Genomic DNA, 52,003 nt, shown 5'->3' with positions numbered 1-52,003 from the left:
TAGGTCTGGATTAGGTCTGTAATAAAAGTACTGAATTAATGACTGCTATGATGTTTGTGTTTACGTTCATATCTGTAACGGCAGCCCTGAACAAGCTGAACTGCAGTAAGTGCTTTTGCTCTGGATCACCAGTGACCCTGTTCATGGGCTCTGAGCGTATAGAAAACAATTCCTGAGGGTACGATATTCACCTTTTCTTCTTCACAAAGATTCAGAATGGAAAAATTTCTATCATCAGAGACAGACTAAACATTTAAGTCCCATTCTGTCCCACATCAATCAAGTCAAAACAACCAAACAGTATCTCCTCCATGAGAATTCATAGGAATGTCTCCATACTTCATGCAAAATTCTTCACTTCCTGCACTGTTTCATCATAACCTAAGTTAACAGTAAAAATGAGTTTGCCCCAACATGTAGTCAGGACACTGACTATGGAGATACCAGACGCTCTCTGTTTCTAATATGACAACACCTGTCTCTCAATATCTTAACAGGGTGTATTTGCGCTGACCAATTCATTAATCAGGCATTTAAGTCAAACAGCTAAGCTAAATCATTCTCAATTACTTTCACTACTTTGCAAGGCTCCTATTTTCTATGCCTGCATTCCTGATGGACTAGCTCACTGGGCGAATGGTGCTGTGGTCACGTCGCGTTATCGAACGCTCCACTGGTGACAATACACCCTCACATGCATGACATGAAACCAGTCATGCTCCAGGTGACATATGGTGGCTCAAGACTTTCCACATCATTTTTTTCTTTTCTTTTGTTTTAACAAACAGCTCTGGATACCGAACCCACGCATGATAAAGAGCTCTGAAATCACTCTGATCTTTTACTCTGGTGGGTAGCATCACCATTTCGACCACTTGTGACTCATTCGTTAAATGGCTTCCAGCCAAGAAGAGATGCTGAAACAAGAAGCTTAAGGGGAGAAGTGAATATATCAGAGAACATGTCGAATGGACATTCTCCATTTTGAAGACGTCCAGACAAGAAACACAGCTTCCTAAAGTAGGAGGCTGGAAAACCCTTAAACCTCATGGCTCTCTTGTGAGGTTAGAGCAACAACGTCAACAGTATTCAGCTGATATGAGCTGTTATTAAGGGACAGTGAGTATGGGCTTGAAGGCTCTGGAGGAACACAATGAGTTTGATGCTTTCAGGAGGACACAGAGGCCTTGCTTTAAGTGGCAGCTATGAGCTCAGAGAAAGACAATTGAGGGGAGAAAAGGAGCTGTGTCTCGCTTACACAGAGACACCATTCAGCCTCTCTTTGGCGCACACACACACACGCACACTGGTTTGCATGTTTCTATGTGATGCACACACCCAATAAACAAATCCAGCGGCACCACTGAACCAGTGTTTGGAAATGAGCTTACGACTGACGAATCTCTGCACTCTTCTCAAAAGATTTCCATTTTACAGTGTTGTCAGTTACAAAACTTAAACAGCAGTGGATAGGTTGAGCCATAAAAAAAAGGGCTGTTCTACTTCTCAAAGGCAAACTCCAAACAATTACATACGACTGAACACACGTAACGCTTCCTTATCAAATACCACTGGTCCCTCAGCCAACTCAATTTAGTGGTCCAGACATGAGTACTGCAGCTTGAACTTACAGTCATGTGAGATGGGGCTGTAATTAGAACCAGAATATTCCTTAGCGCATTGATTCATTGATATTTGTATTCTGTGGGGTTAGTCTGTGAACCTGTGATCACCAAATCAAAAATATTAAAGGTCATGTCACAAGAGGTAGAGAGAGGGGTTAAGAAGTGACTGGCCCAAACCATAAGATGGGATGTGTTAATCATCTAGATTAACACATACTGGGAGTTTGACAGAAAAGGCAGTTTAAAAAATGAATGTTATCTAAGGAGATTTATAGACCCAAAGCAAAAGAATGAGAGCAATGAAACAGTAAACTGACAAAACAGAAGAAAGGAAGACACGCTGAAATGCGAGTTCACTACGCCAATAATTAATTTCATAACATCCATAACAATAACAATCGACAGAGAAAGAAAAGTGTATCACATATTATGTCCGCGGGACTAGCAAGACCCTGGTGAACTGAATTAAGCGTTTATACTAAGAACAAACAAAATGTTCTGTCCACTTTGCCCTCTGGACTTGACTTGAAGAAAAAAACATACAGTAGCACAATGCTTTCAATGTGCAAGGATATGAAAACGGCTGCTAATTGTTTACACTGGCACTCGTGGTCCATAGTGCTCGCGCACGGGGCAGGTGACAAAGTCACATTCCGATGCAGGAAACAATCCTAATTATTTACGGGTTTACGAGAATGCATCGGCTTTCTTGCTGTAGACCGGGTGCTACAGTATGTTAGCTTGATAAGCGCCTACTTGACGAGATGTGCCGGGGCACGTACACAACCTTATGTGTATGACACATTCCAATTGTTCGTACTGAAACTAAGTCCGAGTGCGTTAAAACATTTCCACGGTGTACCTAGAAACAAAATGAGTTACATATTGATTGCTTGGGTGTCAGTGGGTTCGCCATGCCAGAGGGCTAATGTTAGTTAATTTAATAGTTAGAGACGAAACAAACTTTAAAAAAATTTGTGACAACCTACATGTAAACAAAACCACTTATTTGGTCTGCTAACAAACCAGCCATCAATGAACCCATTTCAAAAGGCGAATTCTTATAGGCTGCGCCACAGTTACAGCAGGCCTGTAGTATACTAAGTAATAGCTGACTCAGTTAAGGTGCTCTGCTAGCTGGTTTGCTAACTAGCTAAGTTAGCTTGCTAAATTAGCGGGGCTACACCCTAAGAGGCTGTATAACTTGGCAGGCAACACAACCTTCACACGGGGAACAGAGGCTTCAGTTTACTCGGCATGGGAATACCTTGACCGAGCTAGCCTGTGGCTAAATTAATTACCCCAACTTTACAACACGTAAAAAGCATTAGTGCCTACAGAACAGTCACTGAGGGTAATGGAATTGGAAAGAGATTCTGATTCCGCAAACGGATGAACTATAAAAAAATTACCTAGGTTTCACTGACATAAACGCTACGTAACTAGATAGATAACCAGTGTTAGCTAAAGGCAGATGATGGGTGCGAAGCGGCAACTTACCCTTCCTGCAGGCCAGGTTGAGTTGAGCAAGTGCGAGAAAAGCAAGATTTGTAATGTTAAACTTCTGGCAAAAAAGTAGTGTCCAACCTGTTAGTGAAGGAAGACAGCTGGACCTATCTCTGTTTTCACTACCGAACGCTTCCTGAATTAATCTCTCAAGTTGTTTATCGCTGTCAAACCTATAAGCTGATTTAGTTGACAATGCAGAAACTCCACCCCGGGGCTAACGGTGGCCCAGAAGCTCGATTCCCTCGCAGGCTAGTCCTAAAAATGGCGTCCGTAAGATCCACTCCTTGTATGACAAGTTCGACAAGGAAATATGAGGAAACACCCTGAAAAGAAAAACCCAAAACTCGCTGCAGCCACACCCCTTACAGCGTCCGGGGGGTTAAATGCCTATCATTATTCGATTTAGCTTGTGCTCTATGCTTTCACACAGTGTTCATGCTAAGGTTGTGAATGTCTCTCTCCGCCTCCCCCAGTTCCTGGAACGGCAGGACGCCCGCCCGCTCTGAATAAGTTTGGGTAACACTCCCACCGTCCGCAGAAGACCACTGGTCAATACGGCGGTCGGATTCAGCGCCGACAGTATAGCAAAGAGAAGTGGGGTCGATTTACGGCAAATGATGCACAAACTGTGAATTAAAAAGTGTTTAAATAAACAATGCTGAAAGAATTTTCCCGGCATTTGATGAATTCACATTTGTGATCATTTGGAAAAGGACAAGAACACTGTAAATGATACATGACACATGACACATAAATTATTCCTCCTGACAGGTAATAGTGTATATTTCAATAAACTAAGCTGCGGTACTATGAATTGCATTCTAGCATGGTTAGGCTTTAAATTCTTGAAGTAAGCCAACAAAATCAAAACACTGTCTTTATACAGTGCTCTGTCATTTCAGGGAACAGGTCAATGGTCTATCAGAGATCATTTGATGCAGACCATAAATTAAACAGCTGCATCTGAAGTAGGTCTTTTTAGAGTTTAAGATGATGCTGGCGATGCAGAGGTCCTGTTTGCCGAGAACATTAAGTCTATTATTGGTAATAAAAAAATAAGCACATGCGTAGATGCTAAATTCCACCTCCTAAATTCCTCAAAGAATATTCAGTAATACAGATCACTGAATGGTTAAATTAAAAGCCCAGGGGAAATAGATGACAGCTCTCGCCTCCAAACTACAAGCGACCAATTAGTTTCAAGAACAGACCACTTGCTCTCTGGATTGGCTCTCAACTGGTCTCCTCTTCCCACCAATAAGGATGCAGGAATCATCCTCACTGTATCTAGGCGAACAAAGAGATTTGGAGCCGATGCAGTCTGTTTTATGAATGGGAAATAATCATGCTACATACTTTTCTTAGGATGAGATGCGTCATTCCAGTAAATCAAATTGTATTGTTCTGTATCTTTTATATTTTGTTAACTGAATATATGAGCAAGAAATCAGAATTTTACCCTCTATTAAACAGTAATCAGTGTTTTATGGAGGGTAATAATAAACAATGTGTACAAGAAATTAAATTCGTAAGTTGTTTCACTGACAGTTTCTTTGCCACGGCAAAGATGTGTGTCATAGGAGCATGTGAATCATAAGATTTTTATTTGATTTGTAAGTCTGATCTCAATTTCAGTTTGAATTCAAACTGATGTGTTTGGGCACAACAGAGATATTACATTACCACTCGAATGTAGTAAATAACCTCACATCAGTTAAATGGTTCATAATCTGCGTTTTAAAATGATGCTTCAGTCTAGGGATGATTTTAAAAGAATAACAGAGGAAATTGATCCTATTGTCAAAAAAGAAATGAAGAAAACATAAGGCAAACACTGTCCTGTCTAGAACTTCCTCCATTCCCTATCTCTGCCTCCCGGCATTTCCTGAGTTAGACCCCACTGGGGAATGGAGAGTTCAAACCCCTAACCATAGTCAACACTGTAAAATTATCCATTAGAAGATAGCTATTGCACACCAACGAGAACAACAGCGAGAACAACGGGAAAATTCCTGCTAGTTTGTGGAAATATTGAGCTTATGAAACTTGTGGGTGTTAGTCACCATTTCCCGTGTGAAATACTGACACAGGCCCAGCGCAGCACACATTTATACCGACACAAATGATGCCATGACCTGGCTGTATGTTATCAGTCAAATGCAGCAAACGTGTCTATGGTTTAAGTGTATCAGTACCTGTTATGATGAAAAACATATGATAAGTTCGAATCGTCATGTGCAGTTCAGTGTTTATTAACCTATATAAACTTTTGGACTAGCTAATCTATACCATATGGATGGCCACAAAATAGCAACTGCTGACTGTGTTTTGACACCAAGATATTGACAGGAGGACTCCCGTCATTTTCACCATGATAAAGCCCCTGAACGGTAGATGGCAGACGCGCACTTTCTTTCCCCAACTCCTTCTCAAAAGGAAAAGTACGCGCGTGAAAATGACGTCATTCAAAGTTTACTTGTGAGGCGTGACTGAACATGGCCGCTGGAGGCGAGCAGCAGCAGGCTCACCGAGCCGGAATCTATAAACAGAAAAATAAACTACACAAACATGGAAAACATCGAACGAAGGGGGAGATCGGGCGAGAGAATAAAGGTAAACCCAAAGGACTGGTTGATTAGTTAAGGCTTTCTCATTTGTCGCTACGTCAAGGGGTAAAGCCTGCCATGCCAAACACGTGTTTTAAATATCCACGGGAGACACGAACACATTTTTGCCTTGACATCCACATTACTGAGACAATCTGTTGTGGTCCCTCGTGCAATCTAAAACGCTAAGCTTTTGGTTCCATAAGTCACTACTGGTGCTTTCTTTGCATTTAGCGTTTAATAGTGTCAAATCACCTCTCACAAAACTAGGCAGAGTTGCTGTGGTGACCCTAACCAAAAAACAGAGGAGAGAGTTAAGGAAGATGGATCGCAGGCACAAAGCAAACCAACTCCGCCGAAACAAGAAGGACTCGGTAAAGAAAAAAAACATGTCGACTGTGAATGAGAACAATTGACTGATTAGCGGTAGTGGGGCCTTTGTTCGCAACATTAAAGTAAAAACGCTCTCCCGTTATTTCACGTAGGTGCTGACAGAGAAGCGACGCCTTGGCAGTAGGGATGGACCCCCACACCTGGTGGCTGTTATATCACTTCATGCGGGAGTTGATGCCGGTGCTGTGACACGCCTGCTCAGAGGTGAAGGGGCTGGTGGGTTAGTGCACGAAGAACAAGGAGTCAGTGGCGCTAAAGACAGTTTTGGTCTGGTCGTACCTCGTTTCAAACAGAGATTCATTTTCTGCCGACCTGACACGGGTAAGTTTAAAACAAACACAGCCGACTGAACAACCAAAAAAAGGTTTCTAACGTATCATTTAAAATAGTTCAAGAAAGGACCACAGGCTGTCAGATAATGCTCAGTCAGGAAAGATGGAACTGAATTTAAAGTTCTGTGTATTCCTTTGTGCCCTAAGCTGACCTCCACTCGGTCTTGGACGTGGCGAAGGTGGCAGACAGCCTGGTGTTTGTACTGGAATCTACAGAGGGCTGGGACAGTTATGGAGACTACTGCCTCTCCTGTCTATTTGCACAGGGCCTGCCAAGCTTTGGTAAGGCATGAAAAAGCCAGAAAATCAAAATCATTTTTATTGTCATTTATTCTGCGCGAGCCCCCCCAAAAACATAATTGTACAGTATCACAAAAACATTGAGTAATATTGCTGTTAAGCTAGCAAGGGTATGATATTAATTTTTGAATATCTTCCTCTATCAACTGTTCTTGGTTTCTTGCTTTGGGCTTTTCCTGCTGCTCTCTCAGCGCTGGTTTGTCAGGGAATATCAGATCTGGCGGTAAAGAAGCGAGCAGAGTCACGACGCGTGCTGTCACGTGCGGTGGAGGGACGTTTCCCAGAGTCACGGCTCTTCCCTCTGGACACGGAACAGGACGTCACGTTGCTCCTGAGGCACCTGGGATCCCAGAAACAGACGAGACTGGCGTTCCGCTCCCGCCGTTCACACGTGCTGGGCCAACGCGTCTCTTACGTTCCCGATGCCGCTCAGAACGGGACCGGGACGCCTGGTACGGGATTAGGGACTCTGCGTATCTCGGGGTACGTGCGAGGGCGGCCTTTGCAGGTCAACAGGCTGGTGCATATTGTTGGCCACGGGGACTTTCAGTTAAGCCAGATTGACGCACCCGCAGACCCACTGCCCATCAGCTCTGGTGCCCCGCACCCTGCCAAGCCAGGCAAAGGAGGAGACGTGGAAATGATGGTGAGCGTGCAGAAGACGTGCAATTCACTGCCATCTCAGAGAGGTTTTGGCGACTTGACGAGCAGTAATGAAAATGCACATTAATGTGACGAGTTTCCTGGCTGAGCTTTGCCAGGTGTGGTATGAAATTTAGACCCTTGTCCGTTCTGTAGACCAGAACGTTTGAGCACCGTCAGTTAACCATTGTCTGTATTCCCCCTGCCACGTTATTGTGAAAAGACCTCAGCTGAGGGATTATGGCGCTGACGAAAGAACAAATACGCAACATGTTTCTATATCTTTATGTGTCTGATGTGTATATGGATATGTTGAACCGTATGTGACCCAAGCTCAGCCACTCTGTTTGACTCTGTCATCACTCATGCTCTACAGGATGGAGGTATGGATGGAGATGGGGATGGAGAAGTGCGGGTGCTGATGACGGCAGATCCCTCTCAGAGGGAGAGCCTGCAGGCGGAGGCAGAGGTGGATCCCATGGATGGAGAGCAAACCTGGCCAACCGAGTCTGAGCTGCAGGAGGCAGAAGGTAATTACAGGCTGCGCTCATAACATGTACATTCATTCATTTAGCAGACGCTTTTATCCAAGGGCAGACAGAATACAAACCAAGCATATAGTCATGAAGGAGCTGACTGTGGCATAAGTGCCACCACTAAGTTCACTATCAGACCAGATACAAATTTGAGAATGCTGAGGGGAAGAATAAGACAGTAGACCACAAGTGGGTCTAAAGCCCCTGTTATATAAACTATCAAGTACCTCCATTAACAAGTATCACAGATAGGTGCAAGGTTTTTTACCAATGTCACTGTCATGCACAGCTTTTTAGTCAAACTAGCAGGTTTGGGAAACATTCCAACCATTTTTTCCCTCCAGATGATTGTTTATTGAGAGTTGCCAAAAAAAAGGAAGGATACCGTGGAATGTGGCAAGGTTTATGTTTGTGAACCTCAATTGTGAGTTGAAGTTTTACTGGGTTCTGTGGTTCTTTGCACTTTCACTGTCAAACAGCTGTCAGGCCAAGAGTTTTTTTTGTTTTTTTTTGCCTTTATAGCTACATCCATTTGCGTATGTGCTGAGATGAAGCCAAAAGAAGCTCTGCTCCTTTCTTCTGTTCAATTTTTTCCTTTTCTTTAGAGGCGAGAAAAAACAAGAGACTGATGAAGGTGCCAAAGGGAACATCTGATTACCAGGCCACTTGGATCGTTGATGATGGGGAAGAGGCCGATGATCAGGAGGAACCGGACAGCTGTGACGATGATGAGGATGATGTTGAAGACATGATGGAGGATGTCGACGGAGAAAAAGACTCACAGGTGAGGTTGGGTGGGTCCGATGGGGAAAGAGCAGTTCAGTCTAATGCGTGACTGTTTCAGAATATTGAACTTATTGTATAAGCACCTTGTTAATGTGAATGTGAAGGTTCTCCTCATTTATCCAGTTTATCCAGGGGTGGAGTAGGGTGGGGGTCTAAGAGAAAACAAAAGTCAGATGTTAGACATGTTCTGATTTAAGTACCAGTACAGCGTTATCACAGAGAAATAACATGTGGGAACATAACTAATGAATCTGAGGGACTGAAAACTCCCCATGTGACCGTTTGAAAATACCAAGCTTGATAAACCATGGTGGAAACAACAAAAACAAGACCATGAAACCCTCAATACATGACCGTAACACTTTCTTCTTAGGAATATAAATCCTTTATGCTCTGTCTGTTTGGATAGCTGTTACCATGGCACCAGCAAACAGTAGGCGAGACAGGCAGTAAGTGAGACATTTCCAGGGTCATTCTAAAGGACCCCTGGCACATGTAAAATCACATATACCTCCTTAATGTAAGACATGAACCTAAACAAAGCCAGAGGGAAGATGACGATTGGTCAACGAAGGGGCGAAAAGGGCAGGCCCGCGGGCCTGGCGGCGGAACAATGCATACGTGACCCGCCGTTTGTGCACAGGGGTGGCGGAGAGGCAACTGTTTGTTTTTCTCAGTGTCTGCTCCTCAACACCAAGTGCCAGGCTGCTCCCGGTAACAATAGTGTTTGGAGCAGGAGTCCCGAGAGGAGGCTCGTGTCTTCCTGCTCTTTGGACAGGGCTTCCTGTCCGGGCTACCAGAGTGGGCGGTCATTTATTTATAACTGCCCGGGTTGAAAGAGACTTGGCGGGAAGCTCCTCGTTTATGGTGTCTCTGCTCCATTTATTTGCTTTAATTCGCAATTAGCATTCGTTTGATGTCTCGCTAAGCACAAAAGGGAGGATTTTTTTTCCAACGCAATGGGGTTTTGGAACAGAAGGGAAGTGGTCCTATAGATGATGAAAAATGATTATTTTTATTAGCGCACCTGTGATTGTTCAAGGGCTGACCCCAGCGGGGGTGTGGATGCTCTCCTGAGCGTGCCCCCCCCCCCCCCCCCCCACCTCCCTTTCCCATCTGTAACGCTCCACAAAAGCCTCCAATCAGAAGCTTCGTTTAGACTCGCTGAATGAGTTTTCGCGTTTGTGTGACTTCTGTGTTTTTCTCTCTTCTCTTAGGATGCTGGGTCTGGCAGTGACTCTGGAGAAGAGGATGAAGAGGTGGAGGAAGAGGAGGAGATTAGCACCACAGCAGGGGGCGGAGCTGAAGAGAAATACGACGAAGGCATGGACGAAGCTGAAGAGAGCGAGGGGCTCAAACGCTACAGGGAAGCACGTGCCGATGAAATGTTCCCTGACGAAGTGGACACGCCTTTAGACGTAGCTGCTAGGATCAGGTGAGAACAACAGTCGCTGGCTCGCACTGTTGACAATGGGGAAAAACAACCTACATCAGCACGTGTAGAAAATTTGACCACGCTAGCCGAAAGACCGTTACACGTGCTATGCTAACACTCAGCTGAAGTTTTCTACATGCACCAGATGGAAACTTGAGGGGCTGGCCTGCAACAAATTTAATATGAATGCAACTTTATGTGAACCTGTTTGGCCAAGTCCTAAGAAATGAAACCATCATTAGTAACTTTTAATGACCTTTGCCGGAACCTCCGCTGAGATGTAATAAATTTCTCCCTGCATGTGAAAGGCGTACTTCTGACTTCCCTGTCTCTTTTTCGTGACCTCAGGTTTCAGCGCTACAGGGGGCTGAAGAGTTTCCGCACCTCCCCGTGGGACCCCATGGAAAACCTGCCTCTCAACTACTCCAGAATTTTCCAGTTCCAAAACTTTGAACGCACGCGACGGCGCGTACTGGCCGAAGCATCCGAGGAAGAGGAGGGGGCTATGGTAAATGCGCGTGTGTGTGTGTGAGTGGTCGTGTGTGTGAATGTGTTTGTGTGTTGTCATGTACCGACTGACACGTGGTTTCTGTGCCCATGAAGGTGGGCTGGTACGTGACCGTGCATGTTCTGGGCGTCCCGCCCTCGGTGGTGGAGAGCTTCCAGGCCGGCAAACCCCTGGTTCTCGTTTCTCTGCTACCACACGAGCAAAAGGTATTTTCCCATCTTTGTTACTTTGGAAGGCCAAAATGTAATCGTCTACATTGTGTCATCTAACCATTTAACAACGTGTTATGGTAACAGCATAAAGGAGTGTATGGCCAGGGGTAAAGGTACATGTACTTTTGATGATCACTGTACATAATTTTGTGCACAGACAAAGATATTAGTCATTCCACTGTGTAATTACTGGTCAGTTTCAACATTTTGGGGGGGTGGGGGATGGATCATCTGGTTTGATTGAGAGACTGTTTACTGTCTTTTCTCTGGAGATGTCGGTTATGAACATGCTTGTGAGACGGCATCCCAGTACCACGGAGCCCATTAAGTCTAAAGAGGAACTGATTTTCCAGTGCGGCTTCAGACGCTTCCGAGCCTCACCCATCTTCTCCCAGCACACATCCGGTACCTCCCCCTCTCTCTCTCTCTCTCTCTCTCTCTCTCTCTCTCTCTCTCTGTCTCTCACACACAACACACTCTCTCTCATGACATTCATGCAGGAGACAAACCACACATACTGCTTTCTTAACAATAAAGTCTTCAGTGTCAACAGAAAGTGTGAGCCAGATTTTGCGTCTGCATGGTTGATTTCTAATGGTTTATAATGAGGTTTGTGACTCAAAACATGAGCCGGTAACAGGTTTATTGACTGTCTTGTTGTGTCTCTGCAGCCGACAAGCATAAGATGGAGCGTTTCCTCCGAGCGGACGCGCCAACCGTCATGTCTGTGTACGCTCCCATCGCCTTCCCCACGACGGGCGTCCTGGTCTTCAAACAGAGAGAGAACGGTGAGAGAGAGAGAGAGTGGTGAGGGAGAGAAAAAGAGAGAGAGAAAGAGAGAAGAGGCCCTGGCAAAGGCAGGCTACTGAAGAGGAATGAAGGACAGGGCTTAGATTTGTCATAGCCTTTTGACCTCCACTCAAGAAGACCTTGGTTTGGGTTATCAGATGTGTTAGACCTGATCAAGAGAGGTTGCCTTGCCTTGAATCAGGGTTATATCTAGCTCACTGGGTTTCTTAAAATGAGAAATGAAAACGTAGTCTGCGAGATTCTGGAGTGGACTGAGGGGAGTTTTTCCACATTTCTGATGGCGAGCAGCCTCAGATTTAGACCTGTTTAAGCAGTAAGGTGAAAACGGGCTGTATTTTTTCCCATTCTTCTGCAGGCATGCAGGACCTGGTGGCCACGGGCAGTCTGCTGAACTGTGACCCCCAGCGTGTCGTGCTGAAGAGAATCGTCCTGAGCGGACACCCCTTCAAGATCAACCGCCGCTCCGCCGTGGTCCGATACATGTTCTTCAACAGGGGTGAGGACAACGTCTCTCACGTTACAATCCGACCGCCTTGGATTCACTTACTTTTTACCACTTTAAATACCCCAAAAGACTGCCAAGCACCCCAACATTAGACCTACACTGAGAGTGTGGTTTTCTCATTGGTAAAGTAAATATAGTCTTAATCTCCTCTCTTACTGACTATTACTGGTTGGTTTTTTTTTGGTCTGTTTCTGTGGGACAGATGACATCCTGTGGTTTAAACCAGTAGAGTTGCGCACAAAGTGGGGACGAAGAGGACACATCAAAGAGGCTTTAGGTGAGTTTTCGGTTCAGGAATGATTGCAGCATAAACGAAATGTCACATCATTTCAACGTCGGTTTCATCTGTCGTCCTAACACGTTGCGTGCGCTTCCGATGGTGATAAGTTAAGAGAAAAAAAAAAGAAATGATTCAGCTCTGGTTTTGATAGGTGCTTAGAACCAATACTGTTATTACAAACCAGCCTTACTGTGTGTTACCTTTTGACAGGTACTCACGGACACATGAAGTGTGTGTTTGACAATCAGCTGAGGTCCCAGGACACGGTGCTGATGAACCTGTATAAGAGAGTGTATCCCCGCTGGACCTACGACCCTCACGTTCCCCTTGCCCTGCCCTGGGTGAAGAGAGAGGAGCCGAAAGCTGTCAATGACATTGACATGGAATAGATTAAGGAAGGGAGTAAACTTCAGTCGAAATGATCAAAGGCACAAGAGGATATCAGACATGGATGTCGCCTGCCTGTAACTGATGTGTCATAACAGAATGAATTAAAAATAATTTGTTTAGAGACGGCTGCTTTTGCACTTTGTTAAAATACATGTTTTGTAGGTTTGAACAACATCATATATCTTGAGGGTGAATTTCTTGTGGTGACCACTAGATGGCAGGCATGTATTGAAATGAACAAATTTAACTTTCTTAGGCGGACATACCACTTGATATCTGCACTAAGGAGGCCGGTATATCATTTTCGGGTGTGTTTTTATTTAAAGTACACTTTATCGACTCAGGATGATTTTAATGACATAGTCAATAACAAACTAAATTGCCCTTGAAATTCTGGCGCAATACGTTTTTTAACCAGTCGTTTGTTTTAAGTTTCACTAATCGAAACAGAATTTCAGCAATGCCAGTCCATACTTGTCATACATTGATACCATACTTTACCGTATTTAACAGAAATTAACATTTTTGTGTAGTTCTAATCAACATAGTTGGGAGCACAGTGTAAATTCCCATGAAAACCTCAAATGGGATCCTCGCTGTCTTCACGGGTTGAGTACGGATAGAAACCGCATCTAAACACTGGTAGTAAATACTGTCATTCCGAGTTTTTATTTCTCATCCTTTAACTCAAACCAGACTTCATGCTGGAGGATAATGTACCTCAAATATGTCACGCTAAGAGGTCTTTATGTCCTTTGGCTGCTATTACTTGAAATCGCTGGAGATTGTGACTCGCCATTATCACTGGCAATCGAACGCACAACTTGTAAGTCACTGCGCTGACAGCAGTCGAGTCTTGTCAGGGAGTAGCACAGTTTTATGCTTTTTGACAGTAGGGGTCTGATATGGCTCTTCAGAGCGAAAACAAGTATGCTTCCAGTCTAGCCACTAGGCCATGTTTTCTATTCCACTCCTTTACAAAGCGCTAGGCCTCTACCTCTCCCACTCCCCGGTGGTCTCGCCGACCTGAAGCCGCCTTTTTACCGCCACTCGGCCTCACACACGCAGAGAGCACGACCCGGTGTTGTTTTTGCGCCGGGTCCCAAAAGGACTGCCCTGCTTGCGCGCTCTCTCTCTCTCTCTCTCTCTCTCTCTCATAGTACGTCCTCCCTCCCTGCCTCCCCCTTAACGGGCCTTTTCGCTCTTTGGAGAAACAATGATTTATGAATTGTAATATTTATCATAAAACAGTGCACTCACATGCTCGCAGCTACATGATTCATCTGTGGACTCTGTTGGGACAGCAGCGCACATGCATGCCAGTATGTCTGGGAAATGAGAAGGTGAGCGCTAGTGCCTGAGAGAGGAGAATTTGGTCCAAAAAGAGCGAAGGGGGAGCAAAAGTTCAATATGAGCCTCTTTTTTTTTTGCTCTCCTTCTCTCTCTCTTTCTCTCTTTTGCACTATGAATTTGATTGCGGTGGAAAGAAGTCAAAATAATGATAAAACAATTGCACAAGGGTAATACTTCTTTATTGCCCTGAGCTGATCTTGAAGAACTGGACAGTTAAGAGGATCCATTTATTTTCTTCACTGCCCACCCCCCACTCCCCACCCCTTCCTAATTTTGCTCTAGTAGTGCACTTAGGGCATTGAGCAAAGATGTGTTAAACACATCTTGTTTAAAACTTTGAAAGGGTGTGGTGTTCCAGTCCAAATGTTCACAATCTAGAGGGAAATTCAATCCTCCCACTTTGGAGTTTGTCCTTAAATTTAAGAAACACACGAATGGAATGCGAACGCGAGTTATTTTTCCTCCGATACTGCCCTGATCCCCCTTAAAACCTGTCGGTCTCGCAAAAGAAACCTTTCGAGTCGCTTCTAAACAAAGTGTTTGTCCCAAAAAGTGGACCAACTGCTGAGAAGCGGGTACGGGCGCCTGTCCCATTGGCTTTGGTGACTGATTGGCGCAGTTTGCGGCCAGAAGGAGTTAACATGCGTGGCTGAGGCCTGTTTGGAGCAGGAATGTCTTGTGGTTCCCAGTTCACTGCCACCACATTCAGTTGGCTCCCACTGAAGATATAATGGGTGAGAGATTTTTCCGTTGGAAACGGATGAAGAGGGGGAGGGAGACAACAGGGGAGAGAGGGAGAGGAGAGAGAGAGAGAAAGACAGTGGTAACAAGGGAGAGAGCAATAAGAGATGAACCAGCAAGAGATCAAACTGAATGAAAAGCAGAGATAGCAGAAGGGACAGTGACGTTAAAAACAAACAAAAAAAAAAAGCCAAAACCCCTGTTCAGTTGGGGAAAGCAAAAAGTAAGGGAATAAGAGAGTATGCTCAAGAGGAGAAGGGAAAGGAGAGAGAGAGGGAGGGAGGGAGGGAGGGAGGGAGGGGACAGGAGGAGCGGAGCGGAGGGAGCAGCGGCGGTGTGGGCGAGGGAGATGGAGAGGAGAGTGGCTGGCGTTTATGGATTGCAGATGTGGCGCTTTAGGCTTTTGGCAGGGGCCAACCGCGCCTCAGTCCCGCACCGGCTGGGTGGCACCAGGGTGAGAGGGAGGTCAGCGCACCGCAGCACACAGTCCATAAAACACCGTGAGAGAGGGAGGGAAAGACACACGAGTTTAAAAAACCACCACTCTCGGGACTGAAGAACTTGCACAATAAGACGAGAAAAAAAAAAAAAAAAACGGTTCACACAATACACAGACAAACCTTAAAAACAAAAGACTGAAGACACCTCTCAAGTCACTGGAATTGTTGAAATGCTGTCCTATTAAAAAAAAAAAAAAAGTAACCAGTGATATTCTAAATACATCAGATGTGTGTGGATGTATGTGCAATGTGATTGTCATTTCACACTCAAAGGAAAATGAACCTATGTTTGCTTCTGCCAGTTGTGCCCGTTTGCAATACTCTTGCGTAAGACTTAACAAGCAGAGCCCGCTGGGCTTTGAGAATACGACAGAAAAGAATCCTACATCACACAGCGCCGTTTTACCTTTTTTCATTTTCTTCTTTCAAATTTATCCTCCTCACGACAGCACTAACCAGTGCCCGGTAAAGTCCCCTCAGTAAAATCAAACATCTGTCTCTTTTACTCTGGTTCACCCCTCTCTCACCTTTCCAGTCACTCTCGCTATCTCTCTCCATCCCCTCTGTCTTTCTTCCCTTTTTTTCTCCCCCTCTTCCCCCTGGTCCTGACTCCCTGGTTCCTGGGGCCTGGCCAAGGCGTGTGTCCCTGGAGGAGCCAGCGAGGAGATGGAGAGAGAGAGAGAGAGAGAGAGAGAGAGAGAAAGAGGGGGCAGAGAGAGGGGCTGAGAGACAGGCTCCAAAACCACAGCTGCAACAGCAGCCCTGCCTTTCTCTTCCCCTTTCCCTACGTTAGGATCTGGCCTGGCACACTCCCCAGCGCTGCCATTAATCAGTGGATGAGGAGAGGGGTAGGTTTTGTGTGTGTGTGTGTGTGTGTGTGTGTGTGTGCGCGCACTGATAGAGAGCTGGCGGGGAACGGGGGTGGTGGTATGGAGACCAGGACCTCCCAACAAAGCTGAAGAGTTCACCCAGCGAGCGAAAAAGGGAGGGAGGGGAGGCGGACAGACAGAAAGCCGGCCTGGTGCACAGATTGTGACTTGTCAGAGAGACAGAGAGAGAGGGAGAGAGAGAGAGAGAGAGACATAGAGGAAGAGAGAAATACAGACAAACAGACCAGAGAAGTTGGACAAGCAGAGATAGAATGGGGGTGGGGGGTGAGTGAGAAAGAGAGAGAGAGAGAGAGAGGGCAGCGTAAACGAACCTGAGGTCCACTGAGGTTGATGAAGAGGAGTGATCCAAGATTCTGTCTATCATTGCATATAAACATGGAAAAAATCTCACAGTTCAATATAAACAGATGTAGGACGTGCACTTTTGTCTCATTAAGACAATGCCGTGAAAATAGTTGGTCATTACGAGAGCGTTTAATCCATTTCCCATATGCCATTCTTTCAGTCTCTTCTGCTCAAGGTTAACGGAACAACATCCTAATCAAACTAATCCAAATGCCTCAACAACCTCAGAGTACACAGACACTTTGGTTTTCCTCTGTTAATAAGCTCCAGTACCATCAGTGTTTAACTTTGGAGAATTGTACATGCTTAATCTTCTAAACGATTTTGAGGTATGAAGTCTTTCCTGCAAAAAACCTCGAGCTATCTGATTCTTTTTGGGACAGAGTGTTATAGAGTGTTGTAGCATTTTCTGCGTGTTTCTGTGTAATTACACCACAGAGGGTGAGCCCTCTAACGTAAACGCTGTAAATTAGAGACAGTGTGAAAGTGTGAAAGTATGTGACAGGTGATAAAGTAGAGTCATTAGACCCCTTAGACAGCACCAGGGACAGTTCTTAGAAGGAGAGCTGGTTCATACAAAGTCCAGGAGCGCTCTCCCTCTCTCCCTCTCTCTCTTTCTCTCTCCTCCTTCTCAGTCCCTCTCTCTCCCTGTGGCCTATAGACCTCCACTCCACCCTCTCCTCCTCTGATTATACAGGTGGGAGTAAAATATATATATATATATAAAAACTCTTCCTAAAGACTTCCAACCTGCTCCACACTCCAGACCAACCCCCTTACCCCCAGCGGGCCTCCCAGCATGCCGGTGTGCTTACATCACCGCACAAAGACCTGGCAGGCCAATCTCAAGACCCTGATCTATCCTTCCCCTTTTTTTGCTTTTTCTCTCTCTCTCTCTCTCCCTCCCTCTCTCTCTCTCTCTCTCTCTCTCTCTCTCTGTCTTTTTTGCCCCCCCCCCCCCCCGCTTCCTGCCCCCATGATGTCACGCGCCATATGGTTTTCAGCGAGAATCAAGCCGGAAAAGAGATTTAGTTGGTGGAGAGAGGAGAAAAGGAGGAGGTTTGGGTGGTGGTGGGGTGTTCGTAGGACACAGAAAACAAAGGCTGCTCTTCCCCTTGTGTGTGTGTGTGTGTGTGTGTGTGTGTGTGCGCGTGTGTGTGTGTGTGTGCGTGCGTGCATGCGTGTGCGCGCGTGTGTGGAGCTAATCAGGAAAGACCAGAGAGCAGAACCCACTCAGTGGACAACCATGTGGGATACACATGCCCGTCTCGCCTGGCTATTCTCACATGCTCAGACAGTGACAGGCCACCAAGGCTGGCTCTTCAACCCAGCAAAACAACACCAAGATACAGATCCCCCCCTGGCTTGGCTACCCACCGTGCCAGAGGAGGCCTCAGAGATACTGTACCAAGGAGGCAGCTACGTTTACTGAATCTGCCCTGTAACGATGCCAAACAAAACCCCTTGCCAACTTCAGTGGACATCTGGTAACAATCGAGAAATGCTTTGGAAAGGTATTTTGAGGAAGTTGCAAAACTTCCTGTGCTAAGATGAGCTGGGCAATGAATAGAGTGCAAACCCTTTTCCTTAGTACAAACAGCAAGTCATGATGTGCCCCCTCGTCCCGAGCCAACAAATCAATCTCTCGAACCTTTCTCCTTTGTCTTTCGTTTCCAGAGTGAACGACTTAAACTGCCAGTTTAAGATGAACCCTAAAATCTTACACTAAACACTCACAAAAAAAAAGAAAGAAAAGAACTCTGTGCATCCAAATGACCTCCTTTGCATGGCTATCCACTAAAGCTGTCTCGGAGCATCTCATTAAAGTGAATTAAGACTGGGCGTGTCAAAATGTTGGGCCCAGGACTCAATTTCTGGTGAGATGTTGGTTCTCTGGGGGGGTGTGTCTGGCATAGGGGGACGATGATCTCGCATGTGGTGATTTTGAGCGGTCATACCCACAAAGAAAGAGAAAGTGCCTATCATCACAACGGTATGGAGAAATGCAGAAAGGGCGAGAATGGGGGGGGGGGGGGCGGTGAAGGAAGGAGAAAAAGAGGGAGAGAGAAAGAGAGAGAGATTGGTTGTCCGGCTGATGGTTTGATGGGACAGTCAGGGGAACCATCTATTCCTTGTTCCCATGCTGTGCTGTCGTGACCTCAGGCCATCGGCCAGACAATAACACAGCAGTAATAAGTTGATTGGAATGCTGTTACTCACACTCGACACACAGCGAAAAGAGACACTCAGCCCCTCATCAAGTGGCATCTCTTACAGTCCCTTACAGAGTGTCAAAAAACTCCCTCTTCTGCCCCTAAATCACTTATAGCCTGCTTCTCTCTTTTGTGTGAAGACCGTGATCTACTGCAAAACAAAGTTAAACAAATGAACACACATATATGAAAACACACACAACCTCACACAGACACACATACTCGCACACGCACAGACACACAACCACACACAAATAAACAGAAAAGGCATGTTATTTGAGAGGCGACAGCCAACTGTTAATTGTCTGTAACAGTTTAGTTCTGCTGCGTTTCTCTTATCTCCGTCTCTGTAGTCCTGAGGGAAGTTTCTCCGTTCAGCTCGGCTCTGTGTTTTCTGTTTTGCGTTCCAACACGGCTCTCATTCACGTATTTGAATCATTGCTTACACCAGCAGTCCGGAGGTGTCTAAATGTTGGCAGTTCATTAACAGTTTGCCATTGCGCATAAGTCTTAAGCTAGATTATGTTAAATTGTGTTTTGACACGACTTAAAGTCCAGTGAAAGCCTCCAGAGACTGATTAATGCTTGAGATAAAGCACAGTTTGGCTGGAAATGCCGTTGAATTGAAGGAAAGGAACAGAAAAACCGAACACTTTGACTCTGACAATGCTTATGATATAGGTGCCACGATCCCTCTCGGCCACATTACTTAACTTTAATTTTTTTTTCTCCCTTTTTATGGTCCTAATTTTCTGTGGGTCACATAGATCAAAGAGAATAGTGTTGAGCTTGTGTGGAATATTTTGGCATTCGCTTGATCTATTGGGTTGGCCTTCTTTACGATCCTTTTTTTTTTTTTCAGAGGAGCCAATGGACTCAGAGGATTTTTTTTGTATTGTATTACAGAATCTTCCATTAAAAGTGAACTGAAAAACAACCAGGTGTCGGTTGGCCCGTTTATGTCCTTTGTATAGCTCTCCCTGCCTACCTCTGTGGAGGTTATCATTAGTTCATCAAGAGAAACTGGAAGTGAAAGACAATACCTCCACAGTCTTTTAAAGACAGACTCTTATGACTTTGACCACCATAATGACAAAGCAACATCTTGAACTTGGGTAATTTGCGGGGAGGGGGGGGGGGGGCCCTGGAATAGAAATTAATAATCAGATGTTAAAGTCATTCCAGAGGCCAAAGGCAGGCAACGACAAGAGAGGCAACCGGTCAGGTGAGTACCATTCTTAGTCATTCATTTCCTATCAGAGCAACAGCAAAACAACCACTGAGTCACAAAAACCAGTGTATACCCTGTCTTACTCTGCAATGCGCACTAACATGGTTGTTAATTAAGACGCATTAACAGTTGGAGTGTCTGTCTGTGTGTTACCAGGTAAATGAACTGACTGGTCCAACTGTGTTTTGGCCATAAATGCATTAAGAAAAAAGCTTTGGGCAGGTTGATGGGAATCACAGTCTAGTTGGCTTCAGCATGTATAACACATGAACCTATAGTGTCTGCGTGTTGAGTGTATAGATATCTCAATACTCACTGATATTTTGTTCGTGTTGAATTTTAGCCAAACCTGTAGGCCATTTTTCCCTTAAAATGCAGCAAGGTGATGGTAGTGTTGAATGTGCAGTGCATTCAAATTAAAAAACACAGAGAGAAATGCAAACGTGGTCATACCAACTTTTACACTTTTATTTAAAGAAAAAAAAACATACAAAGTGAAAACTTGTAACTGCCCTGAAAATAAGAAAGAGCAAAATGTGTCTTGCTTTCAGATGTAAAGCTCTCTATTTTGGTTTTTGAACTGTTTAAAAAAAAAGTCACGGATTCTGTGCAGTGTCTCTGGTTCGGTCATGTATATATAGACCATGATCCACTTTAAAGCCACACTTGAAGCTTAAAACAGAGCTATGGTTAAAAAAATTAAAACAAACCCATACGGAACACTTTCCTGTTTTATTGTTTTACCGACTCACGTAATTACGTAATTACATAATAACTACATTACTAAATGTTGAATGGTTTCTGCACGCACATGCAGTAATATTCTACTACATGGTAATAACCTTCCCATCTTCTAATTATGAGAGTTTAACAACTGAAATATATATTAATACAGTAGGAGTCGTGTATAAGAGTATTTAGATTGTGCGCTCCGTGTATATTACCCACCGTGTTTGTTATGGCCTGTTGGGTCAAAGATATATTGTGCTATAAATATTTCGTTGAAACTACATTTTCCAGAACATAGTCAACCATTGGGTGTCGCTGTACGCGCATTCAGCGAGGCAGCAGCTTGTCGTTGACCGGTTCCACAGAGATTTTGAGAAGTGTCGGATACAATGTTACACGTGCGGTCTAGAAGCGCGTAAGACGGAGAGAGAGCGTGAGAGAGAGGGGAGATAGTGGAAAAAAGAGAGATCGAAATCCCCAAAAGTTGGAAACCCTAAGAAAGACAAGTTCTGGAAAGGAATTTGGATGCACGTGGAAGTCTTTATGGGAGAATCCCGTGGAGAAAAATTCAACAACGGTCGGGACATCAGACATGAATCCGAGGTAGGTTGCCCGAGAGTAGAGAAAAGCAGTACGTTGCATTAATGGGCTATTTCCATCGCCACTGACTGATTAGGCTACCTGAGGCGACTTCAGGTGTGTTCACTCAGCGTATGCGTAGACTGCCTAACTGACTGTTATTGGTGCTTGTGTCTGACAGCTGGCGTATTTACACAGTTTACGTCAGGCTACTTACTCTTTTACGACTAGTTGCAGTGTCTCAGCTCTGACAGGCTTTGCAGCGTAAATAATAACGAACAGTTACGTCGCAGTAACTGACAAGATGCCACCACTGAGTAACCGCTGGGCCTATATATTTTTGTAAACAATGTCATTATACAGTTATGTCCATCCAAAGCCGTTAGGGTGTGGACTCGTGTCAGTTACGTTTAGGTTTGTTGTAAGTGAGACTGCTCTTTAGGTCATAACGAGTGACCTTAATCCAGTGACAGTTGACTACTCCAAAAGGTTTAGGACGAATCAAATAATACGGTTTTATTTCACGTTTATAAACTCATGCCACAATAAATTTAATGAAATATACACTGCATCTCCATAACTTCTCCGAATGTGATCTGTTTGGTTTACAGCGAGCAGACAGTTACGTGCAAGTACTATAGGCCTAATTTGTAGGTGTCCGAAAATTAATCTCGCAAATCTGACTGTAACAGGATGCTTCCTATCATAAAATTGTTAACTTTAAACACGTTTATTCAGGAGACACTTTGTTTCTTTGTATGCATTACCGTTTAAAGCATCAACACAACGTCAAACTGAAAATTCAACAAAGTGTTGTAATTCAACAGTTGATCAAAATATCTGCTAAAAAAAATCATTTTAAACTTTATTATTTAAATGAGGAATAACACGGAGTGTTATTTATCATGCATTTTCCTCCACACAAGTCTCTTGGTTTCTCTCTCTCTCTCTCTCTCTCTTTCTCTCTCTCTTTCTCTCTATAGAGAGATCCAAGTAAGCTGACTCTGCGTTATGACAGCTACAACTGTCCCTTATAATAACCCGTGTAAAGCGAGAAACAGGCCAAATGAGAGTGGAGACGGCCTACAATAAACAACTGGACTTCTTACTAAAAAAGACCAGAGATGACAGAGTGGTTGGGGAGATGTTGTTGCATGGCTGTTCAGGGCACATATAGTCTGTGTGTTTTGTGGAGAGAAAGAGCAAGAGCTCCATCACATTTATTCCGTTGCACTGTGCTGCAGACAACAGCAAAATTGCCTGTCCTAACGGTTCTCAGTGATATGCAAATAGACCCAGCGCTCAAGGTGAGGTTATGCTTTGCTACAAAAAGTTGCCAAGTAAGTGGTCTGCTGCCCTAATTTTGATTTTATTCGTCACAGGTTTTCGTTTGATCTATTTCCAGTCTAAATTGCCATAAGTTAGAAGAAGTGGCTAAATGTCACGTAAAAACTGAGTGCAGATTTTTGTTTCTATTTCTGTTTTATTGTTCCAAACTGGAACTGTTTCTTGTAACCGTAGTGATAGAGCGTTGAGATTTTGTTTCGAGACATCGCGATCAATCCTGCAAAAACTAGGGGTCGTGTGATATACAATATAACGACTGTCTCTTTAAGACCAAGCCGCGATGTGAAGTTCAAGCTGGGGTCACTGTAAGTTCCTGCCCTCGATTTTACCTTTTAGTTTTATTATAGACTGACATCACACGGGGCGCTAAAACGCTTGTGCCACATACAAGCCCATTATCATCTCCATGCGCGTTATTGCGTCGACGTAAAAATAACTAGGGAAATTACTAAAATAAAAATCGAAGGAAATTGATGCCGGTCTAAACACGTATTTTTTATAGGAGGAGTGAGAGAGCTTTCGGGGGCGAGAGAGATAGGGGGGAGAGAGAGAGAGAGAGAGAGAGAGCGAGAGAGAGAGAGGGGCGGGAGGGCAAGTAACAAGAAATCCACAGCAATTAATAATAAAAAGAGTTGGCAGTCTTGCTCGGAAAACTGGCATGGTTTTTGGAGGCTGGCAGTTCAAAGTTGAAACGTCAGATATGACTCCAAAAGACTGTTGAGATGATCATTACGGGAGAGTTAGATCGGATGGCAGAAGAGTTCGGGCATCCAGGTAACGTTTATACAGCAACGCTTCTTTCGTTGTACACATTCGTGGTACTATCAGATAATTTAGATAGACTACATGGGAAATAATGTTATCTTCACGATTACTCTAACAATAGCCTACTTATTTTTTTACGCAGTTCTGGAATATATCAAACCTCTTACAGAATAACAGCGCTAATGTTTTAGAAATATCCTGTTTATGTAGATAGGGCTTTAATTGTTCACGCTCGTGTTTATACACACATTTTTTTCAAATATATTACGTTTTGTTCAAGAGGTGTTTTGTTTTTTGACATGGTTGACTTTTCAAGAGCAAAACTTGAGTTTGCCATTCATGTCCTGTGAAATAGAACACTGGACCTCGTTAACGTTCTAATAAGGTAAGACAGTAATTGAATTACAGCAGTAGAAAGCGTTGTCAGTGGTTACTAATTTGAACGAGAAGCAGAACGAGAACATTGTATGTGCTCGGATTGTGTCTTTATAGTCGTGGTTAAAGCATTCTTTTTACATCCGCTGCTAACCCCTCGTCGTTGTCGGGGCACAACTTACATTAGACTTAATGAGTAATCCATGGTGTTTCACATGAGTGTGATTCGATGGGGAGGATGAAGAGAGAGATCCATGCTCCATAGTTTTCCATCGCCTCTCTATTTAACAAAAGATGAACACTATGCTAGTATAGTCAGTAGCTGGCACACTATTAAAATACAGTGGTATAATCTGACAACATTACTGCACGTTGCTTACATTGCTTGGTTGGTGCGTAAGAATTGACGGAGAGAGGTGCGTTCAGTCTGTGATAGGGACGCACCTAGACTCATGTGGGTCTTTGGTTTTTCAGAAATCAGAAAGTCGACTATGAGGCTGAGATGGGACCTGAGTTTTTTTAGTATTATTATCATCAAAACGTCTCTTCACATTAATTTAACTGTGCCTCATCGAAGGTGTCAGTGCACTGAGATATAATATGTAATCTTAAAAACTAAGAGATAGTTGGAGAAACTTTACCAAAAATGCCAAAAATAGATGGCAAGAGAATGATAAGACTGACATTCATTTATAAAAAAAAAAAACTTATGATCGCTTCTTAGTTGTTTAGTTATTAAAAATTCGTGGTTCCTGTAAAACATGTTTACTTTCTTTGTGGCAACAACGGAGCTGAATGCATAACAGCACAATCTCCGTATTTGTCTTTGCTTGCGACTGTATCAGTTGATAGGCTACCATGGAAATCTCGGAAGATTAAATATAAGGTGCTAAGGAAAAACTCTGATTTGCAGCCTGTAGGCTGTATAAGCATTGCTGATGATTTGAAACCTTACCTCTTCGCGGTCCATATTGAGAGGCCAGCGAGTGACTCCAAATGCAGGCAAGTATATATGTATGGTCATAAACCAGGATATAAGAATTATAAAACTATTTGCCTTATTATTCACAATTTATATGCACTCTTGCATTGGAGGCCTACGTCTCCGAACAAATGGCTTTTGATTAACTTTGTAACTAACAGTTAGGAATTAACGTGTTGGGATCGACAGAGCTCTCTCGACTGAGAGGCCGTGTAACGGGGCTGATAATCGTTTTCCTCCCGGCGGTATTTATGAATGAATATCCAGGGCTCTGAGCGCTGAGACTGGGAAAAGCCCCTCTCCTAGCTCTTCACAGACACTCGCCCACACTGCAAAAATCTTTCTCCGTTGACGAGATATTATGTGGTGCAGCAAATTGTGCAAAAGTAAGTGAAGTAGAAGTAAGTGAAAGAGGTGGAACGTGCCACATCCGTGCGCGGATTTTTTGTCGGGCTGTCAGTGTCTGGAAGTGGAAGGTAACACAAAGAGTACCACAAGTGTTCTGTCCTCACTCGTATATTTAAACAACTTCAATCGTCCGTATGATAGTCAACGAAGACAAAACCCCAGATTGTTGAACCTCAAGTGGTTTTGATTAAATAGGGTTTCATGCTCAGTCGCGGTTTTACATTCCATTCACAAAAATACTGGACTGAAGGGCTACTTGCGGAGCAGCCAAATCGACCATACAGACAACTCTCATCTTTGCATAACAGATTGTCCTGAAGCTTGTCTCTGCTTTATTAAAATTCAAAATAATTATTTTCATTAACGATTAATAACACATTAAAGATGTATTTCCGGCTAAACCATTTAGAGGAAAACAACACATAATTTCTTAAAGCATTACAGGGGTCCTGGAATACTTTCATAGGTTTTTATAAAGAACTTCGGTGCTTCGCTATTACTATTTGCAGTACTGAATATTTACCGCGTTAAGAGATGCACAATATTTCAGAAATCATTATATTGCTAACTATAATTTAATAAATTAACAATTTGTGTATATTTACTTATTTTTTCAGTAGACGTTGTGTATTGTCCCTCTTCAATGGTTTGCCAAAACAATTTCACTGACGATTTGTCAACAAATACAACGAATGGGCCTTAAACAACCATTCTGTACAGTATGTGAAGGAGCCGCAAAGGATCATAGTTTGACAGTGAATAAAACGAGGGGTTTTGCCACAAAATTCTTTAATGTAAGGAGTAAATCTGTAAGGGAGTATGCATTTGTGGTGAAAGATGACAGACAGGGCGGGGAGAGAGAGGAAGTCAAAGGGGTGTTCTTTAGAACAGAACCCCCCAGTTTAAACCCTGCCTCACCCTAAACCAGCAAAGTGACAACACAGACAAAACACAGGACTAATGAATACCAACCCCTCTAAAATATGACCCGGGGACCGTCTTAATACAAGTCCCCTTTTCTCATACCAAATATAGCAAATATTCAATCACACTCACATAACTTATGAATCACACAAACACCATTCACACACACACACACACACACACTCGCTCATGCAGGCGCACACACGCGCGTGTGGAGACATGCATAAATTAGAAAATTGGACGGGCCCAAGGTAACACTAATTTATACATTCGTCTGGTTATTAAGTTTTTTAATGGATAAATTAGAACTACACTGTGCTGAGAGTGCGTTGTTCTGGTTGTGGGAACATACGGGAATAGTCAAGAGAATCATTTCTTCCAAATCTAAATCTAAATCTATACCTTGAACTGAAACTTGGTTTAAGTTCTTTATATTTGCTCAACAATTTGTACAAGTTGTGAATGTTAAATGTTAATCTAAGAATTTATGTAGCCTACACACATGTCTGTATATATACCACAAAAAACAAACAAGCAAACAAAAAAATACCAAACACCATTCATCATACATGTCAAACACACCTCAAAGGGATAGCAATTGGACAAGCACTATTCTCAAACCTGGGATCTTACACGTCAGGACGAAAGTATTGCCGTAGCGCACTGTGGTACGTCACTATGAAAAACAGGCAAACTACATTGAGAAGTTTTTGTTGTAGTAGTCTGGAATGTACAGGTTCACGTAATCACCCGTTAAAGAGACATTTTCGCGTCTAGGACGACTCGACAAGAGGATATAACTGTTTATGCGTGATGTTCAAACAAAGGTTTTTAAAACATGATTTACTTCTGTTACCACTTCCTTTCTTGCTCTGCGCTTTGAGCTCATAACATAAAACGTACAGAGAGGAGCGGATGCATGTTTGCATTCATAGATGACATAACTGCGTAATAATGTTGGTTACCGGCTCGTTATTTCCCAAAATGTATCACATGTTAACATTATGACTTGATAAGCACATAGTTGTTCTAACGAAATTCTCTTAGCTCTTTACTGTTTATTGCTGTTTTTTTTCTCTTGGAGGTTAGACATAATTTTTGACTGTGAAGACAAAAATACATGCGAATGTAGATCACACATGTTGCTTTCTCTGTGTGCGAAGTATGCCCCCGACTCTCATGTGCTATGAAAAGAGAGATGCTTCGAAAATGACACTTAACCCGCAAATACACTTTAGGAGGTTAAGCATTCAAGTGTCCGTGGGCAGCAGGAGAGGCGATAAAAACGGAAAATGCTAAATGCTGTGGTGCATTCTAACAAAGAATATTCTGAGAAACGGGCAGGAGAGAGAGAGAGAGAGAGAGAGAGAGAGAGCGCACAGCTGGGGACAAATACAGTACGTCTCACTTGCTTAATTCTCTTTGTGACACTAAATTGACCTCTTGCGTTTTATGAAAAGGTGTTAATGTTTAATGATAACTTAAAATACTGGAATTGAACGTCAGCGCCATTAAAGGTATTTGTAAAAAGAAGCATTCATGATCAATAGATCAACAAATCACAAAGTAAAGATGAGCAAATTAGATCATAACCAAACACAGTCGTTAAAAAGTACAGATCAGTCTATCACATCTTGAATACGACTCTTATTTAAGGTTTAGCCTACCTCACAGCGAGAACTCTCTGCCTTGTGTCGGGTAATAGACATGCTTACAGGTGCACGAGAGAACTTTAGGAACTTCAAGATGCGAGAGTACATTCATAATGGCTATAGCACAATTTTCGTTAAAAAAAAAAAAAAGAAGAAGAAAAGAAAGAAGTAGAAGAAGAAAAAATGAAAAGTCCTACTTTTTAAATAATGGAAAGTTCATCGTTTAAAATTACTGCAGTAGGGTATGATAAGTCTTTACTCTGCTGCAAAAGAATCGCGATTTTGTCTGGGGGAAAATGGTTTCTTTTAACGGAAGGATTTATTGAAAGCAGCGATATCACATTGATTACTATTATATCCATGTATGGTGCCTTACAGTAAGTATGCTGTTTCACGGTATGCGAGCTGTCCAGCCCCTTCTGCAGGAAAGTGAGCGCTGTGTTTGAGTGCATGTTTGAGCTACAGATTGACTCTTTGAAGAGTAGAGCGACATCTTCCTCGTATCAGCTACAGAGATAAAAGACGGTAGCAAACTAGATCTCAATCAATTTTATGTCTTCGTTTACTCTATGTCGTGGAAAATTAAACGAGGTAGTTATTTTTAATTCGCTCTTCATGATGACTTTTGCAGCAGGAAAGCTGATAAAGAACTGAAAATCTACTGAATATATTGGGAGCACGAGCGAGTTTATGCCCTCCGTGTTCTTCGTATAAAGAGAGATGGGACACTTAAAGAGCATCTGTCAAAAAGAAAAACAACTTCACACACTTTTTTTCTTCGTGTTTATTCTGATATATGTTTCTATCTGCCATATGAAAGAGGTCACTTAATTTATCCTCGCACTGTTTGACAAATAAAAAAAAACGTTGTCATCCTACTCAAAGAATTTCTTTGGGAATATTTGCCTTCTGGTTGAGCTTTACACAATACCCCCCTGCCTGTATCCTTTGTTTTTCATAGGAGGCAAACACCGATACAACAAGAAACTAATTAATACAAAGCTTAGCAATGCTTTCTTATTCCTTTAAGCTTACGAGCAGATCTTACACACAGTGAAACAAAATGAAAGGAGGATGACCTGATATTGGGATCACTGTGACAGAACTGGGTGTATTTGTCAGCTTGTCTCCAATATGTGAAAACAAGCAGCTAAGGGGCTTTCATAAACTATCTTTCTCTTTTTTTCCAGTCTCCAGTGTTTGAACAGTACATCCTGTTTTTTTTGTTTTTTTTGCATGGTTTTATGATCTTTGTTTACCAGAAGACTCAGGCTGTTCAGTGCGCTTTAGGTTGAAACCTTTAAGTGTTTATGTACATTCAAGACTTACGAGAGGTGAATTTTAAAGGCATACCATCGATCACGCCATGCGATGATTCACAGTTAGAGGGCTGTTAGTTCCTTATTTGACTGGACGGTATGGAACTTGAATGTCTATCTTTTTATTGGACTTATTTTTGTCCCCGCAGGATTGTGCCTGCTGTTTGTCTTACTTTGTTTAAAACTCCACACACCACCTCTGGGAAGCTTTATCAGGAAGACAGGGCTATGAAAACACATTTTATACTGGGTATTTTTGCTCCGTGCACTCCACTGTAGCATTTGAACATGTGGAATTTCACTGTTAATAATGGCAAAACCATGGCATACACTGTCATGCAGAAATAGCTCACTTTTATTGAACTGTTCTGCCATGCACTGCATTGCGTCTGCATCTATCTGAAAAGAAGGAAAAAAGAAAGAAAGAAAAAGAACTCTGTCATCAGATAAGAAAGATAGAGAAGAGGAAGCATAGAGCTGTTTTTGTCCGTGAGATACAGATATACTTACTTCAGCGTTTTTTTTGTTTTTTTTTTCTCCAATGATTCAATGCAAGCAATTAAAACTATTTTCTGGAAGAAATCTTTCTGGGGCACATATTTTATGTCTCACTTTCGATTTTATGGACCAAAATGTGGTCAAATATTTAAGCATAGGAAACAAAGGTGCAAAGTGATAGTGTTCTGTGTAATCACAACACAAAGCATGATGGTCTTCATGAAAGCGTGTGACCTAATTTGACTTGTTCAGCTCGTGTTAATCCAATGGCTGTTACAATGTTATAGTGTGTGTTACCATAGAGACAGTGTCTGACATTTCTGTATCATTTCAGGTGGTGGACTGAAGACGATGCTGGATGCCATGGAAGTCCCAGGTCATGCTAGGCACCTTCTTTTACAATTGAACACGCAACGTACCAAGGGCTTCTTGTGTGATGTCATCATCGTGGTGCAAAATGCTCTGTTCCGAGCTCACAAGAACATTCTGGCGGCCAGCAGCCTATACCTTAAGTCCCTCGTCGTCCACGACAACCTCATCAACTTGGACCATGAGATGGTGAGTCCCGGTGTTTTTCGGGTCATCCTAGATTACATATACACAGGACGGCTGAGTGATGGAGACCCAGCGTCTCCCTCAGAGCCAAATATAGGAGCAGTGCTGGCGGCTGCAAGCTACCTCCAACTGCTGGACTTGGTGGCTCTCTGTAAGAAAAAGCTGAAGGGGAAAGCAAAGTACCTCCTTCGGCCCACGCCGGGCTTTTTGCCATACAGTAATATGACTCCCGGCAGTGTGGGAGGAGGAAGACATCGAGTTCCCACCCCTGTCATCCAGCCCTGCTATCCTGGTGGGGTTGTGAGCAGCCACACACCTTGTGCCCCTCCCATAGAGGATTTACCCCCACACCCACTGGCCCCTCATGGAGGAGAGCTGTATGCGCCCTCCTTCATTCAGGGCCCTCAGGAGTACCCCTCCACCCCAGCGCCTTTGCCTCCCCCGTCGGGCATGCGCCTTCCCACCGCCGACCGAAACTACTCTCCCCTCGGCCTGGATCTGTCGAAGAAAAGCCCCGGTCCCAAATCCCAACACCCACCTTCTCATTCCCACCTGAGTCACACACACCAGCAGGATGAGGAGGTTGAAAGCGAGCTGAGTAACCGCGGAAGTCCGCGGCAGGGCGCCAACGGAGGCCCTGACAAGATGGAGAATACTCATCACGTGGGTCCCCACACTCCACACTCTTATCCCCATCTCAGCCAGCCACTCACACCACATCACCCCCACCTGCACCACTCCAGATCCCAGAGCCAGGAGAACTTCCCTTGCCCGCCAAGCCCTGAGGCCACAGGGGAGCAAAGAGATCACATGAGTGACGGATCAGTGTGCCGTTGGGTGAAAGACGAGCCTCGCTCCTACAATGCTGAAGACGAGGAGGACGAGGAGGAAGAAGAGGATGACATAGGAGTGGGAGATCGGGACAAAGGCACCCGACAGCATCTCAATCACCAGAAGACCAGTGAGGAGAAGCTGAGTGAGGGAGGCTATGGCCGGGGCGTGGCCTGCGACGGGGAAGACGAGAATGGGACAGCCAGTGAGGAATCAGTCAGCAGTGAGGGCCGGCCTTCTCCCCCGGGTACCGTGGGCAGATATCACATTCCTTATGACATAACGTGCCCTGAGAGTTTTGGGGACAACCTGTATGTTTGTATTCCTTGTGACAAGGGTTTCCCCAGCTCGGAGCAGCTAAATGCCCACGTGGAAACCCACACAGAGGAGGAGCTCAACCCGGGTTCAGAGATGGAGAACAATAGCAGCAACAGCACCACGTGCAAAGCCAACAGTGTCAATGGACCCACCAGCCTGAATGCCAACAGTAACCACCCACAGAGCCTCCACACCATGGGCATGGGCGAGATGATCCGGCCGTACCGCTGCTCCTCTTGCGAAAAGTCCTATAAGGACCCGGCCACGCTGCGACAGCATGAAAAGACGCACTGGCTGACACGGCCGTACCCATGCAGCATCTGCGGCAAGAAGTTCACGCAGCGTGGCACCATGACGCGTCACATGCGCAGCCACCTGGGCCTTAAGCCCTTCGCCTGTGATGCTTGCGGCATGAGATTCACGCGCCAGTACCGTCTCACCGAGCACATGCGGATCCACTCGGGTGAGAAACCTTACGAGTGCCAGGTGTGCGGGGGTAAGTTTGCCCAGCAGCGGAACCTCATCAGCCACATGAAGATGCACAGTGGCGGGGGCGCAGGCGGAGGGCTCACCGCAGATGGCAAGCTGAAGATGGACTTCTCTGAGGGCATCTACCCGCTGAGTAAGTACGCCGCGGAGCACCTTGGTCTGAAGCAAGAGAAGGCCTCGGAACTCCTGGCCCAGGCTTCGCAGCACCTGCTGGCCGACCCCAAGGCCATAGAAAGCCTGTACCCGTTGTCCAAACTTGCGGCTGAGCATCTGGGCCTCACGCATGAGAAAATGAACGTCTTGAGCCAATCCCTGCCGCCACCTTCACAGCCTCTGCCTCCCGAGACCCGCACCATAGAGCGTTACTCTCCCAGTTAGAGAGAGATGGGACCAGCACCCACCCACAGCTGCCAAAGTCAAGTCTGAACTAGCATAGCTAGGACACCTCACTGTTCACCATCCACAGTATTTCAACTTCACTCACCTCAGCTCCAAATGAACCTACACCTCATATAGAGGGGGCCAGACTGCTGGTCCAAGAAACATGCACACAAACTGTGTTGACTTTTTAAAAGTGCCTTTCTTTGTGCAGCACATGCATTTTTTTTTAAATTACTTTCCTAAAAGGAGAACTACTTTATTTATAATCTATCTCAGCCATGGACACATACTTCACAACAGTGCAGTATTTATGTAAAAAAAAAAAAGCAAAAAACAAAAACAACTTCTTTTTTTATTAACCCACCGAGCCAAAAAAAAAAAAAAAAAGAAAAAAAAGAGAAAGAAAAAAGAAGCAAATTGAAAACCAAAAAGAGATAGATTTTATTTATTTTTTGGTTTTGTTTTTGATTTGTTTTTGTTTGTTTGTTAGAATAAGCCAAAGAAAAAAAATGTCAAAATGTTGCATTCAAGTGTTGCAATCATAGCCTAAACCTGTGTAGTGCATATTGTGAGTGTATATACAATGAGGAAAAAAAGCACATATGAGTTATATTCAGGGCTTCTGTCCAGGATGGAGAGGGAAAGCTGGACAAAATAAAAAAGCCAAACCTTTTGGGATCTTACAAAAAAAAAAAAAAAAATTGGAAGACTATTTCAGACTCTTTTTTTTTTGGACTTCTGGATTTCTCCTGTATACCACTCTCCAGCTTTGTTCATTGGCCCAGCCTCTTCCAGACAAAAGGGAGCAACTAACTGAAGACAGTGTTTGTTCCAGCACTTAGGTAATGTGATCTAATCTTCATTTTTTTATGCACTTGTGTACTAATGCCCTCTCATTTGGTATGTGAAATTATTTTCATGCTGTTATTTTTTAAACAATGACTTGCCTTGGCCTTTCAAGCACTTTTTTCTGAAAAATCCAAATTTTTTTCTTTCTTTCTTTCTGTATTTCATTTTTTAACCCCTTAAACCTATGATTTGACTGGGAATCATGTGCCTTCAAGTTGTTTTATTTTTTTCATGTAACAAGTACAAACCCTGTGCTCTCACAACTGGGATATTGCTATGCATATTCTGTTCATGACATACCAGCACTGGTCTGCACTGTTTGATACATCTGGTGAGATACACCAAGCCTGGGTGTTGCCTGTCAAAGTGTGTGTTATTTGTAATGAAAGTTACAGCCTTAATGTTCCCCGGCAGGACACACTGAACCCATCTGAGAGGGTACTGTCTGCTGACACACTGCACACATGAGCACACAGGAACATCTTTCTTGATTAAAACAATTACTGTTCCATGCACTCCAGCGCATGTGGTATTAGAGTCTCCACAAAGCAAAAAAAAAAGAAAAAAAAAACCCACAACACCTCCCCTTCCCCCCCAACCCCTAAGTTTGATAAATGATTGATTTGAGAGGATCCCTGCGAGCTGACCTCAAAGCTTCCCCATTCTGACCTCTCGTCTGAGAGAGCTTCCTATGTTGCCTGTTTTCAGCTCTCGTTCTCACTCTGGGTAAGTGGGAATGCTCAACCCCAGCAGTTAACTGATACCCCTCAGCGTATACACTTTAAAAGCCGCTAATGTGACAGCCATCTGAGCAGGAGAAGGAGGGCTCTCTCTCTCTCTCTCTCTCTCTCTCTCTCTCTCTCTCTCTCTCTGACACTGTGAACGTGAGCGAGTTGAGCTCCAGCGTGCTCCAGCTGGTGCATTTGGACTAAGCCCTGTGAAATCTCCTTCTCTCCCCCCAGACAATTTGCGCTGTCTGTGCGACTGATCCTGAATTTCATGCCCCCTGATAGCTTCTTGTGATCGGCTCGTGGCTTGGATGAAAACTCCACCCCCCACCCCCCCAACCACTGACCCTGCCACCCCTCCTCTACTGGCCTAACTGTCCTTAAGCTACGAGTAGTTCCCCAATTTTTTTCCCACTAAACTTAAAATTTAAAGTTTAAATGTGTCCAGTTCTGAACAGTCATCAGTGCATCATATGTCATGTTTCCATATGCCATCATCTGGAAGGACCAGTAACAAAGGCAAAATTTATTGACATTTATCATTTTCATATTTATTTTTTTTTGTCATTTCTAAAGCTACTTGCAGATCTATAAGTCAATTTTTTGCAATAGAATATGACACCCTTACAGTCTTGTGTGCGTATTCCATGTTTTCCTCTTCCCTCGTATTGGATGTCAAAAGAGAGGAGGAGTTTGTTGACCACTAATAACCACTCTTACAACCTCAATAGGTGAATGTGAAGATTGATGCCATAAATGCACTGTGATAGAATTAATGAATCTTAAAGCTTTAGATTTCAGAGATATTCAAGTTTTTGTAAAATTAGAGTGTGGGAGGCAACTGCAATAAAATGCCTTATTTGATAATTATCTTTTCTTTTTTTAAAATTCAGTAGCGTGTCCACTTATCTAGATTATTTTCTGTAGCTTTCACATCTGAATTATTTTTAAAAACAAGCAAAGTGAAAATGGCGCTTACCTCAGGACTGAACCCGTCTCAGCACGGGGACTCAAAAGTTTAAGCAGCAAAGGGCGGGTTTTTACAAACACACACACACACAAATCCAATACATGAGCACATTGCTTTTGAAGGGATGTGTGTCCTTTTTTTTTAAACCTGTGGTTCAATCATGAATTTTGAAAATATGCTCAAGTTGTTTAGTTTGTTGTTGTATGTTATATTTGCTTTTTTGTTTTGTTTTGTTTTGTTTTGTTTTGAATTTGTTTTGCTTTGTTTTGTTTTTAAATCCGAGTATGCATTTTTCTTCCTCTTTTTCTTTCTTTCTTTCTTTTTTTTTTTTTTTTTTTTACATTTTTTTTCTTTCCTAATGTTTTCTCAGTGGTAATCTGCTCACTAAGATTACTATACTAAATGAAAATGATTGATTAAACCGAATTAATAAATATCTTCACCAAATGCCTCTCTCTGCACCGCCCATAGACTACCCTGACTTGTATTACACAGCTCTAGTCTCACAAATCTAGCCCTTGAGCAATGCCAAAACTCACATCATTCAGTGTTAATGTTATTCTGTGCATAAAATCTTATGTGTTTATCAATATTCTCCAGAAATGGTAAACAACTGGATTCAGCTGGTAAGGGGGAAGCATAGTTTTGAGTTGATTGACCCATTTGTTCAAGGGAGGGGCTAAGAAAACTTCGGATGACCCCTTGGCTGTAGAGTCAGACCGGTCTCCCAGGACAGCTTTGTATACATAGGATATTAAACCACACACATGAAACCAGCTTGTTTGGGACTTAGGCAGATGCCTCTGTTTTCCAACACCCTGAAGTGGACAACAGAGATCCAGAAATCCCTCCCAAGTTAATTTTGAGAGGGAAAAAAAAAAAAAAAAAAGAACAGATGAAAACAGTCTGGGCACAGCGGTTTGTTTGTATCCAAAAAGAATGCAGAGCTTAGACGGAACACAAATTTACTGACTTGAATCTCAGAACATTATTACAGCTATCCTAACAGCGAGAGTTGTGACCACAGCCGTATTAGTATCCGCTGAGAAGGAGGGACAAGCTGTTTGAAGTGGATTTTAGTGGTGGGAATATAAATCTCACACTCTTCTTTCTCCACCATTTATTAATTCGCACGGATCAAAAATCTGTCTCCTTTTTTCCTCCTTTCTGTCTGAGAAAACAAGAGAGAGAGAGAGAGGGAAAAGAAAAGGACAAAACAATCTTTCCATACGTGTTCCAAATGCGTAGAGAGTGAGTGATATTCACTGCTGTGTTGGGGAGGACAGTGAAGTTGTTTAGAATGTAAGAAGACTTCCATGAGAGATGCTTTATTACGGGTGAGGACGAGGTGTTTAGTCGCGTTTGTGTGCAGAAGAGCAGTTTTCGAGACGATGGAAGCGTATCTGTTAACGCACGTTTTAACGACTGACGACCGCTGCTCGTGAGGGAGTGAGGTTGAACAGGGGAAGTGAACCTTTGGCTCAGTAGTAGCAACGAGCAGGATGCGTGATGTGTTTCTGCTCAAAGCCAGATAGGCAGATGGAGATAGAGAAAGAGAGAGAGAGAGAGATAAAGAGAGAGAGAGAAAGAGAAAGCATCAGCGTAGCTGGTGGACTGGAGCCATTGTTTGACTATGGTAGAGTAGTCTAGCCTTAACATCTCTACATTCAGAAAAAAAAAAGTTTGGGATCTGTTTTTTAGCGTCCTCACTAATCCTGTTGTTTTTTTGGAAGAGGTATTGTTTGATAAGTTACTCTGATACTCTGATCCTATAACCCCCTTTTTTTAAGACCCTCCCCCTGACTCAGAAGTGGCCAAGCAAAGACATGCAAAACTGCAGAGACGCACCAAAGTGTGTGGAACAATGTTGCGTATCGACCTTGTTTTGTTGTTCTACCAAAGTGGAAGATGACACTTAGGTCAAACCAGAGACCAAAGCAAATCCAAAGATTCAAAATTTACATGAGTGGAGTGTTCTCATTGGATATTTTACCAGACAAATCAGAATAATATCCAATAAGATTCTAATATTATTTAACTCAACTGCATTTTGATTTTATACTGACAGTTGAGATAGAAGTGTAACCATTGTGACTCTAAAACATAATGTCAGTTTCATCAGATTGTGGAAAGCTGTTAGATTCATCCAAAACGATGCAATGATGCTGGCTCAAAATTGCACGTGACTAAAGATAATCTTATCTCATTTGAAACTAAAAAATTCTTAGAAGTGTTTCATCCTGCACTGAATATCAAAACCACTCTTCCCTCCAGTGGTTGGTGCAATTTTGAGTGGGTGATAACGTCGTCTCTGCTTCTAATTACTTAGAAATCTTTTACCACAAAAAAAAAAAACCTGGCTACCCATGTTACCCGGGTTTTTTTTATTAGTATTTAAGTCAAGTTTTTAACGAGATTGTTTATTAAGCGAGCCATTTGAGAGAGCAGTAAGCCATGACTGTGTAATGTCTGCGGTTTCGGGATTGCACCTGTCCGTTTGTCTTCATTTCCCACAGCTCAGCAGGGCGAAAGAGAGCCACAAAGACAGAGAGAGGGAGAGAAAAAGAGAAGGAGAGAGAGAGAGAGAGAGAGAGAAAGAGAGGGAGAGCTTTGACACATTCGAGGTTCTTTATCACATCCATCTGTGCATTGACTCATAAAAAAAAAAAGGGGGCACTTTTCTGGAGAAATCACTGAATCATAGTTCACTTCGCACCACTCCCTGTGTCTTTTCCCTGCACTCATTCTCTCTCTCTCTCTCTCCCCCCTACTCAAACACCCTGTTGGTTTCTCACTGCCCATCCTTGCTTCCCTTGTTCCCTCTTCCCTCTGACATTCTAACTACTGAGGAGCTTTACCATCTCTTCAAGTTACATACTGATCTCTCTACCCAGTTCTCCTTATACCATCACGCCATCTCTCTCTCTCTCTCTCTCTCTCTCAGCCTGACCTGTGGGACAGTCCTCCAGCCCACACCCGCATCCTCTGATGAAGTGGTGTCCAGCTGTTTTTCATGCTGTAGAAGACAGTTGTCTAAATGTTTATGTGAAGAACTACTTTCTTTCCCTTCACGCCCCGATCAAGTTCCACAGTGAACTTTTGTGGAGTGTACCAATAATCTCGGAGGGCAAGACCGACTAAACAAACAAACGACGAGCCTGCAATTTGACTTCATAACTGCAAAAATATATTGAAAGTAAAGATAAAAGAAGGCAGTTGTTGTTGGTGTTGGTGGGGGGGGGGGGGTATGTGAGGGGGAGGATATGCTTTAGGGAACATCCTAAGGAGAAATGAATTGAAGAGAAAGCTGTCAGTTAGATGCCAGTGAAGCAAACATGTGCAAGAGTGTTGCACCATATCACCTCATTCACCCACTGAGTAAGCCAATTCTCTGATGCTTTGGTGGGAAGAACAAGAGAACAAACCACCCTGCCAATATCAGAGCACCACCAAAAGAAAAAAAGAAAAAAAGAAAAAAAATTGAACAGGAAAATAGATTTATGTGCTTGCTTTCTCTGGTTTCTTCATCGTTTTCAGCAAATTCCTGTTTAAGTCATAAAAACGTTTTTTAGTATTGACGCTACGGTGGCTTCTCTTGTTTGTTGTCTGTTTTGGGTCTGACTTAGTTTGTGTTAAAGACGGTAAAAGCTGAAGTTCTGTTGAAAAGCTTTTTCATTTTTGTGTGTGTGTGTGTGTGTGTGTTTTTTTCCGTCATGGCACTGAGAACCGAGTGGGTTTTCATTTCCACTGAACAGGCCCCACGGTGCCCTGAGCGTCCATATCATTTTACCGAACTCTTGAATCATCACCTCATCTTCCCATGACAGACACAGGCTCTCTTTGTGCTACGATTGCCTGTTACTTCTTAAGAGTGTTTGGCTTGGAATGTACAAACTGCTGTCCCCCCTTCTACAAGCTGTGAAAACGCAGTCAGACCAAATAACCCGGCAGACAGGAAAAAACGTCGGGGAAAAAACACATGTTGTACGACATTGTCAGTGGCTCAAATTAATCTTAGTTTTTGGGTTTTTTTTTTTTTTTTGAGATTTTGGTACTTGCTGTAAGCATAGATGCACTGTAATTCTTGTGGGGACAAGTAGTCAGAGAGAGAGAGAGAGAGAGAGAGAGAGAGAGAGAGAGAGAGAGAGAGAGAGAGAGAAAACTTAACGCAGCGAAAGTGGCAGAGTACAAGTGCTTGATTTTTATCACAGTGCTGATAGTCATGCATGGTCACACACAAACACGCATGCACACTGCAGGCGTGCACACACACACACACACACACACACACACACACACACACACACACACACACACACAGCTGGGTGGCAGACGGCCCCCATCCAGTGCTCCCCGATCTACATTAGGTCAGATTTAATTAGCTTGCCCTGCTCCTTTTGGAGTGTCTCTTCTGGTTTAAAAACTCATTAGTAAAACACGCGCAGTTGTTCTGACAAGATGAAGCAAAAAAAAGAGAAAAAAGAAAAAGAAAAAAAAGGCTGCCAGAGTGGTCACTGAGTTGGTTTGAGTGTTCAAACACGCACGTACGCGGACGCGCATGCGGACACACACACACGCACACACACACACACACACACACACACACACACACAGACAGACACACACACACACACACACACATTCTAATAAGAGCATGGATGTTGAGGGATCGTGGGAATTTGTAATGTGTATATGGATAAAAACAGATAAGGAAGAACGAAGCTTGTATAGTGTCAAGCCACATACCAAAGAAGAGCGTTGGCATATAAGCGTTGACACAGCTGTGTGAAACAGGTCAATAAGGAGGCTCAAAGCTTACACAGTCTGCTTAGTTTACTCTTAAACATTCTCTGCACCATTTAGCCAAGTACTAAACCAGCGTTTCTAATGAATTTTTTATGGTTATTGCCATAAATTTTTTTCTAAATTTATTTCAGCTATAACACAAATTAATACATCACCTTCAAGTGCTTTCTCTCGAGATTAAAATAATTGTAATAACAAAACAAGCAATATAGATAAAAAAAAAACCAAGCAGTATTTTTCTACAATACATTGTCAATAATGTTTTTTTCCCATTTTTAAAAGTTGCTTTTAGTGAAATGAATGTATTTATTGCATGTTAAGTGTTTTATATGATTTTTTTGTATAAATTTCATTGTGGGGTATTAAATTTTTTTTTTTGGGATCCTGATTGTTTTGTTGGTTGGATTAGGCTTTTAATTGTTTTAAAAGCTGTTGTGAAAAAAGTCATGTTTTTTTTATATCTATATTCTAAATGAACTTGGCAGTAAAATGACTTGCATAAAGATTGCTACAACCCAGAGTCCTAAGTCTGTTTCTCTTTCTTTCTTTCTTTCTTTCTTTTTTTTAAAAAATATTTTATCCAGAGTCGGCCGAATAGCGTGTAATAAAAACAGGGTATACAAGCCCCAGTAGTACAGGGACTAAAAAAGAAGAGAAGAAAAGAGAGACACTTTGGAGACTATAAACTTTCTATATGTAGGTGAAGGCTGAGGCATTTGAAGGAAAACTTATGGTTGTGTGTTCTCTGTGTTCTCTGGCTGAGGCTTAAGGCAGAGCAGGAAATTATTCAGTGAATCTCATACATTACAAAAGGTCCACATGAAACACAAACCCAATCAATTACTCTGTCAGCACTAACCTGACACGGACACATCCATACTAATCACATACTGCCAACACATACACACACACGTACACACACACACACATACACATGTACACATATCCATACACAAACACACACATATACATACGTGTGTATATATACGTATACATATACACACACACACACACACACACACACACACACACATATATATATATATATATATATATATATATATATATATATGGAGACATATATATGGAGACAGACACACACACACACACACACACACACACAGAGACATACACATACACACACGCACGCATTTCCTGATTAATTATTCAAGAGTGCGTTTGAAATATTTCATGAGAGTTTTAGAAGTGTTCATGTTCTAGAGAATGCCACGTGTTGCTTCATTGAAATGAGCACAAGCTCCAGCTCTCCGAGCTGTAATGAAGTCATAAAAAGTTTATAAAAACAAGTAGGAGCAGACTGCACTAGAAGGAGGAGGACAGATCACTGGAGATTCAGCAGCGCAGTGGATCAGTACAGAATGATTACTCCTCAAGTTGGAGACTGAAACCGTGTCTGTTTTAAGTCTCTAGCCAAACCTTACACTAACAAGGCACACAGATGTTTGGAAAATCACTACTACTGATAATAGACGTTTTTTTTTTTTTTCATTTACTTTTCTTTCTTTCTTTTTTTTTTTTTTTTTTTAACGACCAGTTTTACATACTGTGATTGTGTCCAGATACTTTACAAAACACACAAATTAAGAATATTTATTAAAAAATTCTGTTAGCCATCAGAAGGGGACACATAAAAGAAGGTTTCAAAATTTTAATAAGGAAAAAAAAAGCAGATGTATTGTAAACACACTGTAGGCGAAGATAAAGGGGGAGAAAGCTGAGTGTCTGGTTCTTTTTGGCTCCAGAGATGACCCGATGAAGAAAAAAGACAACCAGAAAACCACAGATTTGGAATTCTGCAGCAGAATATTGCTAATTTGCTAGTCAATTTCGAATGAAACAAGTTAGCTAAAATACAGTCCTGGCATTGAATAAGATAGGAAATAAACACAAAAACAAGACAAATGAACAACCATTAAACAACAAGACGAGCTTGTAATGTGGCCTGGGTTTTAAAGGGTTTAAATTTATAGGAAAATTCCACTAGAGAGGCAAATGTGATCAAAACACAAGTTAATGAGTGAGTTTGTCTTGTGTGTCACCCGTGAGTTTCTGGTCTTCAGTGGAGTTAACAGTGGCAGTACTGGACGTGGAGATGAAAAAGGTCATTCCATGTGGTACTGGGCTCCATCACTGAAGTGTGTGCCTAGGCAGGATTCTTTTAAAAAGTCACAAACAAACAGGAGACGTCTGGTCATCTGCCCACCCTGCCACTGGGTGTCGACCGCCAATCAAATGCCAGAGGTCTGGGGTATCTGGTGTCGGGCAACTGGCGATGCCCTGGCCAAAGGAGCTAATGTCAGAGGGCACAGACTCCGGGTGTGTGTGTACCCCCTGCCATGCCTCAACACAGTCAGCATGGGCACGGGAGAGCTCAGAGCTCGGTCACACACACACACACACACACACACGTATGTGCGTATGCATGCCTCAACACAGTCAGCATGGGCACGGGAGAGCTCAGAGCTCAGTCACACACACACACACACACACACACGTATGCATGCATGTGTGTGTGTGTACACAAGTGTGTGTATGCACGATGCTTGCGAATGTGTGTGTGTTTGTGCATACGTGTGTGTGTGTGTGTGTGTGTGTGTGTATGTGTGTGTGTGAGTGTGTTGGGGGGGGTCCCAGTGGGGCCACCAGTGGGAGTGTCAAAGGGGGGTTGGCAGTATTTTCTCATGAGCTCAATTCATCCACATTTATAACAATATCTGAACAAAGCACCACGCCGCAAATGAATTGAAGCTGGAGATGATCAGTGAGTTGAGTGCTGACACCAGTAATGAGAAAGCAACCCAATCCCTACCCTCCTTTCTCTGGCTCTCCCTCTGTCACAGGACCCAGTGAGGGAGAGGCAACTGGAACCAGCACTCTGGAAACATCATGCCCAACTCCTTTTAGTGAACTCTTCATTAATTTTCCTAACAGTTTCCCTTCTATGTAGCTCTCTCTCTCTCGCTCTCTCTCGCTCTGTTTCAGTGCAGTCACTTTGTTTTCATTTAATAATCCCAAACTATTCACAAGTAATATGTTATGGCTGATCCCGCTTTAGGCCAGCAGGACTGAGGCTGTAACGTGTGCAGTTGGGGACCCCTAAGTCCAAACCCGTCAGAGAGAGTGAGGGATGGGGAGAGAAAGAAGTGAGATCAGGTGTTGTGTTTGAGAGAGAGAGGGAGCGAGCGAGAGAGAGAGAGAGAGCAGTACGTGTTTGTGTAAGGACAGGCAGTGACAGGAAACCTGAATGGTTACGACGCACTGAGACAGAAACTGTGGGCTGCCACAGGTCCCTACAGCTGCAATGACATGATGCCATGATGAGGTTATGAAATCACACTTAACAGCCTTTGGCACTGGCCTGGGTTTGATGCTGGTTGTCGTTGAACGTTGAATATTAGAACCTGTTAGGTCTGTGAAGAAAGCAGTTCAGTGTTTTGTTGAGGGATTTCAAATGTTTTATTTAAAAAGTCATGATGAGCACACCAAAGTTTGTGCTATGATAAAACTTCATGCCAGAGAGGCATAATGAGCATGTGAGCCGAATGTGTGAGTGTGTGTGTGTGTGTGTGTGTGTATACCTGTTTCTGCTAACTTAGGAGGACATTTTACTGAATGTACACTACTCTATTGGGAACGCCTTGTCAAACTGGAATCAAAACCATAGTCCCCACTAGTCAAGAAACATTGCCGAGGTGCTTTTTTTAATGATGGATATTTCTGCTATAGGTCAAATTAAAAGTGTGAAAATGTTTTTTGGTTAGACTATAGGGTTAACGTTAAGTTGTTATTCTTTACCGTGTGTGGAGTGTAATGTGTGTGTGCACGTTAGTGTGTGTGTATGTGTGTGTGAGAATGGTGTTAGAAAGAGTTAGGGTGTGAATATGAACAAGGTGCCACTTCCTGCCCTAGAATGGAAAGTGGTGTGTGTGGGTACCTGTCCTGACAGAACCACCCATCCTGTATAACATACACAACAGCCATGTGGCGTCAGAACAGCCAAGTATGAGGAGGCACGACTCCACCACACACACACACACACACACAAACACACACACACACACACACACACACACACACACACACACACACACACACACAAACTTTTGATGTAAAGTTCCAATAGTCTGAAATGCAGGCAATGTTTCTGGACCTGCATACAAATGAATGAACCTCCACCACACACAGACACACACACACACATACATACACACAGAGGTAGGTTAGTGTGGGGAAGAGTGAATGAATAAGTACTAGGGTTTATGCTGGAAGCAGTGTTGCAGTACAGAGAAAGGAAAGATTAATGTGTACAACTGAGCCTTCTCAGCAGCCAGGAGCAGCAGTGTGTACAAGCCTGGGCTAAAAGAGGAGGCCTAAGGCCAGTGGAGCCTGGGGAAGCCCTGTCTGGTCGTGTAAATGCACACACGCATGCACGCACGCACACACACACACACACACACACACACACAAACACATATACACACACATAAAGAGACGAGGAGAGAGAGAGAGAGAAAAAGAGAGAGAGAATGAGCATTCATAATCAGAGCTTTTCTTCATTTGGAAAATGCACATGTAATGATTAGCATTTGGCAAAAATGGCAGCGGTGACATCCAGACTTCAGCAGCTGGCTTCTCAAAAACAGTGTGATGCGTTGTATGTGTGAGCGTCTTGGTCTGAGTGTATGTACACACATATGTTGCATTGCATGAGTGTAAGTGAAGGTGAGAAAACCAGGGCTTGATGGTATGGCAAGTAGGAGTTGAGTCTGGTCGGACGCCCCAGTGCAGCTGTTTACTGGAGCCCTGAACTCTGATCAGTCAGTCAGGCAATGAAGCAGAACATGCTAAGGTGTCCAATGCCTTACAGCTTCTTTGGAATGATATCCTTTAAAGGCACCTCTAAAAAAGAAAAGAAAGAAAAAAGAAAAGGAAAAAAAAAAACGGTATCGGGAGTTACAGTATCGCTTGCGTTTTTGTGGCATGTGTGAGTGCTGAGAAGGTGTTTCTATATCTTGTGGAAAATGTGTGACCATTGAAATGCAGGTGTTGTTCCCTGTATGATATGAACACACGCAACACACACACGCACGCACGCAGGCACGCACGCACACACGCACACATGCAAACGCACACACGCACAGACACACACACACATACAAATTCAGAGCAAATGAAAATGAAATGCAGCTCTTGGTACACACACACACACACACGATGATGAGATCTGTGTGAGAGAGCGTGAGAAAGAGATTTATGATGTGAAAAAAGACAAGTGCAGTGTTGAAACGTCCAGCCGTGTACAACCCTTGCCACCTCCACCACAAAGATGCTTTTTCTGTCAGCCTGACATGTCACGTTCGTTTTTTACGAGTATAAGAACATGTCACATATTGAATATCGAATTCGGGGGGTTTAACATGAATGCAATGTGTGAATAGAGCTTTGTGTTCAGTAGAATGCAGAAAAAACACAGAGCCCGTGTTAGGAAAGTGCTTTGTGATTAAGTAATGAACACATATTGCCACTTATGCCTACTTGTCCCACAACAACGTTACTTTATGATTGCTATATTTTAAAATTTCATTAAAGAAACAAACTGATTTGTGAACATTGAAGTATATGCCTGTGTTGTTGCTGTGTGTTTGTGTGTGTGTGTGTGTGTGTGCGCGTGGCAGTGACAGAGAGAAAGAGAGAGAGAGAGAGAGAGAGAGAGAGAGAGAGAGAGAGAGAGAGAGAGAGACGGAAGAAGTAGAAAAATGTGTGTATGTCATTTTGGAGGAGATTAGTGTGTCCATTAGTAAAACTAACTGGCCTGTGTTTGGTTGAGAAGTAAACACACTGAGAGTGATAGTCGGAGGCTCTCTACCCTCTGCGCAGTGATAACGCTGCAGCACGGGAAACTGCACTCACGTTCTTACTGTGTTTATATAAGAGCCATGGCATCATAAGCTGAAGACACTGCACAGACAGAGACTGCACAGACATTGACTGCACAGACAGATACTGCACAGACATCGACTGCACAGCCAGACACCTCAAAGACAGACACTGTGCAGATAGATACCCTGCAGACAGACACTGTGCAGATAGAGACTGTGCACACAGACACTGTGCACATAGAGACTGCGCAGACAGATACTGGATAGACAGGGACTGCACAGACAGAGACACACACGCGCTGCTGTGATTACTGACAGAGAGAGAGAGAGAGAGAGAGAGAGAGAGAGAGAGAGGGAGAGAGAGAGAGAGAGAGAGAGAGAGAGAAACGATCACAGGCAGATCCTCATCAGGGATGCCATGTGCTTCAACTCTGCTTTGACAGCTGGAGACGCAGAAGCACACACACAAGCATGTACACACACACACACACACACACACACACACACACACACATACAGGCAACACAACTCGTGCCCTGTTGTGCCCCACAGGAGCCTCCTCATCTCCCCTGCTAGCTCTTTCTCTCTCTCTCTCTGTCTCTCTCTCTGTCTCTCTGTCTCTCTTTCTCTCTCTGTCTGTGTGTGTGTGTCTCTCTCTCTTAAGGCCCTGAGATGCCGCTTTGTTTCCACGATCACATGTTTCTCTGTTGATCTGTAAAAGTTGGGGGAAAATCACATACATACAAAACAGAGAAACTTTAGATACAAAACACAGTGTAGAAAATGAGAACAAACGAGATAGAGAGAGAGACTGAGAGAAGGGGGGAGAGAGAGAGAAGGAGAGAGAGAGAGAGAGACAAGAGAGAGAGAGAGAGAGAGAGAGAGAGAGAGAAAGGGAGAGAGGGAGGGAGGGGGGGTGGAGAGTGAGGTTTGATTCTTGGTTCAGTGAGAGTGAGGAGAAACTGATTAGCTTCCTGTCTTTGTGTGAACATTCTGTACTTGTTCTTAGGGTATACATCTATGAGGTCAACTCTATTCACTTCAAACCTCAACTTTCCACTGGCATGGGACCACACACACTCATGTACCTCAGATATCAATTAGATGATATTTGACGCAATCTAGCACAGCAGTTGTTATATCAAATAAAATGTATAGATATACTAAAGAATTCTAGAATGGTCGAAACTACTGAGTGAAGGTCATTTCCAATTAATGACCATAATGAAGGAACTAACACGTCTTCTAGGTCTGAAAGCTAGAGGCAGTGGTGTGAAGATAACTGAGGCCTGTCTTAGTGGGCCAGAGGGAAGGAGTGTGTATAAATGTGTGTGTGTGTGTGTGTGTGAATGTATGACTGGATGTGTTTGTGTGTGGGTGTGTGAGTGTACGAGTAGGCGTATGTGTGTGTGTGTGTGTGTTTGTTTGTGTGTGTGTGTGTGTGTGTGTGTGTGTGTGCATCTCATCTGTCTGTTTTAGCTTATTGGCAGGGTCCCCACTGTCTGTGCTAAAAGTCACGTCGTGGAGAGAGAGAGGGAGAGAGAGGGAGCGAGAGAGAGAGAGGGAGAAGTGGTGATGAGAAATAGGGGAGGAAAGAGGAGGGGGTGCAAAGGGGGCACACAGTGCAGGACACAGGAAGTGGAGAAAAGATGAAGAGAGGAGAGACAATAAGATTCACAAGGGTGCTGTGCCGGAGGGGAAAAGAGGAGGAAAAGCAAGCAGAGAAGAGTGAGATAGAGAGAGAGACAGAGAGAGAGACAGAGACACAGACGGAGAGAGAGACAGAGTGAGACAGAGACAGAGAGAGGGACAGAGACAGAGACAGAGACAGAGAGAGAGAGAGAGAGAGAGACAGACAGACAGACGGAGAGAGAGAGAGAGAGAGAGAGAGAGAGAGAGAGAGACAGACAGACAGACAGACAGAGAGAGAGAGAGGGAGGGAGGGAGGGAGGAGAGGGGAGTAGTGAAGCAGGAGGGTGGAGGAGAAGAAACGTGGGAAGAGAAAGAGTGGTTTTGGAGAGGGAGCAGAGGGTGTGTGTGTGTATGTGTATGTGTGTGTGTGTGCATCTGGCACTAGGAGTCAGAGAGATAGCGTGGGTCAGGCTGGCCGGACGTGTGTGTTTGTATTTGACTGAAGAGGGATGTGAGACACTGAGACCCCCTCACTGGCTCAGCTTTGAGTCTGGAATACAGCCATCACACTGAGATGGACATGGACACACACGTCGCACAGCACTCACACACATAATGTATGCTCTCACACACACACACACACACACACACACACACACACACACAGACACAGATACACACAGACACACACACTCACACAGATACACACATTCACACACACACACACACACACACACACACACACACACACACAGATACACACACACACACACACACACTAGCACTCACACACACACACACACTCACATACTCACACACACAGACAGACACACACACACACACACACACACATACACACACACACACACACACACACACACACATACACACACACACACACCCAAACACAAACCACAGAAGTGTACAAACATATTGCATTTTGAAGAAGCTACAAATTATACTTAGCATCGTTCGGTGCAAGCAGACAAACAAATCATTTGCAATGCCATGAATTTCACAAGTTTCACAACTGAAGCAAGAGTAGACGGGTCGAGATGCAAGAGGACTAGCCAGTATCCCAGTCTGGTGTAAGAGGACTAGCCAGTATCCCAGTCTGGTGTAAGAGGACTAGCCAGTTTCCCAGTTTGGTGTTCCAAACAGGGGCTTGGTTGATAACAGCTGTCTGTTTTTTGTTTAATTTTTTTTTTCCTCCAGGGAGATGCAGGAAAGTGACTTTTCTCAAGGTTACAGCAGCATCCCAAAAACAGGATGAGTCCTACTCAAGTGTAGCCAGCTAATCTGTGAGCAACTTAACGCTGATGCCCTGTGTGTGGTACCAGGAAACCTGAAGGAAGCTGTGTCCTGAAGAGTGACTTCTGAGGCACTGGGGCACGCTGATCCCGGACGAGACCAGAACAATATATCACTCCCTCTTACGTTTTTAGACAGGGACGTAGATGCAGACAGAGCTCAGTATCCTCTTTATCAAGATCACATTTCCACTGTAAGTGAAGATGAATATACTTAAGTGCTTTTCTGGTCTGTGTGCGTGTGTGCGTGTGTCTGTGTGTGTGCGCGCACATGTGTGCCTGTGTGTGTGTCTGTGTCTGTATCTGTCCGTGCCCCCCCCAACCCCTCCTCAACTGTACCACTTCCCTCCGGGTAACATCACTGTCACCCCAGCGGCCCCCGCCCTCTGAGAACTCCTCTACTAGACACTTCCTGTACCCCCAAAAAACTTCCAGAGGAGAGCATAGAGATCCCCCAAAGTCAAAGAGAGACACACCGCACCCCCCACCCCACGTCTTACTTACGGGACTCCAGAGGAACCAGCCGCTCAGCTGCAGCAGGGGCAGGGTGGAGCGCACCCTTCTGGCAGGAGTGCAGGAGAGGGGGAGTGAGGTGAGGTCTGGTCACCATTGTTTCCAGTCTGGAAGGCAGGAGCGCACGGGGCATGGCCCTGGACAGGGAGAGGCGAAAGCCGAAGCTATATTTAGAAAACAAATACCAAACATTCTGCAGCATACTCCATCTCACTATTGTTTATTCCTGTGATTATAGATACGCCGCGCTGAAAAGAAGAAAAAAATCTGTGTGTAATTAATGTGTCGTTAAACATCTGCGAGGTCAATGAAAAAAGGTGGTTAAGTTTTAAACGTGTCTTTGAGAGGAAATAGCTGGTTTGGTATGATGTAAAGATTGAGATGGAGATTGTGTAGTTGCAGCGGTGCAGTTTTTGGGAAGAGTGCCTGTCTGAGTGGGGCTGGCTGGCACTGAAGGGGTTAAGTCCGCCCGCGCTCAGGCCGGAATGTCTTGGCCATTTCCTGCGGGCTGCCCAGCCCTGACCCGTTGGCCCAAGCCCGGCCGCACACACACGTAGACAGCTGACCCACACTTCCTGTCAGACAGCGACACCCCCGCGGCTCCACACAAACACACACACACACACACATACTCACACACGTGCACACACACACGCACACACACGCACACACACACACACACACATAAACACAAACACACAACATCCCAAGCAGCGCCCCCGCTCTGTAAACCTTGCACTGTCGGGAGTTGGCTCAGCCAATCAGGAACAAGTATCAGGCACCCTGATCCCGCCGGTTCAAAATAGGACTAAAGTCACACGTCACGCTGAGCTAATCGCTCATATGGAACAGTAATTACAAGGGACAGTGCCTCAGCGCGGTGCTACACGTTGTTCTGTACTGTCGTCTGTTTGGATGCAGTCTCAGTGAATGCACTTGTTCCAGCAGGTCAGACCATCTGTGTTTGAGCCTGAACGGAAGGTGTCAGGAAGCAAAGGCAGCATCAACCATAACAATCAAGGTGAACCCGTCTATTCTACTCTGTGTGTGAGTGCGTGGGCGTGTGTGCATGGTGTATGTTTATGTGTATTGTGTGTGTTGTGTGTGTGTGTGTGTGTGTCTGGTTTGTCCATCAGGGTCTCCAGCGCCACATCCCGCCGTTTCCCCATAACAAGGCGTGCTGTACGTGTTGGAGGGGCTGTGTCTTTTGCATCTCGTGTGTTGTGTGTGTGGCCGGGGTTCTGCCGCACTTCCCCTTCATAACTGAGGCCTGATGTCAGCCCCCCGTGTGGGGCCGAGGGGGCCACAGAGGAAGCCCTGTCGGACCAGCCAGGGGGTGGGGGGATGAGGGGAGAGGGGAGGGTTGGGTTGGGTTGGTGGGGGGTATGAGTTTTAATCTGGGAGCATCGTCGCTCCTATATTGAATCCCACCACCTAATTACAGAGGGATTAGGGAGGGAGTCAATGAGCACTGGGTACATCTGAAGGCCAAAGGGTCAAGAGGTGCATTGCATTCTGGGTCGTCTGACGGGAAACATGAGTTTGGCAGATGTAACTCCCTCTATCTACTGCTGTTGTCCCAGTGAACACAGTTGCTTCAGTCAGCGCCTACTTACCGATCACTGTTCCCTCTCATTCCAATGGCGTGTTAACAGGCCTCGCATATTAACACTGGTGTAAAAACCAGCAAGGGGTAGCATGCTGCTAAGAGCACTTGGAGCGCACTTTCGCTTTCGGAGAACGGTTGACGTCACAGCTTAATGCCACAGTTTTGTTTTGATTTTTTAAAATTTTTTAAGCGCCCTCAAATGATTTGACGTGAAGGATTTAATGTCGCCATATATGTGAGTGAAAACGCCCCCAAAAAACGAGAATGAGATACCATGAGAGCACTTTACACATTGTCAAAAAAAAAAAAAAGAAAAAAAAAACCCTCTCTCAGGGCAGAGTTCTATCCCACAAACACCTCTTTTACCAAATTTATTTGGGCTGCAGTTATTTTCCTCCATTTGGTTACAACGCGACACAGTCCAACAGTTAATGCTTCCTACTCTGCCACCAGTTTTATTGGCGTAAGTGTGGAGTGGAAAATGCCAGTGGGAAGGCTCTTCTTAATCTGGTGTGTGGACGCAGATCACTGCCCACGGTTATCAGGTTTAAGACTGACCCGCTAAGAAAGCAATGAACCAGGAGATATGGAGAATAAATCCACCTCCTTGTTTCAGATGACACAATGCCCTGACCTCCCTGTATGTCTGTGTGTATGTGCATGCGTGTGTGTGTGTGTGTGTGTGTCTGAGTATACATGTGTATGTGTAATTAGAACCAAATGCCGGAGTGTGTGAGCATGTTTTTGCTCGCTCCTCCATCTCTAATCAGAGAGCCCCCTTGAGTACAATGTGTGCGTATGTGTGTGTGTGTGTGTGTGTGTGTGTGTGAGAGAGAGAGAGAGAGAGAGAGAGAGAGCACAGCACACTCACAGTTCAGAGACTGCTCATAAATCAGACCTGCCCTTGGAGGACCTGCTGGGGCAGGCAGAGACGCATAGCACAGTAGTGATACAGGGACTGGCTGCACCGCCATCTGACTCGGCCGTGGAACGCAGCTCAGCGCAGCGTTTAACGGCAGTCTTTGTCAGAGGACGTGGACTGGACTGGAGTGAGTAACAGGAAAGGTAAAGTGTTTGAGTGAAGGGGGGGGGGCGTGAAGGAGTGAATCAGGAGGCTAATAAGAGTTGACTGGACGGGGACTAGGTCAAGTAACTGCAACTGGAAAAAAAAAAAAAGAGTCTAGGTGTACTGACAGATGTTTCTTCTCCTTCACGACTTTGCGCCCCGGCCACATTTTTGACATCTCCTCCTGCTTTCTTGGATGTGATTCTTCCCTCTCCATCTCTTTCTCTCCCTCTCTCTCTCTCTTTCTCTCTCTCTCTCTTATTCTGTTTCTCCATCACTCTCTCTCTCTCTCTCTCTCGCTCTCTCTCTCTGCGGAGCCTTTCTCC

General features: G+C 44.0%; 2 protein-coding genes across 3 annotated transcripts; both read left to right on the top strand.

The window, feature by feature from the left end:
• The first annotated feature begins 5,629 nt into the window (after positions 1–5,629).
• Positions 5,630–12,951, top strand: tsr1 (TSR1 ribosome maturation factor). 2 transcript variants are annotated; one of them, XM_030776940.1, is made up of 15 exons: positions 5,630–5,747; positions 6,011–6,114; positions 6,226–6,454; positions 6,613–6,747; positions 6,957–7,411; positions 7,784–7,937; positions 8,549–8,703; positions 9,947–10,164; positions 10,513–10,672; positions 10,768–10,878; positions 11,157–11,289; positions 11,556–11,672; positions 12,050–12,190; positions 12,402–12,476; positions 12,690–12,951. In XM_030776940.1, the coding sequence occupies exons 1-15, from the start codon at positions 5,630–5,632 to the stop codon at positions 12,866–12,868; spliced, it is 2,484 nt and encodes an 827-aa protein (XP_030632800.1). In that variant the 3' UTR covers positions 12,869–12,951. The 2 variants fall into 2 exon arrangements, with proteins under 2 accessions (XP_030632800.1, XP_030632799.1); XM_030776939.1 differs by having other exon boundaries at positions 8,549–8,727.
• Positions 12,952–21,333: 8,382 nt separating this feature from the next.
• Positions 21,334–32,569, top strand: hic1 (hypermethylated in cancer 1). The gene is made up of 2 exons (XM_030777123.1): positions 21,334–21,474; positions 30,055–32,569. The coding sequence occupies exon 2, from the start codon at positions 30,072–30,074 to the stop codon at positions 32,289–32,291; it is 2,220 nt and encodes a 739-aa protein (XP_030632983.1). The 5' UTR covers positions 21,334–21,474; positions 30,055–30,071; the 3' UTR covers positions 32,292–32,569.
• The last annotated feature ends 19,434 nt before the right edge of the window (positions 32,570–52,003 follow it).

This window comes from Chanos chanos, chromosome 6 (genome assembly GCF_902362185.1).
Source record: "Chanos chanos chromosome 6, fChaCha1.1, whole genome shotgun sequence".
Classification (NCBI taxonomy): domain Eukaryota; kingdom Metazoa; phylum Chordata; class Actinopteri; order Gonorynchiformes; family Chanidae; genus Chanos; species Chanos chanos.
The sequence above is the reverse complement of the archived record's forward strand: the minus strand, read 5'-3'. Positions and strand labels throughout refer to the sequence as shown.

Excerpts from the sequence above, each read along its gene's own strand:
- tsr1 (XM_030776939.1), top strand. The coding sequence starts at position 5,630 with ATGGCCGCTGGAGGCGAGCAGCAGCAGGCTCACCGAGCCGGAATCTAT. Across the intron at positions 10,165-10,512 it reads GACGTAGCTGCTAGGATCAG|GTTTCAGCGCTACAGGGGGC; the intron begins GTGAGAACAACA and ends TCGTGACCTCAG. Across the intron at positions 12,477-12,689 it reads ACACATCAAAGAGGCTTTAG|GTACTCACGGACACATGAAG; the intron begins GTGAGTTTTCGG and ends ACCTTTTGACAG.
- hic1 (XM_030777123.1), top strand. The coding sequence starts at position 30,072 with ATGCTGGATGCCATGGAAGTCCCAGGTCATGCTAGGCACCTTCTTTTA.